We start from the raw sequence: 72,089 nt of genomic DNA, 5'->3' as shown, positions 1-72,089 counted from the left end.
GTCTCACTTCCTCAACTCGTAGTTACGATTGGCTCTTTCAAAGGCTAAAGTGATTATGGCAGCAAATTCTAATTTTATGTTCCCTGAGAATAACAACATACCAGAATGATTGTTAAATCCTTTTCTTTAGTACCAGTTATTATGAACTGAATTCCAGATTTTAAAACTGACTGTATCCATCCTCTGCCAATGTTTAGAGAATTAGGAAAAATATGTCTCGACAACTATACACTTACTTTTCTTTAAAACAATAATACATCTTTTATTGATTTCAGAGAGAAAGGGAGAGGGAGAGAGAGATAGAAACATCAATGATGAGAGAGAATAATTGATAGGCAGTCTCCCACACACCGCACACTGGGGATCTAGCCTGCAACCTGGGCATGTGCTTTACTGGGAATTGAACCATGACCTCTTGGTTCATAGGTTGATGCTCAACCACTGAGCCACGACGGCCAAGCTATATACTTACTTTTCTGACAGTTCTGTACGAGGCCTCTGATGGAACCACAATTTGAGGAACATTCAGTTTGTGAGTTTTATGTGTACTTCTCCCGATCTCACATTCCACGTATTTCCACATCCAGTCTCACCCTCCACACAAGCATATTTGTGTGTGTGTGTGTGTGCGTGTGCATGCGCGCATGAGAAGGAGCTCTCCTAGATTTGTATATATCTGTTATAATTGAGCTCAGCTTCAGCCTCCTCTTCCCTCACCAAGTCTAAATGCCACCTGTTACCAGATTTCTCAGTTACTCTGTTCAAAGGAAGAAAAGAGTGGTGCAGAGATAAGGAAGGTTTCTCTCTAGTTTTGTCAGAGGGGCATCTCTGAATCTCCTGGGCAGAGGCAGGCTTCCCTGCAAATTGTATAACAGCAACATTTCTTTTATATGTTTAGTCTGCTATCAATGCACAGGGAACATGGGAGTGAACAACAAAATAGTCCTTGGTGACCCTGTTTCAAAAGTTACTAATGAACTGCTGGTAGTTTAATCAGCAGTGTGAAAATACACGTAGCAATGGGAACAATGTCCTCAGAGACATGGAAGGTGGGCTTGGTGTCATCTGAATTCCATTTTGATTTCTTTGTTGAATCTTTATAATTCTTCTAGAATTAGACACTCTATTTGGCACTTTATACATATAACATATTACTTATCTTTGATATAAATCTTAGGTAAAAAAAGAAGACCCCAAACTATCTTCATTTTACAGATGAGGAGACTGAGGGGCAGAGGGATGACTGGGCAGAATGCCCTTTGGAGTGATGCACGTTTTGAACAAAAATGGACCTGAACACAAAAGTCCTGATTCTTTCTCCATGCTACCCTAGCTACTTGTCCCAATATTTAAGAGGCTTACCAGTACTCAAATAGCAAATGGTTTCATTTACATGTTGGTCTAAAGAACAAAATAGACCAATAAACAAAATAGAAACAGACTCAGAGAACTGATTGACGGTTTCCAGAAGGGAGGGGGCTTGAAAGAGGTGAAGGTTAAGAAGTATAAATTGGTAGTTACAAAATAGTCACAGGGATGTAAAATAAGGCAGAGGGAATATAGTCAATAATCCTATCTAATAATAGAGAAACATGGTAATTAGCCATACCTCTGCTACCCTTCCCATTGGTTAATCAGGGTGATATGCAAATTAACTGCCAACCAAGATGGCGGCCGGCAGCCAGGCAGCTTGATGCGAACAGGAGGCTTGCTTGCTTCAGTGACGGAGGAAGCTAACGTTCCCCGCCTGGCACTGCCGGCCTCTGAGCTTGCAGTTTAAGAAACATTGTTACAAATATAGAAGCTAAACAAAACCCCAGAAACCTGCTTTCAGCCAGCCGGGCTTCAGCCAGCAGGACCGCAACATTGTTTCAATTATAGAACAAATTCAGATCCCTGCTTTCAGCCGGCCAGGATCTCAGAGCTGGAGTGAGCAGGACTACAACAGTGTTACAATTATAGAACCCAAACAAACCAGATACCTGCTTTCAGCAGCCGAGGCCTCAGAGCTGGAGCCAAGCCTCAGAGCTAAAGCTGGCCCAGAATAAAAAAAAAAAGAAAAAAAGGACAGGTTGGGAGTTTCAGTCACCTGCCAGCCTGAAAACAGCCCTTAGCCCCTCACCCAGACTGGCCAGGCACCCCAGTGGGGACCCCCACCCTGAAGGGTGTGTGACCAGCTGCAAACAGCCATCATCCCCTCATCCAGGCTGGCCAGGCACCCCAGTGGGGACCCCCACCCTGATCCAGGACACCCTTCAGGGCAAACCAGCCGGCCCCCACCCGTGCACCAGGCCTCTATTCTATATAGTAAAAGGGTAATATTCCTCCCAGCACCGGAATCAGCAGAGCAGCGAGGCCTCCCAGCACCGGGATCAGCGGAGCTGCGAGGCCTCCCGGCACCGGGATCAGTGTGACAGGGGGCAGCGACCAAACCCCCTGATGGCCCTGAGGCTCTGTGTGTGACAGAGGGTGGGGCCACAACCTCCCTATCCGCCCTGCTCTGTTCGTGACAGGGGAAGGCGCCCCAACCCCCTGATTGGAACTGCTCTGTGCCTGATAGGGGGGAGCTCCCCAACCCCCTGATCGCTCTGCGGCTCTGTGTGTGACACGGTGCGGTGCCCCAATCCCCTGATCGGCCCTGCTCTGTGTGTGACAGGGTGTGGCGCCCCAACCCGCCCCCCCCCCCCCCACGGGCCCTGCTCTGTGTGATGGGGTAGAGCCATAACCTCCCCATCGGCCCTGCCCTGAGTGTGACAGTGGCGGCGCCCCAACCCCCTGATCGGCCCTGCTCTGTGGGTGATAGAGGGCGGCGCCCGAACTCCCTGATTTGCCCTGCTCTGTATGTGACAGGGGACGGTGCCCCAACTCCCCTATTGGCCCTGCTCTGTGCGTGACAGGGGGTGGCGCCGCAACCTCCCTATCAACCCTGCCTTGAGTGTGACGGGGGTGGTGCCCCAACCCCCCGAATCGGCCCTATCCTGAGCATGACTAGGGGTGGCATCGCAACCTCCTGATCCACCCTGCTCTGTGCATGACAGGGGGCGGCGCCCCAATTCCCCAATCGGCCCTGCTCTGAGCCCGACCAGGGGCTGCACCTAGGGATTGGGCCTGCCCTCTGCCACCTGGGAGCAGGCCTAAGCCAGCAGGTTGTTATCTCCCGAGGGGTCCCAGACTGTGAGAGGGCACAGGCCGGGCTGAGGGACCCCTTCTCTCCGCCGAGTGCACAAATTTTTGTGCACCGGGCCTCTAGTCCTATATAATAAAAGGCTAGTATGCAAATCCTCCCCTTGGCTGTTTAACTGCTCACTATGATGTGTGCTGACCACCAGGGGGCGGTGTGGATTGAAGGAAGGCCTCGGCCAGCAGCTGGAAGGCCCTGATCGGCCCTGATTGGCCCTGATCGCCAGGCAGGCCTAGGGATCCTACCCATCCACGAATTTCATGCACTGGGCCTCTAGTGTTATGATAATGATGTATGATGCCAGTTAGGTACTGGAAATATCAAGGAGAACACTATGTAAATATGATTGTCTAACTCAATAAACCAATACAAAATGAAATTGAAAGAAAAAAATAAATTTCAACTTGATGCTCTTCCAGTGCTGCCTGGCCTGTGTTTTCATCCTTTCTCCTTCTCTTTATGACTTTTCAGGTGGACAATGAAACTGCTTTTGGTATTGGAAGCAGTGGAGCATTTTGCATCTCAAGCACTGAATAAAAAATTGCCTGGTTCCAGGATGGTTCCCTTTTTGTTATGGCTTATTACTGTCCAATGACCCTGAAAAAAACTTTTTCTTTGACTATCTCTACTGTTATTTCTGGATATTCTTACCCTGCTGCTTATGTTGATCCTGGCGTCAAATGATAGAGCAGAGGGTGTTCTGTTGTCCCTGCACTCTGCCCACTCAGTTCTCTACTGAGGTTTCTCACACTGACTAGCCTGCCACATCACGCGTTTTTGTCATTCCTTATTGGCAGGAAGTGATTGATAATTTTCCCTGGCAGGGGGTAGACTGGGGAGGAAGAAGATATCTCTCTGTATTTACAGTAAATTTTTGAAGAACATCCTGATGGACTATGACAGAGACTGGTAATTTCCTGTCTGGTATTTTTCTTTCCTTGTCCATAGCAACTGAATCCCAGTTTTATACTTAGTGCAAAATGCCCAGGTAAAAATCTACCCAACCTCCTTTACAAATGATATGGGTGTGTGACTAAGATTATGGCCAATGACATATGTTGCAGTTACTTAAATCACTATTATTACTATAGAGCCATAAATTTCCTTGAAAATACTGCTTTTGTTGCATCCCACAAATTATTATATTTTCTTCCAATTATGGTGTTTCTTAATGAAATTTAATTTTTTAAAAAGAATTTATTTATTTTCTACTGAATTTATTGGGGGTGACATTGGTTAATAAAATTATATAGGTTTCAGGTATAGAATTCTATAATACATCATCTGTATATCATATTGTGTGTTTACCACCGCAAGTTAAGTCTCCTTCCACCACCATTTATCCCCCCTTTACCCTCTTGTACCTCCTCCCACTTCCTTTTCCCTCTAGTAATCACCATACTGTAGTCTGTGTCTATGAGGTTGTTTTTTTTCTTAATACCTTCACCTTTTTCATCCAGTCCCACAGCCCCCCTCCCTTCTAATAGCTGTCAGTCTGTTTTTATCTATGAGTCTGTTTCTATTTTGTTTGTTCATTTATTTTGTTTATTAGATTACACACATGAGTGAAATCATATGGTACTTATCTTTCTCTGACTGGCTTATTTCACTTAGCATAATGCTCTCCAGGTCTATCTATGCTGTGGCAAAGGGTAAGATTTCCTTCTTTTTTATGGCCAACTAGTATTCCATTGTGTAAATACTGTATACCATAGCTTTTTTAATCTACTCATCCACTGATGGATACTTGGGCTGCTTCCAAATCTTGGCTATTGTAAACAACGCTGCAATAAACATAGGGGTGCATAATTCTTTCTAATTTAATTCCATTTGGCCAGATAGCACACTTTGTATAATTTGAATTGTGTAAAATTTAACAAGGCTGTTTTTAGAGTCCTGAATATTGTTTAGCTTGGCGAATATTATTTGTGAGCCTTAGAATAATTCTCTTTGTTCTTGGAGTGTTCTATACATGCCAGATCATGTTGATAGATAATGTTGTCTTCTGTGTACTTAGTGAATTTTGGGCAATGATTCAATCAAATATTGAGATAGGCATGTTGAACTTTTTTTTTTTTTTTTTTTACTATACTTGTGGGTGTTTCTTTTCTTCTTGCAATTTTATCAGTTTTTTGTTACATGTATTTTGAAGGTCTTTGTTATATGCATAAGCAGTTAGGTTTCTTAAGAATAGACCCCTTTGCCATTGAAATATGACACTTTTTATCCCAATAATATTCTTTGCTCTAGTCTACTATGTCTGATGTTAATATGGCTAGTCCAACATTTTATTAGTGTTATCATTGTGTGTATATTTTTTTAGAGTGTTATCTTTTTTATTCTCTGATAAACTAAAAGTCCATTTCTAGATGCTTCTCTTGGTATGCCTCATTTGTTTTATTAGTAAGCAAAGATCTTTTTAAGGTGCCTTCACGTAGTCCTCAGACTCAGATCCATTTTCATTTTGACTAATATGAAAGTAACGAAGTTCATACGTCTCCTTGTCAGATGCAACCACATGAAGCCAATCACGAAGAGTAATCTTCTTAAGGTATTTCTTGGTGAGATATTTCAAGTAATCGTTTAGAGAATTGCTTCTCAGGAGCAACTGTGATTTTATTCTTTTTCTTTCTATAATCCAAGTTGTTTTTTAAAAAATTTTATTTTATTGTTTAAAGTAATACAAATAGTAGTACATATGTCTCCTTTTTCCCCCCATTGACCTCCCCCGGCCTCCCCTACCCCTGGTACATGCCCTCACCCACCACGCCCAGTGTCTTGCGTCCATTGGTTATGCTCATATGCATGCATACAAGTCCTTTGGTTGATCTCTTACCCCTCCCCTACCCCCAGCCCTCCCCTGCCTTGCTGCTGTAGTTTAACAGCTTCTTTGCCTCTGTATCTATTTTTTGTTCATCAGTTTATAATGTTCTTTACATTCCACAAATGAGTGAGATCATGTGGTATTTACTTTCATTGACTGGCTTATTTCACTTAGCATAATGCTCTCCAGTTCCATCCATGCTGTTGCAAATGGTAAGAATTCCTTCTTTTTTACAGCAGCATAGTATTCCATTGTGTAGATGTACCACCGTTTTCTAATCCACTTATCTGCTGATGGGCAGTTAGGCTGTTAAAAATCTTAGCTATTGTAAGTTGTGCTGCTATGAAGATAGGGGTGAATACATCCTTTCTGATCGGTGTTTCTGTTTTCTTGGGATATATTCCTAGAAGTGGCATTACTGGGTCAAATGGCAGTTCCATTTTTAATTGTTTGAGGAAACGCCATACTGTTTTCCACAGTGGCTACACCAGTCTGCATTCCCACCAGCAGTGAAGGAGGGCTCCTTTTTCTCCACATCCTATCAAGCACTTACCATTTGTTGATTTGTTGATGATAGCCATTCTGGCAGGTGTGAGATGGTACCTCATTGTCATTTTGATTTGCATCTCTCAGATGATTAGTGACTTTGAGTATGTTTGCATATGTCTCTGGGCTTTCTGTATGTCCTCTTTTGAAAGTGTCTATTTGCCCATTTTTTGATTGGATTATTTATCTTCTTTTTGTTAAGTTGAATGTGTTCCCTGTAAATGTTGGAGATTAAAATCTTAATGGAGATAACATTAGCAAATATGTTCTCTCATGCAGTGGGCTTTCTTGTTGTTTTGTTGATGGGTTCTTTTGCTCTGCAGAAGCTTTTTATTTTGATGTAGTCCCATTTGTTTATTTTCTCCTTAGTTTCCAGTGCCCTAGGAGTTGTATTGGCTTTAGTGTAAAAGTACCTTTTTTTTTTATCCCTTTACAAGAATATTGTTCCCCGACCCTGATGCTGCTGCCACTTCTGCAGCCTGTACTTCTGTAGCTCCAGCCGCTATGATAAATACTTGGGGAGTTTAAATAATTATTTCCCATATTTTCTCTTTCTGAGTAGACTAACAATATGAAATCTTACATATAAGAATAGATCTTAAAAACAGAAACAAAAAAAATCCCTATAGTAAATGAATGAGTACTCATAAAAAGTTGGCCTGGGACATTAGCCTTAGAATCTTATCTCACACTAACCCAGCACAGCAAATGCGTTATGAGTGGCCCAAAGCCCAGACAGCAGAGACAGATGATTCCCTATGTTCATAAAATGGCAAAGTGCAAATTAAGTCCCCCAAAGATAAGAAAGCAAGCAAAGAACATCAATCAGTAACCAAGTTATTTTACAGACAGACGAGAACTTCCACTAGCTAAGAGTTTCTAGTGGCTGATGCCTTGAGAGGGAGAGCAGGAAAGGTCCCCAAGATTAAGAATTCTTGGCAGCTGCTGGGAAGTCCCTGCAATCCCTGCCATGTGTTCAGCCTGCCACAAGTAGCTGGGGCCCCTAGCAAAGAGAAATATGGCCCGTCTTTAAACAAATTAAACCAAACAACGAAGACACAAAACAACAATTAACAGAAACACCCATATACGATATTTACAGGAGTGCATAACACCCAGGCAAGACTTAATAAATCAGAGTTCTTTCCATGGATCTTTCAGAAGATGTCTTATAGTGCCCGGGACTTACAGCCAGAATGCGGCCCAGAGGGCTCCCAGGTGGGGTTGCCGGTGAACACCCACAAACAGCCTGTTGTTCACAGATCTCATCATATTCTGCCCTCCATCATAGATATTGACTGGTGCCAAAGCTGTTTTGGCCAAAATCTGCCAGTCCCGAGGCATCATATGGTAATTTTCAGACAAGGCATTAAGGAGTCCTTTTGTAAATAGACTGTTAGCCCCATTTTCTCTAATACTTTTCTTTATTTCTTTAAAGGTTAAAGGAGAGTGGTTCATGTATCTGATTACCCTGCTGATCTTGCATAACTGGGAAAGCCAAGAGCTCTCCTTCTAACATAGCTTGCCTGACACATGAACCCTTAACTGAGGATCTAGTTGATGAGCCTTCCCACACTGGAGGTGGAGGATCTGAAAAGGTTCCTCTGATGGTGGGGCCTTAGGTATTACAGGCTCTACAGGCTCTACTTCAGGCGGAGGGGGCAGTGATAAATCCTCCTGGCGTTCTGTAAGCTTTTGATCCTCAATATAAAGTGGGCATAGTGCAGCTCGAACAAGAGCCCACATAGTTATAGATGATAAGGGCACTCGTTTTCCCTGGGCCTGATTTCTCTTTAATTCTTGCCCACTTGTTCCCAGAGATCAAGGTCTAGTGTTCCAGCATCAGGGAACCAAGGATTATAAATTATAACAGTCCATAACAGGCTCATTAATTGTTCTGTAACAGAGGCACCACCTGCTTTTAATAACTGTTTAAGCACTGTGATATATTGCTGTTATTCTGTGAATAGCTCTTGTCCCATTGTGAAACAATCCCCTAGAACCGTGGTCGGCAAACTGCGACTCGCAAGCCACATGCAGCTCTTTGGCCCCTTGAGTGTGGCTCTTCCTAATCCCTAGGAGCACCCTAATTAAGTTAATAACAATGCACCTACCTATATAGTTTAAGTTTAAAAAATTTGGCTCTCAAAAGAAATTTCAATTGTTGTACTGTTGATATTTGGATCTGTTGACTAATGAGTTTGCCGACCACTGCCCTAGAACTTGGAAATCCCAAGCAGGCTCCAATGACTTACTGCACAGTTACTTTCATTTTCTTATCCTTCATTTTCGAGGTTTCTGACACATATCATTGTGTTCCTCCTTACATGGGGCACCACTTGCTGATGCTGATCAGCAGACCCTGAGCTACAGATGAATGATTACTCTGACACACGTTTCTGTGAAAGAGTGGGCTAAGGGACTGCTTGGCTATAGGAACCAAACAGCCCCGTTTGCCTGCCTCCTCAGGCTTTTATTGTAACAACAGCTTGAACTAAAATGAACTATTTGATACTATCAGTAAGGTAAGCATCCTTGAGAAAACACATGCGTCTGCAGTGTCCTTTAAGCAAGGACATCTAATGACTAAACATAAAGATTCCAGTAAAAAACCCAGGGGCTCAGATTTGTTTGGAAAAGTCAAGGCAGGGGCAGCCGCCTTCAGCCAGCCCCCCTGGGGGCTCCTGACCTTTTGGAGATTCCTTCTTACAAACTTTCCAACCAAGTTCTGTGCTTCCCACAGAAAGTAATAAAAAGAAAAAGAAAGAGAAAAAAAGAGAAAGTAATACAGACGCACACCGTCCAACCCCCATTGATCTCTTCCAGTCTTCCCCCGCCCTCTACCTTGGGCCTTCACCACTCTATTGTCTGTGTCCATGGGTTATGCATATATGGATATAAATTCTTTGGTTAATCTCTTCTCACCCACCCACCCCCACCTTCCTTCTGAGATTGATCAGTCTGTTCTATGTTTCTATGTCTCTGGATCTGTTTTGTTCATCAGTTTATTTTGTTCTTTAGATTCCACATATGAGTGAGATCATGTGATACTGTCTTTCTCTGACTGGTTTATTTTGCTTAGTATGATACTCTCCAGGTCCCTCCATGCTGTCTCAAAGGGTAAGCACTCTTTTGATGGAGGGACTGGAAGAACACTTTAAATCAATTATTTTCTTTTAAGTCGAAGAAAATAAAAAACAACAACTGTTTATTTCCTTGTTTGATTTGTATTTGTTTTAGTTTTCTTCATTTCAACTTTATAGATTAGAAGTAACATCAGGCTAACACTCGCTAGAAAATTATTATCATCTCTTCTGATTGGGATCTTACCCTGAAAGAGGTTTGCTTGCAGGAGGATTAAAGGAGTGAACTCACATGGTGGAGGGCATTCATTCTGGGTGCAATTAATGTTTGAGAAAGTTAATGTGAATAGGGATCAGATCAAAAAGAGACAAACAGATTTGTAACTTAATGGCTTATGCTTAGCTTGATATTTTATTTTTTTACTTGAACATTCTCTTACTTGTTTGAGACCAATGCAATATTTTTGAATGAGTCACTGAAAGCTTGTCTCACTTGTTTGTTTCTCAGAGTGTAAATGAATGGGTTCAACACAGGAGCGATGGATGTCATTAGCACTGTCACACCCTTATTAATAGTCACTGATTCCTTGGCTGAAGGTTTGATATAGATGAAAATACAGCTTCCGTAAGTGAGTGAAACCACAATCATATGGGAAGAACAGGTGGAAAAGGCCCTTTTCCTTTGTTGGGCAGAGCGCAATCTTAGAATGGTCTTAATGATGTAAATGTAGGACAAAACAACACACACAAGGGTCAGAATGAAGGTCAGCACAGCACAGACAATAACCAGCTGCTCGATGAGCCATGTGTCTGAGCATGAAATCTTCAACAAAGGAGATACATCACAGACAAAATAATCAATGACATTTGAATCACAGAATTTCAAATTTAGGAACAAAGTAAATGGTGGGAGTATGATCAACAAGCCAGCCATCCAACAACAGAGGACAAGGCTCTTGCAGACTCTGCTGCTCATGATGGTCACATAACGCAAGGGTTTACAGATGGCCACATAGCGGTCATAGGACATCACAGATAACAGAAAAAATTCAGTTACTCCAAAGACGTCAGTAAAAAACAATTGAACAACACAAGTATTGTATGTAATTGATCTGTCACCTGTTGCTATGTTGTACAAATATCTAGGGATACAAGCAGATGTAAATGAAATTTCTAACAAGGCAAAATTCTGTAGGAAAAAGTACATGGGTGTTTTAAGGTGGGAGTCCACTAAAGTGAGGGATATGATGGTCAGATTCCCAGTTATACTCAACATGTAAGTGAGAAATAGAAAAGTAAAAATTGGAACCTGAAGTTGAGGGTCATCTGTCAGTCCCAAGAGTATGAAAGTTGTTATTGTGTGGTTTTTCATTACTGAACTTTATTTAATTTCATGTAAAGTTTAGAGATATTCTATTTGAATAGAGTGGTATCAAAGCCAGATAAAGATAAACAGTGACTGCCGAAACCGGTTTGGCTCAGTGGATAGAGCGTCAGTCTGCGGACTGAAAGGTCCCAGGTCCGATTCCGGTCAAGGGCATGTACCTGGGTTGCGGGCACATCCCCAGTAGGAGATGTGCAGGAGGCAGCTGATGGATGTTTCTCTCTCATCAATGTTTCTAACTCTCTATCTCTCTCCCTTCCTCTCTGTAAAAAAATCAATAAAATATATTTTAAAAAAAAAGATAAACAGTGACTACTAGCAAACTAATTCACATGCAGTTTCTGCTATAAATTAGTAGTTGATATTGCCAACACTCTGGTGGGCCTTGCTACTTAATTGCTTATTTTATTTATTGTTTTGGCAGTTTTGTGATAGATTTTAAAACATATTTTAAATAAAAAAAATTGTTTTAGCACTGTTGTTTCCTTTTTTATTTCAGTTTAAACTTATACCAAAGACTGAACTTTCTCACATGGGTAGTTTTGACCTATATAATGTTTTGTGATTCAACGAAATTATGATTTCTTCTTATGTCTAAGATTTCTTATCTCAAAGGTGAATATTTCAATGTAATACCTTTTTCATGTCTTTCCATGAAGATTTGGTCATGATAAAATGTAAACATGTAAGAACTAATCTAAGCTTCATGCACAGGTGTTGTTGGTCTACCTGTAACTTGTATTTCACATTTTGCCACTATGACCAAATATGTTTATGTTGTTTTGTTTTTATGTTTTAATATGTAGCTTAGACATTGTTGGATGACTCCTCTGACTCTCCTTATGTTTCTCTGCTAGTGTGTAATTTACGCTCAGCGTCTACTGGATATATAATACAGAGTATTTTACTGCATGATGTATTTGCCGTAGGTGAAGAAATGTCAGACCTAATGATATACAGCTGGAAAAAACTCACATTTTTTTAATGCTTTCATTCTGTTTAGTTAAGCATGAAAAACACTGTGACACCTTTTTGTCACTATTACTAAGTCCAAAATCAACTCTAAATTACTAAATATACTCTCCATGCACATGTCTTTATCGTCTCCCTCAGTCTTAGCCTTAGCGGCAGTACATCAAGATTAAGATCAGATCTGCAGCGAGATCTCCATCATCTAATACCTGCTTTTCCACCTTCGTCTGTATGACTGTCGGCAAGTTTTCCAACTTCTCAGGCATTCAGTAAGTTAATCTACAAAATGGAGATTAAAACAGTATCTACCATATTCACCTAAAATGATATTCTTAAAATATAAATATTTTACATTTGTATAAGATACATTCATTTAATTAAGTTCTATTCAATTTCAATCCAGTGTATTTGTGTGACTTCGGTTTTTAAATCCCTTTTTGTTTTTGTATTTTTGTTCTATTATTTCAAAATGGCACCTACATTGAAATAGGTTTATGAATATATCACAAGTTTAAAATTAATTTCCAACACACTTTTATGTACCTCTTTGTTTTGTACAATAAAATCTGATGCATGGTACATGCTTCGTGTATGGCAGTTGTTATTTTCTCGCCTCTTATAGATAATTTATGTGCTGTGAACTCAAAATCCCAAGTGGGACTTATGCTTTGTGTAACCCATATAGTCTTCTTTCTACTCCATGTTCCTTATACTAGAAAGAATAAATTCTATTTATTGAGAATTTACTATGTAGTAGTTCTTGTAAGCACTTCATATTGATGATCTGTCTGAAAAAAAAAATCCTTTCTTATCTCTCTCTTTCCACATTCCATCCTTACTTCCCAGTCTCCCAAAATACGGATGTAACTATATGTTTGTGATTTTCACTTGAGCATCATTTCTACTGCAAAGTCATTTGGTACTCTATTGTCTACGTTAAGTGTTCCTCATTTATGCTTCCATACAAATAATTGCTACTTCCACTTTAGCACTTCCTCTGAGAAAGTGGGTTTGTTGAAAGCAGGGACTGTTGTCTTCTCTACTGGGATAGCTACCAAAACTAACAATCCGAGGCTTACAGTCCATGGTAAGACATATTGTTGTGTAAATTACATACACACATAATAACGTATATGTATTATTCATTTTCCTACACATTCAAACCTATATTCAAGTTTCATCTTGAAACTCCTTTGCCACACTTATTTTACTTTTTACTTGTAAATTTTACATATACCTGTATTTAACACAGGATTTTTTTGCATTTGAAACAGTAATTTTGCTGGCGAATAAAGTCATGCATACCATGAACTACCACCCTTTTTGCTTATGTCATTACTTCCCTGCTTACCAGACTGTTAACTGGCTTCTCTTCCTTGCTTTAGTTCTCAAGCAGATAGTTGTATCTTTCTTGGTGGCTATTTTTTGTTTCTTTGAGGAAATCTGTAAGATATTTAAACTGGAGGTCAAGGAATTTGCATATTTGAATATGTAATTTGTTCACATGCTATTCATTTTAAATTATAAATATTTTACATTTCTATAAGGTAAATTTATTTAATTTAATCCTGTTTAATTTCAATCTAGGGTATTTGTGTGACTCCAGTTTTTAAATCCCTCTTTATTTTTGTTCTTATTATTTCAAAATGTCACCTACATTGAACTAGGTTTATGAATGTACCACAAGTTTAAAATCAATTTCCAACACACTTTTATGTCTCTCTTTGTTTTCCATAATTGTTACAATATCTTCAAAAGTATCTTTTTATAAACATTATCTCATAATTTCATAACAATTCCTGGAAATGAAATTTTAAGAAAAAAGGAGATAATAATTTAGAACTTTTGTAATCATTTACCAAGTTATGATTAATAAACTTTGTATCACCTTTTCCTTCAACTCAAAGTGTGACTGTGTCCACACTGTGTTTCATGTGCCTTTTCCCAAGATTGTAGACATTTTTATTTGAAACAGGTTTTGGTGCCATTGAATATTCACAATTTATACCATGGAATATTTATCTGTTCAGTCTACATCTAAGGATTTCTTCCTTGTCTTCTTGCAGATAAAGATGTTTCCCTTCTTAGTTTTACAATTATGTCTCTTTAGTGCATATTTTACTAATACTTTGAAACCAGAGTCCAAGAACTTTCTAATTATTGCTTTGGCTTAATGGTTGTTCCATAGTTTTTCCTCAGCTATGACACTTAGTTGTACTAACATACTCAAATACAATTTTAGTTTTGAAATAGTATCTCCAGGATTTGAACGTCTCATATAAATGAATAAAAAATAAGTTGCTTTTCAATTTCCTAGCAAAACTCTAGTAAGTTGTTATATGATTAGCTGTCATTTGTTCCTTTAAAATATTCCTTTTCTCCAGAGATTAGAGCAAGGTCATCTCTCACTGTATGACTGCGAACTACAGTTAAACCCCAACGTTTACTGTCACATCCTTTGAAAGAAGAGACGACAATGATGTTTTTGAAGAACTTTAACATTCCCAGGAATTGTAAGGACACAACATAATAACTAAATAGATAATTGTAATTAAAGCAGTGGTTCTCAACCTTCCTAATGCTGTGACATTTTTAATACAGTTCCTCACGTTGTGGTGACCCCCAACCATAAAATTATTTTTGTTGCTACTTCATAACTGTAATTTTGCTACTGTTATGAATAGTAATCTAAATATCTGATATTCAGGATGTATTTTCATTGTTACAAATTGAACATAATTAAAGCATAGTGATTAATCACAAAAACAATATGTAATTATATATGTGTTTTCTGATGGTCTTAGGCGACCCCTGTGAAAGGGTCGTTGGACCCCCAAAGGGGTCGTGACCCACAGGTTGAGAACCGCTGAATTAAAGGAAAGGATGCTCTTTTCAGCCTTCCTAACCTCCTTACTCCGCTATGTACTTTGTAACCCAGGGGCTCCTAGAGCTTTACACGGTAACATGCTCTTTCCTCCACCCTGTGTGGCAGCCTTGCTCCAAAATATTTTTTATTTATTCCATTTATCAATGCTAGTTTTTAAGAGGCAAAGTTCACAAAAGTAGTTTGCATCTTTTAAATATTTTTATATTTTAAAAAGTGCAAAGAAAGCTAATTTTTTCAATTTTCAAAATTTCAACAATTTTTTCAATTGTTAAGAGCTGTCATATCAGGTGATTTTAATGTAGATATACACTTTTTTCTTTAAAGTGAGAGTGTGGAAGAGTGTGGAATAACTTTTCACTGCATATAAATTCACAGTATCTTTATGAAAACTATAAAAAGCAGTATTGAACGATACAACTCAGAAAAACCTGTGGATCTTTACATAATAATTCAAATAGTAATTACATCTGATTTTGTAAAGTTAATGTCAAATCTTCTCAAAGAAAATCAACACACAGATTTACCAAAGATGAAAGTAAATGAAATAGCCAATGTACTTACTCGTCTGAAAGTTAATAATAGCTTCAGCTGATTCTTTAGCAACCAGAACCCTAAGGGCTAACTTGAGGAAGAGAATCTATTAAAAAAGGTTTGTGTAAAAATTTCTTTAAGTTTATGACTCTACTTACCCTGACCCGTGCTCTGGGAGGACGTAGGGCTCTTTGAATTTTTCATCTCCAACATGAGAAGATTTTCAAACTAAGAACTTGATGCCTAGGAAATGTTTTCTACTCTTTCTTGGTTGAAAGTAAAATATTGTTCAACTATTTCCCCTTTTTGCTTTGAAATCATTGATATTATGACTTTTCTGGATAGGATAAGAGGCTTTCACACTATTAAGACTTATATTTGATTTATTTGCTGTACCTCAAACTAAGTATTAAACAACTGGGTCCTCAGTGACACAGGTTCAAACATCACTAATGAGTTTCCTTTGTAATGAACTAGGGCAAAAATCCTGTAAGATGCAGCAGTGGGGGCACTGTCCCTAGAGACACAAAGATGTGACAATAGCAACAGGCACAGGTCAAGATAAAATAATAAAAAACCAGAGATCAAGAAGTAGTCTGTCTTTCCTGTATTTCTTCCCTACCATCTAAGAAAGCTGAAAGATCACTCAGCTCTATTCCGCTTGCTATTTTTCTCAATCATTATAAAAGATAACAAAATAGAAAATTAGAAAACTCAAAGCAAGTGATAATTCTTTTTTATATTTTAAAGAACTATATCAGTGGTTCTCAATCTCCCTAATGCTGTGACATTTTAATACAGTTCCTCATGTTGTGGTGACCCCCAACCATAAAATTATTTTTGTTGCTACTTCATAACTGTAAGTTTGCTGCTGTTATGAATCGTAATGTAAATATCTGATATGCAGGATGTATTTTCATTGTTACAAATTGAACATAATTAAAGCATAGTGATTAATCACAAAAACAATATGTAATTATATATGTGTTTTCCGATGGTCTTAGGCGATCCCTGTGAAAGGGTTTTTCGACCCCCAAAGGGGTCGCGACCCACAGGTTGGCGACCCACAGGTTGAGAACCGCTGAACTAGATGAATATTTATGAATATTTAAAAAATAAAAATACTATTATTTCTATTTCCCCCTGTCAGCACTTCCTAAGATATGGTCATGTATGAATTTATGTAAAGACTAGAGGCTTAGTGCATGAATTCATGCACCAGTGGGGGTCCCTTGGCCTGGCCTGCCAGATAGGGCCAAAACCGGCTCTCCGACATCCCCTGAGGGGTCCTGGATTGTGAGAGGGTGCAGGCCAGGCTGAGGGACCCCACTGGTGCATGATCGGGGCCAGGGAGGGATGTGGAAGGTTGGCCAGCTGGGAGGGACAGTGGGAGGGCTCCAGGGCATGTCTAGCCTGTCTGGCTCAGTCCTGATCAGTTGGACCTCAGAAGCAAGCTAACCTACTGGTCGGAGCGTCTGCCCCCTGGTGGTCAGTGCATGTCATAGCAAGCGGTTGAGCAGCCTTAGCATATCATTAGCATATTACGCTTTCATTGGTTGAATGGACGACTGGCTTACCGGACACTTAGCATATTAGGCTTTTATTATATAGGATAGTATTTTTTTAATCCTCACCTGAATATATGTTTTTATTTCAGAGAGAGAGGAAAGGAGAGAGAGAGAGAGAGAGAGAGAGAGAGAGAGAGAGAGAGAGAGAGAGAAAGAGAAAGAGAAACATCGATGTAAGAGAGAAACATTGCATGGTTGCCTCCTGTATGCACCCCTACAGGGTCGAACCTGCAACCTGGGTATGCACCCTTACTGGGAATTGATCCAGTGACCCTTCGGTGCACAGGACAACACTCCAACCAACTGAGGCATACCGACCAGGGCAAGATAGTATTTTAAAAAAAAAATTATGGGATAACATTGGTTAATAACATATAAATCTCAGGTGTAGAACTCTATAATACTATATCTGTATACTCTATTATGTGCTCACTACCTGCAGTCTAGTCTCCTTAAACATTTTATTTTTCAATTATAGTTTACATTCAATATTATTTTGTGTTAGTTTCAAGTACACACCATAGTGGTTAGACAAGCATGTACTTTAGGAAGTGTTCACCCTGGCGTTTCCAGTACCCACCTGGCACCATACATAGTCATTACAGTATTTTTTATTGTATTCCCCATGTTGTATTGACATCCCTATGACTATTTTGTAGCTACCAATGTACTTCTTAATCCCTTCACCTTTTTCACTAGTTCTTGAGCCCTGTCCCCTTTGGCAACCATAGGACTTCAAATACTGTGTTGAATAAACATCACCAAAAAGGACATCCCTGTCTTGTTTCTGATATTAAGGGGAACACTTTAAATTTCCCCCTGTTGTCTGTGGGTTTGTTATATATGGAATGACATATGTTGAGGTATGTTCCCTTTGTTCCCATTCTGCTGAGTTTTTTTTAATTTTTTTTATCATAAATGGGTACTAGATTTCGTCAAATGCTTTTTTGCATCTATTGATATGATCATACAATTTTTATCCTTCATTTTATTTATGTGACTTATCACATTAATTGATTTACAGATACTCTACCAATCTTGCATCCTAGGAACGAACCTCATTTGATGATGGTGTATGTATGATCTTATTCAATGTATTCCTGATTTCTGTTTGCTAATATTTTGTTGAGGATTTTTGAATCTATGTTCACCAGGAATGTTGGCATATAATTGTATTTCTTTGTAGTTTTCATATGTGGTTTTGTATTAGAATAATTCTGGCCTCATGAATTGAGCTTAGGAGTCCTCCCTCCCCTTAATAATTTGAGAAAGATAGGTGGTAGTTCTTCTTTGAACGCTTCATAAAATTCACCTGTGAAGCTTTCTGACTCAGAACATTTTTGTTGTTGTTGGGAGTCTTTTTTAAATTAAATTTACTGAGGTGAGAGAGAGACATTGATTGTTTGCTTCCCATACACATCCCAACCGGGGATAGAACCCGCAACCTAGGTATGTGCTCTGACTGAGAATTGAACCCACAACCTTTTGGTAATCAAATGTAGGCAAATTAACGAGCATCAAGCTAGATTTTGGCATTTCCGTAAAATTGTATTTATATGTGCTTGTTTCTTTATTATTTAAAAAATGTGTGTGTGGTTTTGAAAAAAGTTATTGTGGTAAGAGCACTTAACACATCTTTCCTCTTAAAAAATTCACACTGGTAACGAGATGTTTCCTCTTAAAAGTTATACATTATTTTTCACTTAAGGTACAGTAGACCTTTAGTTCTTATTCATCTTAACTGAAACATATGCTTGTTTATTCTCCATCCCTCAGAACCTGGTAACCACCATCTTAGTTTTTAATTTTATAAATTTGACTTTTTAGATACTTCATGTAAGTGGGTTTATGAAGTGCTTGTCTTGTGTCTGGCTTATTTTACTTAGCATAATGTCTTTAAGGTCCATCCATGTTGTTGCATGTTGCAAAATTCCCTTCTTTTTCTTTATTTTTTAAATCCTCACCTGAAGATATGTTTATTGATTTTTAGAGAGAGAAGAAGGGAGATAGAAAGAGAGAGAAACAACCATGTGAGAGAGAAACATCGATTGGTTGTCTCCCATATGCACACCAACCAGGGATAGAACCCAGAACCAAGGTATGTGTTCTGACCGGGAATCAAACCCACAACCTTTTTGGTATATGGGACGATGATTCAAACAACTGAGCCACAAGGCCAGAGCAAAATTTTCTGCCTTTTGAAGTATGAATACTATTCTGCTCTATGTTTATACTACATTTTTTTAATCCATTAACCAGTCGATAGATGTTTAGGTTGTTTCTACATCTTAGTTATTGTGAATAGTATTGTAATGAACACAGGCGTGCAGATGTCTCTTTAATTTCCTGATTTTAATTCTTTCAGATAAATACCCAGAAGTGGAGTTGCTGGTTCACATAGCAGCTTTATATTTAATTTTTAAATAACGCGAGTGCCTTCTAAATTAAAAAATTTAAGGAGAAAACTGTGAGTCAACAAAGAATGAGGAAAATATTTTCGACAGAGAAACAGAATATATAAAAAACTAGACGTGAAAGCAGAGGGAAAATGTAGGTTCAAATTTCTGGAGTCTCAAGTGTAGTGGGATGGGGGAAATAGTTACAGATGATAACCTATGAACTTCTATTTTTTTTGGAAGAAATGTGGTAAAGAGTTTGTGTTCTTCCCATGTATAACTTTTCACATATAAGAAAAGATGTAATACTTTAATTACAGCTTTCCATATACCTTTTAAAAACTGTTCTGCTTTAGTGACATTCTGTGTTGGCATTTCAGTATATGTGTCTACATCTGGCAGAGTTTTTGTAATACCAAAATATTTAATTTCCTCAAAATAGTAATTATCTATTGTCAATATCTTTCCTTTAACTTTATGGACTTTTTGAGGAAAGGGTATAACAGTTAAAAGTTTTGGTTATGAGCAATTTGATATTGACACAAATCTTATAATTTTTAAGCTTTAGTACTTCAGATGTTTTCCCCATCATTATGAGATTTATATCCCCTTTTATGAAAAGACATTTATTTGAGTGCAAGTTAACCATTTTGCTTTATTTAACATAGAATTGGTTTCATTTACCCTTGAGGATATAGGACAGTAATGGCGAGCCTATGACACGCGAACTCATTTTTTTGGTTGATTTTTCTTTGTTAAATGGCATTTAAATATATAAAATAAATATCAAAAATATAAGTCTTTGTTTTACTATGGTTGCAAATATCAAAAAATTTCTATATGTGACACGGCACCAGAGTTAAGGTAAGGTTTTTCAAAATGCTGACATGCCGAGCTCAACAGGTACGCCATCACTGGTGTAGGAGAATAAGTTTTTGCTGGGTGGTTGATACTTCTCTGTTTTTAGTGCTTAAAACAGTAGCTGTTTCAAAGAAATTACCCAATACATATCTGTTAAGTGAATCGATGAATAAATCATTTGAAAGTTTTGGATTGGATGAAACAATGGCCACTGTTATGTACTCTCTTGCTGGAAAATGTAAATCTTTACAAACCTATGTATTCTCTTTTTATATTTCTAATTTGGAGATATACTTCTGTTTTATTTTATTTTATTGTATTAGGTATTTCTAATTTGAAGGCAAAATCAGGATTTAAATTTAAAGAAAATAAACTGATGAACAAAACAGATCCAGAGACATTGAAACATGCAACAGACTACTCTGTTTGCGGGGGATGGAAGGGTGGAGAGGAAGGATAGGAAGAGATTAAACAAATAATGTATATGCATATATGCATAGACCATGGACAAACAATAGTGTGGAGGAGGCTTGGGGACCCTGGGGAGCGGGTGGAAGCGGGTTGGAGGGGGTCAACGGTTGTGGGGGAAGGGGACATCTGTAATAGTTTCAACAATAAAGATAAAGAAGCTATTAATATGCCTGTGTATAGAAGGATCTTAAAAGAAGGTTGTGAGGAAGATGTCACTAGATCAGGATGAATAAGTGTTTTGAATAAGTGAACCTGAGTATGGAATTTGGTAAGTGCATTATGTAGGTGTTTATTTGGCTTCGCATTCTCTTATTTCTTAGAAAATATCACAATTCTTTTGACTGAGTTATTGAAGGCTTGTTTTACTTGCTTGTTTCTCAAGGTGTAAATGAAAGGGTTGAGCAGTGGAGCGATGGAAGTAGTGAGCACTGTCACACCCTTGTTAATAGCCACTGACTCCTTTGCTGAAGGTTTGATATAGATGAAGATGCAGCTGCCATAGCTGATGGAGACCACAATCATGTGGGAAGAACAGGTGGAAAAGGCCTTTTTTCTTTGCTGAACAGAAGGGAATCTCAAAATTGTCTTGATGATATAAATGTAGGACAGTACTACACACATGAGTGTCATTAGAAGGGTCAGCACAGCACAAATCATGACAGTCTGTTCCATGAACCAAGTATTTGAACAAGAAATTTTCAGGAGGGGAGCTGCATCACAGATAAAATGATCAATGACATTAGAATCACAGAATTCCAGATTTAGGCCCAGACTCAGTGGGGGGATGATAATGAATAGACCAGCCACCCAACAGCAGAAGACAAGTCTTCTGCAGACTGTGCTGCTCATGATGGTCACATAATGCAGGGGCTTGCAGATGGCCACGTAGCGGTCATAGGACATGGCCGCCAGGAGGAAAAATTCAGTTACACCGAAGAGGTCGGTGAAAAACACTTGGCCGGCACAGGCATTGTAGGTAATGAGCTTGTCACCTGTTGCTATGCTATACAAGTATCTGGGAATGCAAGCAGATGTGAATGAGATCTCCAAGAAGGAGAAATTTTGTAGGAAATAGTACATGGCTGTTTTAAGATGCGAATCCAGTAAGATGAGGGAGATGATAATCAGGTTCCCAGTTATGCTCAGCATGTAGGTGAGAAAGAAAAAGACAAAAATCAGAACCTGCAGCTGAAGGTCACTTGTCAGGCCCAGCAGAATGAATGTTGTTACAGTACGGTTTCCCATTGCTGATTCTTGACTTCAGTTATATCTGCATGTAACATTGAGACATCTTATTATAGATTATTTAAAAAGTATGAACCCTATCACATTCAGGTTTTAAAAGTTCATTATTTAAAAATATTTACAGTTTAAATGCTGCTTCATAAAGGGCTACTTTTCATGCCTATGGGTCTGTCCTTAAATAGGAGCAAAATATCTTGACTTTCAAGAATCTGTTTGATGTATTTGCTTGATGATTTGTTCCCTAACGTATCAATATTAGTCAGATAACTTGGGCTCTCTATGCACTCTCTGTAGTCACTTGAAGTCTCTGTTCCAGCGGTATGATTAAAGAATTTTGTTTTCAATAATAGATACAGAGGCAGAGCTGCCTCAAACAGATTGTCAAACTGCAGCGGGAAGGCTGGGGAGAGTTGGGGGGCAGGAGGGAGGGGGGTAAGAGATCAACCGAAGGACTTGTATGCATGCATATAAGCATAACCAATGGACATAAGACACTGGGGAGTAGGGGAGGCCAGGGGATTGTCAAGGGCGGGGGGGAAAAAAGGGACACATATGTAATACCCTTTGTAATACTTTAAGCAATAATAAATAAATAAATAAATAAATAAAATTAAAAAAAAATTTGTTTTCTATTTTTGTTTATTGCATACTTGTGTGTTTCTCTCCTGAACACCTCTAAACTGTATCATGCCTACACGTACACACACACACACACACACACACACACACACACAGACACATTTTTTTCAGCTCTTCTCCTTATACTGCCTCTTTCTATGGTTTTTCTGTCCCCAAGTAATCACGCATAATTCACAGTGGTGCAGAATATAAACTATCTTAATACACAATATACTTATATTTATGCACAGTATACATTTATACTTTTACGAAGTGCTCTGATAAACTTCAAAGATGGTATATTTCTCTGATCTTTTTATCTGTTTTTTTCTTCATCTCTTTTCACTTTCACCATATTTATATTTTTTATGTATTTTCATTAATTCCTGTGTTTTGAAATATCATATTACAGGTGATTATTACTAAACTAGAGGTCCGGTGCCCAGATTCGCACACCGGTAGGGGTCCCTCCGCCTGACCTTCGAGGATCAGGCCGAAACCAGCTCTTGGACATCCCCCGAGGGGTCCCAGATTATGAGAGAGTGCAGACCAGGCTGAGGGACCCCACCAGTGCACTCAGGGCTGGAGCGGGACCGTATGAGGGCTCCAGGGCATGTCAGGCTCGTCTCTCCCAGTCCCGATTGGCTGGACCCCAGCAGCAAGCTAACCTAACAGTCAGAACATCTGTCGCCTGGTGGCCAGTGCGCATCTTAGCGACTGGTTGAACGGTCAAACAAACGGTTGGACACTTAGCACATTAAGCTTTTATTATATAGGATCAGTATCTTTATTTTGTAATAGTCCTTCCTGATTTTCAGATGAATCTGACATATCTATTTGAACATTAAACATGGACTTCAAATCCATTGTCACAAATAAAACCGATGATCTTCTCTATCCCTCTTCCTCCTCTTCCTGTTAATATTTCCTTTCAATAAAAGTAATGGACTATATTTATCAAGCCCATTTATGTGACAGGTATTTTAGTAAACATTTCTCACAGAACATATGTTCTGTCTTCAGCTCACCTGGATAACTTCTATTCTTCCATTGGTTTTCAACTTCCTCTTAAATCCTCTGGGAAGTTTCCTGCACGTCTGATAGCTGTTAGCTGTAATCCTTGTCACTGGGTTCCCATGGAAAACAATACTTGCTACTATTTTAACACATAAAAAGGAATACTCATTTGTGGGGATATTAAATGTGTGTCTTTTTCACATATAACTAATGTAGTCCCAGATATGTTATCAACTGTTCAATAAATGTTTCCAAATGAATTTATCCATGCATGTTTTCCAGACACCTATGAAGCTGTTTTTCTTTCGTTTGGAATTATAATTCAAAGTACTTTGATATTGATTTTGAGGCACATAATGCAATATACAGATGATGTATCATAGAATTGTACACTTAAAACCGATATAATTTTATTAACCAATGTAACTCCAAATCAGGTTATTTAAAAAAGAGCTCATTTTGTCCTGAACTGGCTAAGAAATTGAGGCTATGTAACCAGAATGTTCACTTTTTAAATCTTAAAAATGTGGAATTTTGATTAAATAATTATTGGATTTCAATATTTTTTCTATGTTAGAATCTGTTGCTGAGTGTTTTCTTTTGCTTTCAAAGAGGATCAACTTTTCTGCTTTTGTTTATCACCTTCAGCAGATGAAGAGAGACTGTGTTCACTGCTCTATCTTCCAGCAAAATTCTGCTGATTCAATTTTTGCATTGAGAGCACCTATGTGGAAGACAATAAATCCAGAGGACATGGTCTGTTTTGATTCTGAGTTTGTGTTAATAACTTTTTCACAGATTGTTTTAAGGCAATGCCAATTACATTAGTAGGACTCAAATATTTTTATTTTAAAATAAGTCTCCAGGTTAGAATTTTGCTACAACAGTGAATTATGAAAAGTTTCCTTTGGAGACCCCAATTTATTTGTGTGTAGACTCACTTTATTGTGAATACTAATGTGTTGCTCTACTGATGTGAGACAGGGTCAGTTCTGATGATCTAGTAGAGAATAGAGTTAAGGCCTCAGGGATACAGTACCAACATAAGGAAGAAGAACTAAACTAGGCTAATGGTTTTCCTGATGGAACACACTAAGGGAACTGGAGATACATTCAATGACTGAATTAGATCAAATTGAGATAGGAGAAAGATTTCTGCTGGCCATCTGCTATCTTTCTTCAACCTTCTTTCTAATCTCTCAGGCATCATCTTACTGAGTAATCTTTCAGCCCGGTCATTCTTTTGGGAATCAAAGAAGTATGCCTACACAATTAGATGAATAGATACCTTAATTTTAAATGTGAGGTTGATGATATATATTTCTAGATAGATATCCAATTTTAATCCTTTTAAATGCTAATATATTTTTGTACATAAAAATCTCCAAGTAAATGGCAAAGAAACTGCATTCCAAAAAAGTAAAAATATGTTTGCTTCACTGATAGAGAAATTGTCATTCACATTTCCAATTTTAAAACAAAAGATACATTACATTTTCTCAAGCAAAATGAAACTCACGGTAAAAACTACACAAAACTAAATGTAATTAAAATGGTAAATTTTATCGCACTTACTGTTATGACTGTCAATCATAGTTTCTGCTGGTTGTTGAAATACATGAAATCTTAAAACTCCTAAATTAAAAATGGTAGTTGGGGTGAAAATTTTCTTATGAACTTCTGGTCACTTTTGTTTACAAATCCACTGTTACAGTCACAGCAGCTTTAAGATGTATAGACCTCTTGGAAGTATCCATCTTTAACCACTTACATGTAAATACTGTTGTATTATTTTAACCCTTCTAAAAATATAAAAATATCAAATAATAATAATAATAATAATAATAATATGAGGTTTGTGGAATGTGAGGAACCTTCTCCAGTTTTAGGAAAGTTGCTATTATGGGCTCAGGGCTGTGAGCACACATTTACTATAGTTTGGCATTGTACTTATTTGATAAAAGTTCAACTGAATGAATAAACAGAGTCCCTGGTGACCCTGGAACAAAGCCACTAATGAATCCTCTGAGGAATAAAATAAGGGTAAAAACTATGTTAACTATGGCTTCTTCAGCGACAGTGTCCTTGGAGAGTGGAGGATGCAGCAGCAAATAAAGGCCAGTAGGACAACCAAAGACTCTGGTTATAAAATGCAACTTCAGCTCCTTTTTGCTATTACCTAACATAAGCTGAGACATACCATATGGAAGTATCATAAAGACATCACACTTATCATTTACTGATTTGTTATATGAATAATATTGCACTTAGGAAGTTTTACTAAAATAAGAAAAAGGACAGATATGTAAAATATAACCCAAGTGCTTAATTATATTATCAAACATTCAGACTTTTCTCTTCAGATATATCAATATATCTATAAATACTATTTAAAAATAACAACATAATTTGTATAACTGCCTATATATATCAATATTCTCAAACTTCTAGACATGTCACCATATTTATGTTCAATGTCTTGATGTTCTATCAGACTAAAATTTAATATACTATATATCCATGTTATTAAAAAATTTGCATGCTCTTATGGTGAATTGATTTATGACAAAGGAGCCAAAATATACAATACGGAAGGATAATCTCTTCAATAAATGGTCTTGGGTAAACTGGATTGCCACAGGCAGAAGAATGTAACATGAATAAATACAAAATGTCTGATATATATAGTGAAATATTATTTAGCCTTCAGAAAGAAAGAAATCCTGATATTTGTGACAACAAAGATGGAATTATGCTGCAAGATAAGTCAGAAAAAGATAAATACTGCATATCGCTTTTACTTTTTGAATATCAAGCTTTTAATTTTATTTTTTCTTCAACGTTTACTTCCTCTATGCCCTCTTCTACCTTTTCCCCTCCCCCCATAACCACCACATTGTTATCCATGTCCATGAGTTCTCTTTTCTTTTCTTTCCCCCCCCAAATTCACACCTCACTACTCCCAGAGCTATCTGACTGCTCTCTATTTATATGTGGGATATAAAGAAAAAGTAAAAGTCAAAAACAGATAGTAGAAAATTGGTTTCCAGGAACGAGGGAGTAGGAGAAACAGAGAGGGGTTGGTAAAATAGTACAAACCTTAAGTTATAAGTAAGTTCTGAGAATCTAATGTATAATATGGTGACTATAGTTGATAACACTGTTTTATAAAATTAAAATTTGCTAAGACAGTAGAATTTTAATGTTCTCTATATAGCGATGGATGTATTAATTAAGAAGATGGAAAGCGTCCTTTCACAATGTACACATATAGCAAATCTTTATGATGTACACTTTAAATATTTCATAATTTTGTTTTTCAATTATACCTCAGTAAAACTGAAAAGAATAATTTAAAATAAAAAATAAATGCTCTTGAAATGTGTTACCATGGATTAACTAATGACTAAAACAAAGTCCTATTTATGTCCAGTTTTTTGGAGAAGGTCATTAAGAGGATGTGACTGTCCATTGATGGTGAGCTGGTCCCCGGGCAATTGGAGGCTCCTCACCTGCTCCCTGTCCTTGGAATGAGCATCCTGACCACGTTTCAAGGACACGTGAGACCTGAGAGAGCAATGTGTTGTTGAGACCACCTGGATGGTACATGTGACTGAACCCAGTTAAGGCCTCTATATAAACTTTTAAGGTTCTAGTGGGCAGGTGTGAATATCTCTCCTCTTGTGGCCTCCCAAGACAAGCCTTGTATGTAAATTCCCTTGCTCATAAGCCTGCTACCTACTAATCTGGAGTGGTCCACCTCTCTCTTAGGTTTCTCCTTTCCCTCCATTTATGGCATTTCACCCTCGAGGTTGCAAACAAACAATATTTTACAATTAAAAAATTCATATATTTTGAATATTAACCTCTTGTCAGAGCTGTAGTTTGCAAATACCTTCTCCCATTTGGTCGGTTGCCTGTTTGTTTTGTTGGTGGTTTCTTTTGCTGTGCATAAGCTTTTTAATTGGATGTAGTCCCATTCATTTATTTTCATTTATTTTTGCCCTTACTTCCCTTGCCTTTGGGGTCAAATTCATAAAATCCTAAGACCAAGGTTTATAAGTTTAGTACCTATGTTTTTTCCTATGTAAGTTATTGATTGTTTCAGGTCTTATATTTAGGTCTTTGATCCATTTGGAGTTAATTTTTTTTAAAAATTTCTTTATTGATTAAGTTATTACTTATGTGTCCTTATCCCCACATTACTCCCCATCCCCCCCCCCCACTCATGCCCTCAACCCCTTGTTGTCTGTGTCCATTGGTTAGGCCTATATGCTTGCATGTAAGTCCTTTGGTTGATCTCTCCCCCTTACCCCCACCCTCCCCTACCTTCCCTCTGAGGTTTGATGGTCTCATCAATGCTTCTCTGTCTCTGGATCTGTTTTTGTTCATCAGTTTATGTTGTTCATTATATTCCATAAATGAGTGAGATTATGTGATATTTATCTTGGAGTTAATTTTTATATAAGGGAACAAACAGTAGTCTGGTTTCATTCTTTTGCTTGTTGTTTTCCAATTTTCCCATCACCAATTAATGGAAGAGGCTTTCTTTTCTCCATTGTATGTTTTTTGCTCCTTTGCTGAAAATTATATGCCTATGTACATGTGGGTTTATTTCTGGGCTCTCAATTCTGTTCTGTTGATCTGTGTGTCTGTTGTTCTGCCAAACTATGCTGTTTTGATTATTGTTGCTTTGCAGTATAATTTGAAGTGAGGTAGTGTGATACTTCAAGCTTTGTTCTTTTTTTCTTAAGGTTTCTTTAACTATTCGAAGTCTTTTATGGTTCCTTACATATCTGATGATTTTCTTGTAACACAATCCAATCAAAAAATGGGTAGAGGACCTGAACAGACATTTCGCCCAAGAAGACATACAAATGACCAATAGATATTTTAAAAGATGTTCAACTTTGTTAGCTACTAGGGAAAAGCAAATCAAAACTACAATGAAATACCACTGCATACCTGTTAGAATAGCTATTATCAACAAGACAAGCAATAACAAGTTTTGGAGAAGTTGTGGAGAAAAAGGAACCATCACTCTGGTACAGCTAATATGGAAAACAGTTTGGTGGTTCCTCCAAACTCATGAACATTGACAACAGTATGGTAGTTACCAAAGGGGAAAGGTGGTGGGAAAAGGATAAAGAGGGTAAAAGGAGTCAAGTAGATGCTGACAGCAGAAAACTAGACTTTGGGTGAGCACACAATATAATACACAGACAATGTATTATTGAATTATACACTTGAAACTTATGTAATAGTATTAACGAATATCTCCTGAATAAATCTCCAATATCTATTGGTCATTTGTATGTCTTCTTGGGCGAAATGTCTGTTCAGGTCCTCTACCCATTTTTTGATTGGATTGTGTTACAAGAAAATCATCAGATATGTAAGGAACCATAAAAGACTTCGAATAGTTAAAGAAACCTTAAGAAAAAAAGAACAAAGCTTGAAGTATCACACTACCTCACTTCAAATTATACTGCAAAGCAACAATAATCAAAACAGCATAGTTTGGCAGAACAACAGACACACAGAAAATAGTTTGGTGATTCTGCAAAAATTTAAGAATAGCCCGGTTGGTGTGGCTCAGTGGTTGAGCATTGACCTATGAATCAGGAGGTCATGGTTCGATTCCCAGTCAGGGCACATGCTCAGGTTGCAGGCTCAATCCCTAGTAAGGGCCATGGAGGAGGCACCTGCTCATGACTCTCATCAGTGATGTTTCTATCCCTCTCTGAAATCAATAAAAATATATTTAAAAAATTTAAAAACATAGTTACCATATGATTTAGCAACCTCTCTTCTGGGTATCTGCCTGATGTATTTGAAAATAATTACTTGCAAATATGTATGCACCCCTGTGTTCATTGCAGCATTATTTCAGTGGCCAAGAAATGGAAACTACCAAAGTTTCCTTGAATAGATGATTGGATAAAGGAGATGTGGTACATATATACAATAGAATACTACTGAGCCATAAGAAAAGACAAAACACTGCTGCCATTTGCAACAACATGGATGGACTTTGAGAATGTCATGCTAAACAAAATTAAGTAGGACAAAAAGTCAAGTACCAAATGATCTCACTCATATCTATTTATATAAAAGGCTAAGCAACTGTCCGACTGTCTGACCGACTGGTAGGTATGACACACATTGACCACCAGGGGACAGATGTTCAACACAGGAGCTGCAGAGCTGCAGTGACTTGGCAGTGGCGGTTCTGCACCCCGGAACCAGAGAGGAGGGAGCCCGATTCCAGGGTGTGTCACCTGAGAACCATCCTCTCACAATCCGGGGCCGCTTGGGTGATGTTGGAGAGCCAGTTTCAGCCCTATCCCCTCAGGCCAGGCCAAAGGACCCTACCTGCCAGAGGAACCCTGTTCATTCCACAGACACCCTTTGAGCTGCACTGCCCCAGGTGCGGCTGGCTGGAGAGGGACCGCAGGAGGTTGGCTCCAGGGTGTGTCCAGCCTGTTTCACCCAATCCTGCCCCGCTGGCCACCTTCTAATGAATTTCTTTCAATGTGCATGAATCTGTGCACTGGGGCACTAATGTGGGATATAAAACTGAAAGCAACAAATGGACAAACAAGACAAACAAACAAAAACTCATAGACAAAGACAACAGTATTGTGGTTACCAGCGGGAAGTGGGGGGAGGGGTGGCTAGTGAGGGTAAAGAGGTCAAATATATGGTGATGGAAGAAGATATGAATTTGGGCGGTGGACACACAATGCAATATACAGATGGCATATCATAGAATTGTGTACTTGGAACCTATATAGTTTTATTAACCATTGTCACTCTAGTACATCTAATTAAACAAATCTAGCAGAAGTCAATCTGGATGTGTTTATATAACTGTTTGGAAGAAATGCTTCTTTTTATTTATTTCTTGATGTATTAGAGGTTTCCTATTGATGCAACAATTTACCACAAATTTAGTGGCTTAAAACAACACAAATGAGTTCTCTTGTAGGTCTGCAGGTCAGAAGTCTAAAACCAAGTTATGGGCAGGGGTACATTTCTCCTGGAGGCTTTAAGAGAGAAACTGTTTCTTTGCCCCCACCCCCCCTTTTTTTTTAGCTTCTAGAGGCTGCATGCTTTCTTTGGCTCCTAGTCCCTTCCTTGTATTATTTCAACCTCTTGTTTTCATTGTAACATCTCCTACTAATGGTTTGATTTTTCTGCTTCTGTGATTACATTGAGGACTCTTGGATAATCCAGGATAATCTCATTTCTTTCTCATTTTAAGGTCCATAACTTTATGATATCTATAAAGTCCCTTTTGCCATGTAAGATAATATTCACAGGTTCAGGGAATTAGGACATTTTTGGGGTTGTGGTTTTTCAGCATACTGCCTATGAGTAGAATTATTCAAGAGAGACAGAGTCAAGTTATATAGATACTGGTAGGTAGAGCTTACTCTAGTCAAAGTTCTGGTTGAACAGATGGGAAAAATTTACAGAGTATAGAATAGTAAATATCCTTCTCTAAATATTTTGATCAAATTTTTGTTTTCAATAGAGACTAAATGAGAGTGTGCTACATGGCGGCCAGCAGGACAGCAAGGAGGGAGAGAGTGTTAGGAAAGGAGCGAGAGGGGCGTGTGTGGACGTGTGTGGTGCGTGTGTGGGTGAGTGAGGTACAGTTAGATCTCACAGGAGTCTCAGGGACTGGCAGATCAGGCTCTCCTAGACGGGGAGCTCCTGCTACCACCAGGGGCACTCCCAGGCTGGGCACAACTTTCAGTGCCAAGCCCACGTCATCTTGTAGAGGGGAGCAGTGGAGGCCATGCCGGACTCCTGCAGGGAGCCACTTGCCAGCCATTACCCCCATAGGGCCACCACCATACCCCGGCAGTGAGGGGCCCAATACCTCTCTGTGAGCTTCCAGATGTCTGTAGTGAGTACTCGCTAGAGAGACCTCCTGCTGGTGCCTCCTTGCCAACATGCCTGGACCCAGCATCCCAGGATGACCCTCTGACTACGACTGCCCCATCCTTGGTCCCAGGACAGTGCTGCCATAGCAACCAGGAGCCACCCAGTGACTACACCAACTCCAGCCCCAGGTCAGTGTGGCTGCGGTGACTGGGAGCTGCCTAGCAACTGCCCCAACCCTGACTCAAGGACAGTGCTGCTGGTGTTACCTGGAGCCACCCAGTGAATGCCCTGCCCTAGGCCCAGGACCTTGGTGGTGCCTTAGCAAGGTGCCAGGGCTGCACAGTTAATTGCAGTCCAGAGAGCTCTGGGTCTTCACAGGGAGTTACACACCAGAGGATCTGTGCACATACCCCTGCTAACCCAGAACATCTGAAGTAGACAATGGAGGGACCACATCCATGGAAGAAGGGGGTACAAATCAGAGTAGAGTCAATAAAGGCATGAGACTCAAGGCAGACCCAACCTCTAAGCTAACAAGTCCCGGTCCATTGGATCACTAGGGGCTTCTACCTCTTGGACCCCAAGCAGGGTGCTCAGGGCCAGAAAGAGACAGCAAAATGGGGAGTCAAAGAAACAATCCCCAAAGGAAAGAAAAGGAGGAATCACCATAAAAGGAATAAAACATAATGGAGGCAAGCAATATGACAGAAAAAGAATTCAGAGTAATGGTTACAAAGATGCTCAACTGTCTGGATGGAAAATTTACCAACATATGTAAGAATCAAGAGGGAATGAAGAATGATGTAGCTGTAATAAGAACACAATGGAATGTTTCAAAAGTATACCAGAAGAAGCAGAGGACCAAATCAGCGAGTTAGAAGACAGGGTAGAAAAGAAAACACCCAAGCTGAACAGCAATTGGAAAAAAATTAAAAAGTAGGAGGAGAGTTTAAGGGAGCTTTGAGACAATATGAAACAAATCAACATACACATAATAGTGGTGCTAGAAAGACCAGAAGAGGAGCAAGGAATAGAAAGCCTATTTGAAGAAATAATGACAGAAAACTTCCCTGACTTGGGAAGAAAAAGTGACACAAGCACAGAGAGTCCCAAGCAAGATTAACCCAAAAAGAACCACACCAAGACATGTCATAATTACAATGACAAATATTAATGACAAAGAAAGAATCTTAAGGGCTGCAAGAGAGAAACAGAAAGTTAAATACAAGGGATCTCCCATTAGACTATCAAATGATTTCTCAACAGAAACTCATCAGCACAGAAGGGAGTGGAATGAAGTATACAAAGTGATGGAAAGCAAGGGACTGAATCCAATAATACTCTACCCAGCAAGGCTATCATTCAAAATTGATGGTGAAATCAGGAGATTTTCAGAGAAAAAAGGCTAAGAGAGTTTAATACCACCAAGTCAGCAATGCAAGAAATGCTAAAAGGACTGTTGTAAAAAGAAGAAATAGAAAGGGAACAAGAAACACAGGCATGAAGAATAAAAATGGCAAAACAAGTACCTATTAATAATAATCTTAAACATAAGTGGATTAAATGCTCCAATCAAAAAAACATAGGGTGACTGAATGGATAACAAAACATGACCTATATAAATGCTGTCAACAAGAGACCCACCTCAGAACAAGGGACTCACACAAACTGAAAGTGAAGTGATGAAAATATATCTTTCAGGCAAATGGAAATGAAAAAAAAAAAGCTGGGGTAGCAATACTTATATCTGACAAATTAGACCTCAAAATGAAGGCTATAACAAGAGATAAGGAAGGCCACTTTATAATACTAAAGGAACCAATACAACAAGAGGATATAGCTCTGATAAACATATATGCACCCCATACAGGGGCACCCAAATACATAAAAACTTCTGGAAGATATCAAGGGAGAGATCAACAGAAATACAATCATAGTAGGGGGCTTTAATACCCCATTGATATCACTGGATAAATCTTCTAGACAGAACATCAACAAAGAAACATCAAGCCCTACACAACTCAAAAGATCAGATGGAACTAACTGACATCTTCAGAACATTTTACCTGAAAGCACCAGAATATACATTCTTCTCAAGTGCACATGGGACATTTTCAAAGATGGACCTCATATTAGGACACAGGCTGTCTCTTTAAATTCAAGAAGATTGAAATCATATCAAGCATCTTCTCAGATCACAATTGCATAAAATTAGAAATCACTACAATAAAAACAATAAGAAAAAAATCAAATACTTGGAAGCTAAATAGCATGCTGGTAAACAATGATTGGGTTACCAAAGAGATCAAAGAAGAAATAAAAAGCATCGTGGAAACAAATGACAATGAAAACATAGCAATCCAAAATCTATGGGATACAGTGAAAGCAGTCCTGAGAGGGAAGTTCATAGCACTACAGGCCTCAAAAAACAAGAAAAGCTGGTAATAAATTATCTAATTTACAACTTAAAGAATTAGAAAGAGAACAACAAAAAATGCCCAGAGTAAGTAGTAGGAAGAAAATAATAAAGATCAGAGCAGAAATAAATGACATAAAGTAAAAAAAAAAAAAAAGGACTACAAAAGATCAATAGAAGATTTATAAACCTCTAGCCAGGCTCACTATGAAGCAAAGAGAGAGGACTGAAATAAACACAATCAGAAATGAAAGAGCTGAAATAACAAGGGACGACACAGAAATACAAAGGATTGTAAAAAACCCCCCAAAACTACAAACAACTCTATTTCAACAAATGGAACAACCTAGACAAAATGGACATAGTCCTAGAAAAATACAATCTTCCAAGACTCAATCAGGAAGAATCAGAAAATCTGAATAGGCAGATAACTACTGAGAAAATTAAAGCACTCCCATTAAACAAAAACCCTAGTCCTGACGGCTTCACAGGGGAGTTTTACCAAACATTCAAAGAACTAAAACCTACTCTCAGACTATTCCAAAAAATTCAAGAGTAAGGTACACTTCCAAGCTCTTTCTATGAAACCAGCATTATTCTAATCCCAAAACCAGATAAAAACACTACAAAGAAAGAGAACTACAGGCCAATATCCCTGATGAACATAGACACTAAAATCCTTAATGAAATTTATCAAACCATATCCAACCATACATTAAAAAGATCATATATCATGACCAAAGGGGATTTATTCCAGGGATATAAGGCTGGTACAAATATCCACAAATCAATAAATGTGATAAAGCACATGAACAGATTGCAAGACAAAAACCACATGATCATATCAATTGATGCAGAAAAAGCATTTGACAAAATCCAACACCATTTATTGATAAAAACTCTTAGCAAAATGGGAATAGAGGGCTCATACCTCAACATAATAAAAGCCTTATATGACAACCTACCGTGAACATTATACTAAATGGGAAAAAACTAAAACCATTTCCCTAGGAATAGGAACAAGAGAGGGATGACTGCTCTCACCACTCTTATTCAATATAGTACTGGAAGTCCTAACCACAGCAATCAGACAAGAAGAAGAAATAAAAGGCATCCAAATTGGAAAGAAGGAAGTAAAGCTGTCATTATTTGCTGATGACATGATATTATACATAGAAAACCCTAAAGACTCCATAAAAAAAACTACTTGATGTAATAAATAAATTCGGCAATGTAGCAGGATACAAAATTAACACCCAGAAATTCATGGCATTTTTATATACCAATTAGAGGCTCAGCACACGAAACTGTGCGTGGGTAGGGTCCCTAGGCCTAGCCTGTGATCAGGGCCATCTTCCACCCGCTAGCCAGTCCCCAGTCCCACCCTGCTGCCATTCACTCCAGTCCCCCATGGTTCCCTATTTGCCATCCTGCAATCGGAGCCTGCAGGTTAGGGGGGAGGGACTGAGAGATGGTCAATGCACCTCATAGTGACTGGTTGAGTGGTTGTTCTGGTCATTAGGCTGTTATGGTCGCTGGCTTTTTATTATATAGGATAATGAACTCCCAGAAACAGATACTAAAAAACAATCCCTTTTACCATTGCAACAATAGCAAAAACTTAAGATACCTAGGAAAAACTTAACTAAGGAGGTAAAAGACCTGGACTCGGAAAACTACAGGATGTTGAAAAAAGAGATAGAGGAAAACATAAACAGATGGAAGAAGATATCATGTTCATGGATTGGTAGAATCAACATCATTAAAATGTCCATACTACCAAAAGCAATCTATAGATTCAATGCAATCACCATTAAAAAACCAATGGCATATTTCACAGACCTAGAACAAACTCTCTAAAACTTTATATGGAATAAAAAAAGACCCTGAATATCTACAGCAGCACTGAGAGAAAAGAACAAAGTTGGAGGGATCAAAATACCAGATATCATGCTATATTACAAAGCCACTGTTCTCAACACATCCTGGTACTGGTGCAAGAACAGACATATAGATCAATGGAACAGAACAGAGAACCCAGAAATTGACCCAAACCATTATGCACAATTAATATTTGACAAAGGAGGCAAGAGTCAAGACAGTCTCTTCAATAAATGGTGTTGGGAAAATTGGACAGATACATGCGAAAAAAATAATAAAACTAGACCAACAACTTACACCATACATAAAAATAAACTCAAAATGGATAAAAGACTTTAATGTAATATAGGAAGCCATAAAAATCTTAGAAGAATCCATGGGCAGCAAAACTTCAGACATTTGTCATAGCAATATCTTTACTGATACAGCTCCTAGGACAATAGAAACTAAGGAGAAAATAAACAAAAGGGACTACATAAAAATAAAAAGCTTCTGGACAGCAAAAGAAACCATCAGCAAAACAACAAGAAAGCCCACTGCATGGGAGAACATATTTGCTAATGTGACATCTGATATGGGTTTAATCTCCCAAATTAATAGGGAACTCATACAACTTAACAAAAGGAAGTTAAACAATCCAATAAAAAAATGGGCAAAGGACCTGAATAGATACTTCTCGAAAGCAGACATATAGAATGCCAAGAGGCATATGAAAAAATGCTCAAAGTCACTAATCATCCGAGAGATGCAAATCAAAACAACAATGAGGTACTACCACACACCTGTCAGAATGGCTATTATCAACAAATCAACAAACTACAAGTGCTGGTGAGGATGTGGACAAAAGGGAACCCTCATGCACTCCTGGTGTGAATGCAGATTGGTGCAGCCACTGCAGAAAACAGTATGGAGTTTCCTCAAAAAATTAAAAGTGGAACTCCCATTTGACCCAGTAATACCATTTATAGGAATATATCCCAAGAAACCAGAAACACCAATCATAAAGGATATATGCTCCCCTATGTTCATAGCAGCACAATTCACCATAGCTAAGATTTGGAAACAGCCTAAGTGCACATCAGCAGATGAGTGGATTAAAAAACAGTGGTACATCTGCACAATGGAATACTATCCTATCTAATAAAAGAGAAACATGGTAATTGGCGTACGACCGCTACCCTTCCCATTGGCTAATCAGGGCGATATGCAAATTAACTGCCAGCCAAAATGGCGACCGGAAACCAGGCAGCTTAAAATGAACATGAGGCTTGCTTGCTTCAGTGATGGAGGACTCCAACGTTCCCCGCTGCCACTGCAGGCCTCTGAACCTGCAGTTTGAACATTGTAACAAATACAGAAGCTAAACAAAACCCCAGAAACCTGCTTTCAGCGAGCTGGGATCTCAGAGCTGGAGTTGATACAGAGTTTCGATTATAGAACCTAAACAAACCAGATACCTACTTTCAGTAGCTGAGGCCTCAGAGCTGGAGCCAAGCCTCAGAGCTAAAGCTGGCCCAGAATAAAAAAAGAAAAAAGAAAAAAGGAGCAGTTGGGAGCTTCAGTCCCAGCCTGAAAACAGCCCTCAGCCCTTCACCCAGACTGGCCAGGCACCCCAGTGGGGACCCCCACCCTGAAGGGTGTGTGACCAGCTGCAAACAGCCATCATCCCCTCATCCAGGCTGGCCAGGCACCCCAGTTGGGGACCCCCACCCTGATCCAGGACAGCCTTCAGGGCAAACCAGCCGGCCCCCACCCATGCACCAGGCCTCTATTCTATATAGTAAAAGGGTAATATGCCTCCCAGCACCGGGATCAGCGGAGCCGGGAGGCCTCCCAGGACCGGGATCAGCGTGACAGGGGGCAGCGCCCAAACCCCCTGATCGCCCTGTGGCTCTGTGTGTGACAGGGGGCGGGGCCACAACCTCCATATCGGCCCTGCTCTCTTCCTGACAGGAGAAGGCACCCCAACCCCCTGATCGAACCTGCTCTGTGCCTGATAGGGGGGGACTCCCCAACCCCCTGATCGGCCCTGCTCTGTGTGTGACAGGGTGCGGCACCCCAACCCCCCTCACGGGCCCTGCTCTGTGTGTGACGGGGTAGAGCCATAACCTCCCCATTGGCCCTGCCCTGAGTGTGAGAGTGGTGGCGCCCCAACCCCCTGATCCGCCCTGCTCTGTGCATGACAGGGGGGAGCTCCCCAACCCCCTGATTGGCCCTGCTCTGTACGTGACAGGGGGCAGCGCCCCAACCCCCTGATTGGCCCTGCTCTGTGTGTGACGGGGGTGGCGCCGCAACCTCCCCATCGACCCTGCCTTGAGTGTGACAGGGGGTGGTGCCCCAACCCCCCAATCGGCCTTACCCTGAGTGTGAATGAGGGTGGCATCGCAACCTCCTGATCCGCCCTGCTCTGTGCATGACAGGGAGTAGGCCTAAGCCAGCAGGTCGTTATCTCCCGAGGGGTCCCAGACTGCGAGAGGGCACAGGCCGGGCTGAGGGACCCTCCCCTCCCCCCCGAGTGCACAAATTTTTGTGCACCGGGCCTCTAGTCCTAATATATAAAAAGCCAGGGGTTGTAATGACCAAAAGGACCAGATGGATGACTGAACAGCAGGCTAGGGAGCTGAGGGAGTGGGACGAACGGTCACCATGAGGGGACACCCCGCCTGGATCTGGGGCATGGCCAGCCTTCAAACCATGGGCAGCCCTTAGCCCAGGCCAGCCAGTGTCCCAGAGGGGACCCCCACCACAATCGAGGGCATGGCCTGCCTTCAAACCATCAGCAGCCGCTAGCCTGGGGAAACCTCCTAGCCGAGGACACCTGAGTCTGTTCTGGACCTAAAGCCGCGCTCTTCCCCGAGTGACTCGGAAGCCTCCAGTGTCTAACTGCCAGTCTCTGGAAGGTGGGAGTGTGTCCACTGTCCACCAAAAAGTAGGACCATCAAACCGTTCACAGTCTCAGTGCAGGCACTGTTCGTGGCTGACGGGGTGGAGGCCAGACCAAAACAAATCAGCAGAAACACCCTGCCCACCTTGGTGGGTGCAGCTGCAGTCCATGCGGGCCTCGGCAGTGTAGAAGCGCTACTTTCTCCCAGGTCCTGAGCTGGCACCACCGCCACCTCGCTCACCCTCAAGCCCCCCTGAATCCTGACAGTGAAGTGTGTAGGGCATGCTGCAGGAGTTGTGCCGTTCTGGGTTCTCTTGCCCAAAGACACCCTTTGGGATGAATTCAGAGCCACATCTCATTTCCCACGAGACTGGAAGAACCACGTAAAAGGAATTCGACAAAAGTTTTTCACATCTCTGTTTATTCTTTTGAATCTATAAATGACCGTAAAAAAAGCATTCGGGCCACCTAAGAGGGAATGCACTTCCTGGCCAGAGCATGCAGGATTCTTTTGCCCAACAGGTTAAAGGAAGCAGAGAGCTGGCACAGTGGAAATGGCCCTGGTGCCCTATGAGGAGACCATGGGAATGGGGTTGCAGAAATTCCATAAGCTTCTCGCCACCTTCTCCTTTGCAAACCACACCATCCAGATCCACCAGGACTGGAGGCAACTGGGAGTTGCAGCCATGGTTTGGGATGTGGTAGCAAATCCTGGAGGGCCTCTGAAAACATCTGCAATTGATTATAAGATTGGTCTTTATTTAAAAAGAAATAAAAGAACAGCTTTGTTGAGATATAATTCATATACTGTACATGTCACCTAAAGTGTACAATGAACTGGTTTTTTAAAGTAAATTAAGATTGGTACCACCATCACCATGCTCAATTTTTAAATACTTTCACGACCCCATCCCCTCCAAAAAAAACTTCTACCCACTAGAATCACTTTCCTGATCATCTTCCCCAAAATAGATTGCATTTTAAAGGTGGGTAAAGGAAAGTTGAGGGAAGTTAAAATATTGCACAAAAGATATTGTAAAATGACAAAGCCAAAGTGAAGATCATGTGTTTTCTTTTTTTAAAAATATTTTTTTATTGATTTCAGAGAGAAAGGGAGAGGGAGAGAGAGATAGAAACATCAATGATAAGAATCACTGATCAATGGGGGGGATGAGGACACATTTGTAATACCTTAACTAATAATAATAAAAAAATAGATAAAAAAAAAAGAATCACTGATCAGCTGCCTCCTGCAGGCCCCCTACTGGGGATTGAGACTGCAACCCAGGCATGTGCCCCTGACAAGAATCAAACCTGGGGCCCTTCAGTCCACAGGCCGATGCTCTCTCCATTAAGCCAAACCGGCCAGGGCCATGTGTTTTCTTTAAGTTCTGCCTGGTTGTGATGGTCCCCAAATCTATACTAATAAAAGGGTAATATGCTAATTAGAGTGGAAGTCTTCCAGATGTCCTTCCAGAAAAAGCCGTAGTGGCTATGAGGGCCTAGGCTCAGGCACCCGTGGGCGGCTGCAAAGGGCTGAGGTTGAAGCCGGCAGTGGCAGCAGCAGTGGGCTAATGAGGGCGGTGCCTTTCCCTGATGTGCCAGGTCGCCTTCTGCAGAGGGAGGCCAGACTCAGGGCTGAGGCAGAGACAGAGGCAGTTAGGGGTGATCAAGCTGGCAGGAGGGCAAGTTAAGGTTGATCAGGCCGGCAGGGGGCAAGGTTGGGGTGATCAGGCAGGCAGGGGGGCAAGGTAAGGATGATCAGGCCAGCAGATAGAGGGGTTACGGGTGATCAGACAGGCAGGCAGAGGGGTTAGGGGTAATCAGGTAGGCAGGCAGGCAAGTGGTTAGGAGCCAGCAGTCCCGGATTGCGAGAGGGATGGGGTCCCAGATTGGAGAGGGTGTAGGCCAGGCTGAGGAATGCCCCCCCTCCGTGCACGAATTTCATGCACCGGGCCTCTAGTGCTGCCATAAAAATGAAATAACTCCTACCATTTGCAACAACATAGATGGACCTGGAGAGCATTATGATAAGCGAAATAAGCCAGTTGGAGAAAGATATATCACATGATCTACTCATTTGTGGAATATAATGAACAATATAAACTGATGAACAAAAATTGATCCAGAGACATAGAAACATCGAACAGATCATCAAACCTCAGAGGGAAGGCAGGAGTGGGTGGGAGGGTGGGGTAAGAGATCAACCAAAGGACTTGTATGCATGTATATAAGCATAACCAATGGACACAGACAGTAGGGGCATGAGGGCCTGTGCTAGGGGGCGGGAGTGGGTGGGAGTGGATGCGGAGAGGTCAATGGGGGAAAAAGGAGACATATGTAATACTTTCAACAATAAAGAATTAAAGGAAATCAAGGAGAAAACTGTGATTCAACAAAGAATGAGGATTTTGACATAGAAATGGCACATGAAAAAGACTAGACATGAAAGCAGAGGGAAAATGTTGGTTCACATTTCTGGAGTCTTAAGTGTAGTGGGATGGGGTAATAGTTACAGATGATGAACTATGGGCTTCAGTTTTTTTTTGGAGGAAATGTGGTAAAGAGTTTGTGTTCTTCCCGTGTATAATTTTTCATATCATGAAAGATGTAATACCTCAGTTACTTAAATACAGCTTTCCATATACCTTTTGAAAACTGTTCATTTTTAGTGACATTCTGTGTTGGCATTTCAGTATATGTGTCTACATTTGGCAGAGTTTTTGTAATGCCAAAATATTTAATTTCCTCAAAATAGTAAGTATCTATTGTCACTATGTTTCCTTTAACTTTATGGATTTTTTTTTATTTTTATTTTTTAAATTAAATCTTTATTGTTCAGATTATTACATTTGTTCCTCTTTTTCCCCCCATAACTCCCCTCCTCCCAGTTCCTGCCCCACCCTCTGCCCTCACTCCCACCCACTGTCCTCTTCCATAGGTGCACGATTTTTGTCAAGTCTCTTCCTGCATCTCCCACATCCCTTCCCCCCCCAAGAATAGTCAGTCCATTCCCTTTCTATGTCCCTGATTCTATTATGATCACCAGATTATTTATTCACTTGATTCTTAGATTCACTTGTTGATAGATGCATGTTTGTTGTTCATAATTTGTATTTTTACCTTTTTCTTCTTCTTCCTCTTCTTAAAGGATACCTTTCAGCATTTCATATAATACTGGTTTGGTGGTGATGAACTCCTTTAGCTTTTCCTTATCTGTGAAGCTCTCTATCTGACCTTCAGTTCTGAATGATAGCTTTGCTGGATAAAGTAATCTTGGTTGTAGGTTCTTGGTATTCATCACTTTGAATATTTCTTGCCATTCCCTTCTGGCCTGCAAAGTTTCTGTTGAGAAGTCAGCTGACAGTCGTATGGGTATTCCCTTGTAGGTAACTGAATTTCTTTCTCTTGCTGCTTTTAAGAGTCTCTCTTTGTCTTTTGCTCTTGGCATTTTAATTATGATGTGTCTTGGTGTGGTCCTCTTTGGATTCCTTTTGTTTGGGGTTCTCTGCGCTTCTTGGACCTGTAAGTCTATTTCTTTCACCAGGTGGGGGAAGTTTTCTGTCATTATTTCTTTAAATAGGTTTTCAATATCTTGTTCGCTCTCATCTCCTGGCACCCCTATAATTCTGATGTTGGTACGCTTGAAGCTGTCCCAGAGGCTCCTTACACTATCTTCGTATTTTCGGATTCTTTTTTCATTTTGCTTTTCTGGTTGGGTGTTTTTTGCTTCTTCGCATTTCGAATCTTTGACTTGATTCTTGTGCTCCTCTGGTCTGCTGTTGGGTGTCTGTATAATATTCTTTATTTCAGTCAGTGTATGCTTAATTTCTAGTTGGTTCTTTATCACAACATCGAGGGTCTCATTAGATTTCTTGAGGATCTCAGTACATTTATCAGCGGCTTCTAGACAGTTCTTGAGAGACCTTAAAAGTGTGGTTCTGAACTCTATATCCTCCATGGACAATTTTGTCCTGTTTCTTTGTCTCCGCATTTTTTATGCTTTCTTGGTGCACCCCCTAGTGGTCTTTGTGCGCAGTCTTGTTGTAGTTAAGCCTTGATTGTTGGCAGTACCGGGGGTGATTTGACCTCCAGGCTAACTGGCTGTGAGAGTCCGCTGTGTCTGCAGTGAGAGAGCTTCTGTGCTGGATCTCTAGGGCGGTGCTAATCTAGCCTTTGCCTGAGGCTATCTGGCAAATGGCTCTGAGCAGGGCTTGGGCAGGGCGGGTCCCCGGGGATCTACAGGGCGGGCCGGAGCGAGCAGTTATGGCTGCTCTCAGTTCCGTCCCTAGGGGCTCTGCCTCACAGAGTCCCAGCAACTGCTGCAAACCTCGGAGAGAAAGCTGCCTTCGAGTTCCAACTGAAGCCAGACAGTCCCGCTTCTCCCGCTTCTCCCGTTTGAGTCTGGGTCCCTAGAGACTAGCCCAGATCTGGAGCTCAGAGTCTGAAACTCCCTCCCGGTTGAAAACAACAACCACGCCCTCTGCCGCCAGCCCACTCCGCGCGCACTCCACACCTTAGTATTTCACTTCAGCACTGCGCCTCCTCTGAGTCTGGGTATGATATTCTCTTTCCTCCTAGTTGTAGAATTTCCACTCAGCCAGCCTTCCTGTGGTTCTGGATGATGTCCGTTCCGTCTTTTAGTTGTTTTTTGAAGTGGTTGTTCGAGGCAGCAATCTCCGGCGTTAACCTATGCCGCCATCTTGGTTTTTCTCCTCACTTTATGGATTTTTTTGAGGAAAGGGTATAACAGTTAAAAGTTTTGGTTATTAACGATTTGATATTGACACAAATCTTATAATTTTTAAGCTTTAGTACTTCAGATATTTTCCCATCATTATGAGATTTATATCCCCTTTTATGAAAATAACATTTATTTGAGTGCAAGTTAACCATTTTGCTTTATTTAACATAGAATTGGTTTTGTTTCCCCTGAGGGTATAGGCCCTATACCCCTATACTATAGGGGAATAAGTTTTTGCTGGTTGATTGACCCTTATCTGTTTTTAGTGCTTAAAACAGTAGCTGTTTCAAAGAAATTACCCAATACATATTTGTTAAGTGAATCAATGAATAAATCATTTGAAAGGTTGGATTGGATGAAACAATAGCCACTGTTATGTACTCTCTTGCTGGAAAAAGTAAATCTTTACTAAACTATGTATTTCTCTTTTTATATTTCTAATTTGGAGATATACTTCTGTTTTATTTTATTTTGGTATTCCTAATTTGGAGGCAAAATCAAGATTTAAATTTAAAGAAAATAAACTGATAAACAAAACAGATCCAGAGACATTGAAACATGCAACAGACTGCCCTGTATGGAGATGGCGGTGCAAGATGAGATTAAAGAAATAATTTATATGCATATATGCATTGACCATGGACAAACAATAGTATGGAGGAGGCTTGGGGACCCTGGGGAACAGTGTGTGTGTGGGAAGGGGACATCTGTAATAGTTTCAACAATAAAGATAAAGAAGCTATTAATATGCCTGTGTATAGAAGGATCTTAAAGGAGGTTTGTGAGGAAGATGTCACTAGATCAGGATGAATAAGTGTTTTGAATAAGTGAACCTGAGTATGGAATTTGGTAAGTGCATTATGTAGGTGTTTATTTGGCTTCGCATTCTCTTATTTCTTAGAAAATATCACAATTCTTTTGACTGAGTTATTGAAGGCTTGTTTTACTTGCTTGTTTCTCAAGGTGTAAATGAAAGGGTTGAGCAGTGGAGCGATGGAAGTAGTGAGCACTGTCACACCCTTGTTAATAGCCACTGACTCCTTTGCTGAAGGTTTGATATAGATGAAGATGCAGCTGCCATAGCTGATGGAGACCACAATCATGTGGGAAGAACAGGTGGAAAAGGCCTTTTTTCTTTGCTGAACAGAAGGGAATCTCAAAATTGTCTTGATGATATAAATGTAGGACAGTACTACACACATGAGTGTCATTAGAAGGGTCAGCACAGCACAAATCATGACAGTCTGTTCCATGAACCAAGTATTTGAACAAGAAATTTTCAGGAGGGGAGCTGCATCACAGATAAAATGATCAATGACATTAGAATCACAGAATTCCAGATTTAGGCCCAGACTCAGTGGGGGGATGATAATGAATAGACCAGCCACCCAACAGCAGAAGACAAGTCTTCTGCAGACTGTGCTGCTCATGATGGTCACATAATGCAGGGGCTTGCAGATGGCCACGTAGCGGTCATAGGACATGGCCGCCAGGAGGAAAAATTCAGTTACACCGAAGAGGTCGGTGAAAAACACTTGGCCGGCACAGGCATTGTAGGTAATGAGCTTGTCACCTGTTGCTATGCTATACAAGTATCTGGGAATGCAAGCAGATGTGAATGAGATCTCCAAGAAGGAGAAATTTTGTAGGAAATAGTACATGGCTGTTTTAAGATGCGAATCCAGTAAGATGAGGGAGATGATAATCAGGTTCCCAGTTATGCTCAGCATGTAGGTGAGAAAGAAAAAGACAAAAATCAGAACCTGCAGCTGAAGGTCACTTGTCAGGCCCAGCAGAATGAATGTTGTTACAGTACGGTTTCCCATTGCTGATTCTTGACTTCAGTTATATCTGCATGTAACATTGAGACATCTTATTATAGATTATTTAAAAAGTATGAACCCTATCACATTCAGGTTTTAAAAGTTCATTATTTAAAAATATTTACAGTTTAAATGCTGCTTCATAAAGGGCTACTTTTCATGCCTATGGGTCTGTCCTTAAATAGGAGCAAAATGTCTTGACACTTTTTAAAAATTGTTTTATTGCTTGAAGTATTACAAAGAGTATTATATATGTCTTACTTTTTTTCTCCCCTTGACCTTCTCCTAGCCTCCCATACCCCCCAGTGTCTTGTGTCCATTGGTTAGGCTTATATGCATGCAAAGAAGTCCTTTGGTTGATCTCTCACCCACCCCCTCAACCCTCCCTGGCCTTCCCACTGAAGTTTGACAGTCTATTCGATGTTGCTCTGCCTCTGTATCTATTTTTGTTCATCAGTTTATAATGGTCTTAATTATCCATAAATGAGTGAGATCATGTGGTATTTTTCTTTCATTGACTGGCTTATTTCACTTAGCATAATGCTCTCCAGTTCCATCCTTGCTGTTGCAAATGGTAAGAATTCCTTCTTTTTTACAGCAGCATAATAGTATTCCATCATGTAGATGTACCACAGTTTTCTAATCCATTCATCTGCTGATGGGCACTTAGGCTGTTTTTGACACTTTTTTAAAAAAATATTAATATATGTCAGATAACCTTGGTTCTCTATGCAGTTTTTGTAGTCACTTGAAGTCTCTGTTCCATTTCTATGATTAAAGAAATTTGTCTTCTATTTTTGTTTATTGCATACTTGTGTGTTTCTCTCCTGAACACCTCTAAACTCTATCATGACTACACATACACACATACACACATTCTTTCAGCTCTTCTCCTGACTGCTTCCTTCTATAGTTTCTCTGTCCCTAAGTAATCCCTTATAATTCACAGTGGTGCAGGATACAAGCTATCTTAATACACACTATATTTATACTTATGCACAGTATGCATTTATACTTTTATGAAGTGCTCTGATAAACTTCAAAGATATTACTAAAGATGGTGTATTTCTCTGACCCTTTTATCTGTCTGTTAGTGTTTTCTTCATATTTTTTCACTTCTTAACATACTGATATTTTTCTGTATTTTCATCAGTTCCTATGTTTTGAAATATTGTGTTTCATGTGATTATTAATAAATCAGTATCTTTATTTTGTAATAGTCCTTCCTGATTTTCAGATGAATCTGACATATCTATTTGAACATTAAACATGGACTTCAAATCCATTGTCACAAATAAAACCAATGATCTTCTCTATCCCTCTTTCTTCTCTTCCTGTTAATATTTCCTTTCAATAAAAGTAATGGACTATATTTATCAAGCCCATTTTATGCGACAAGTATTTTAGTAAACATTTCTCACAGAACATATGTTCTGTCTTAAACTCATCTGAATAACTTCTATTCTCCCATTGGTTTTCAACTTCCTCTTAAATCCTCTGGAAAGTTTCCTGCAGGTCTGGTAGCTCTTAGCTGTAGTCCTTGTCACTGGGTTCCCATGGAAAACAATACTTGCTACTATTTTAACACATAAGAAGAAATACTAATTTGTGGGGATCATTAAATGTGTCTTTTTCAGATACAACGAACATAGCCCCAGATATGTTGTCGATTGTCCAATAAGTGTTTCTAAATGAATTTCCCTATGTATGTTATTCAGACACTTAGGAAGCTATTTTCCTTTCTGTTTGGACTTATAATTCAAAGCACTTTGATATTAACTTTGGGGCACATAATGCAATACACAGATGATGTATCAGAGAATTATAGCTCAAAACCTATATAATTTTATTAACCAATGTCACGCCAATATAGGTTATTTTAAAAGGAGCTCATTTTGTCCTGAAATGGCTAAGGAACTTGAGGTTAGCTATGTAACCAGAATGTTTACTTTTTAAATCTTAAAAATGTGAAATTTTGATTAAATAATTATTGGATTTCAAATTTTTTTCTATGTAAGAATCTGTTGCTGAATGTTTTCTTTTGCTTTCAAAGAGGATCAACTTTCCTGCTTTTGTTTATCACCTTCAGCGGATGAAGAGAGACTGTGTTCACTGCTCTATCTTCCAGCAAAATTCTGCTGATTCAATTTTTGCATTGAGAGCACCTATGTGGAAGACAATAAATCCAGAGGACATGGTCTGTTTTGATTCTGAGTTTGTGTTAATAACTTTTTCACAGATTGTTTTAAGGCATTGCCAATTACATTAGTAGGACTCAAATATTTTTATTTTAAAATAAGTCTCCAGGTTAGAATTTCGCTACAGTAGTGAATTATGAAAAGTTTCCTTTGGAGACCCCAATTTATTTGTCTGTAGACTCACTTTATTGTGAATACTAATGTGTTGCTCTACTGATGTGAGACAGGGTCAGTTCTGATGATCTAGTAGAGAATAGAATTAAGGCCTCAGGGATACAGTACCAACATAAAGAAGAAGAACTAAACTAGGCTAACGGTTTTCCTGATGGAACACACTAAGGGAACTGGAGATACATTCAATGACTGAATTAGATCAAATTGAGATAGGAGAAAGATTTCTGCTGGCCATCTGCTTTCTTTCTTCAACCCTCTTTCTAATCTCAGGCATCATCTTACTGAGTAATCTTTCAGCCTTGTCATTCTTTTGGGAGTCAGAGAATTATGCCTATACAAATAGATGAATATACACTGAGTGGCCAGATTATTATGACCACCCCATCAGTACAATGAAGTGAATTAGTTATGCAAATAATAATAATAATAAAACCTTGAGAGTATTTGCTTAGGAAGTTTTCAATATTCAGTATTTTTGGAAGTGTCAATGAAATACTGATGGGGTGGTCATAATAATCTGGCTGGTCATAATAATCTGGCCACTCAGTGTAGATCTTATTTTTAAATGTGAGGTTGATGATATAGATAATATATTTCTGGATAGATATCAAATTTTAATCCTTTTATATGTTTTTGTGCATAAAAATCTCCAAGTAAATGGCAAAGAAACTGCATTCTAAAACAATAAGAACATGTATACTTCACCAATATAGAAAATATCATTTACATTTCCAAAGTTAAAACAAAAGGTAAATTATGTTTTCCCAAGCATGATGAAACTCATGATAAAAAACACACAAAACTAAATATAATTATAATGATAAATTTTCTCTCACTTACTATTATGATTGTCAATCATAGTTTCTGTTGGTTGTTGAAGCACATGAAATCTTAAAACTCCTAAATTGAAAATGGTAGCTGGGATGAAAATTTTCATATGAACTTCTGGTCACTTTTGCTCACAAATCCACCGTTATAGTCACAGAAGTTCCAAGACGCGTAGACCTCTCAGAAGAATCCATCTTTAACCAGTTACATGGATATCCTTTTTGTATTATTTTAAACCTCCTAAAAATATAAAAATTATCAAATAATAATAACAATCTGAAATGAAAATTGTGTAATGTCAGAAATCTTCTCCAGTTTTAGGGTAGTTGTTATTATGGGCTATTATGGGCTCAGGGCTGTGAGCACACATTTACTATATCTAGTTTGGTATTGTCTTTATTTCATAAATTCAACTAAATGAATAAACCAAGAGTCCCTGGTGACCCTGGAATAAAGCCACTAATGAATCCTCTGAGTAATAAAATAAGGGTAAAAACTATGTTAACTATGGCTTCTTCAGAGACAGTGTCCTTGGAGAGTAGAGGATGCAGCAGCAAATAAAGGCCAGTAGGACAACCAAAGACTCTGGTTATAAAATGCAACTTCAGCTCCTTTTTGCTATTACCTAACATAAGCTGAGACATACCATATGGAAGTATCATAAAGACATCACACTTATCATTTACTGGTTTGTTATATGAATAACATTGCACTTGGGATATTTTACTAAGATAAGAAAAAGGAAATGTGTGTAAAATATAACCCACAGTGCTTAATTATATTATCAAACATTCAGACATTTCTCTTCAGATATATCAATATATCTATAGATACTATTTAAAAATAGCAACATAATTTGTATAACTGGATAGATCCGTCAATATTCTTAAACTTCTAGACATGTCACCGTATTTATGTTCAATATCTTGAAGTTCCATCTGATTTAAAATTCAATATACTATATATGCATGTTATTTAACATTTTCTATGTTCCTATGGTGCATTAATTTATGACAAAGGAGCCAAAATATACAATAAGGATAGACAGTCTCTTCAATAAATGGTGTTGGGAAAACTGGATTGACACAGGCACAAAATGCAACATGTGAATATTCAGGCCTTAAAAAGAATGAAATCCTGCCATTTGTGACAACAAAGATGGAACTTGTGGGCATTATGCTAAGTAAGATAAATAAGACATAGAAAGATAAATACCTCATATTACTTTTATTTTTATAATATCAAGCTATTAATTTAATATGTCCATCACCAATAATTCCACTGTACCCTCTTTTAGCTCCACATCCCCTGACAATCACCACACTTTTTTTCTAATCTTCTCTGCCTCTTTCCTCCCCACAGCTGTCTGCCTGCTCTCTATTTATGTTATGTAGAATATAAAGAAAAAGTAAAAGTGAAAAACAGGTAGTAGAAAAAATTAGTTTCCAGGAACAAGGGATTGGAAGAAATAGGGAGGGGTTGGTAAAATAGTACAATCCTTCAGCTGCAAGATAAAATAATCTAATTATAACGTGGTGACTATAGTTGATAACACTTTATTGTAAAATTAAAATTTGCTAAGACAGTAGATAGTAACATTCTCTATATAGTAATGGATATATTAATTAAGAAGATGGAAAGCGTCCTTTCACAATGTACACATATAGCAAATCTTTATGATGTACACTTTAAATATTTCATAATTTTGTTTTTCAATTATACCTCAGTAAAACTGAAAAGAATAATTTAAAATAAAAAATAAATGCTCTTGAAATGTGTTACCATGGATTAACTAATGACTAAAAGAAAGTCCTATTTATGTCCAGTTTTTTGGAGAAGGTCATTGAGAGGATGGGACTGTCAATTGATGGTGAGCTGGTCCCCAGGCAATTGGAGGCTCCTCACCTGCTCCCTGTCCTTGGAATGAGCATCCTGACCACGTTTCAAGGACACGTGAGACCTGAGAGAGCAATGTGTTGTTGAGACCACCTGGATGGTACATGTGACTGAACCCAGTTAAGGCCTCTATATAAACTTTTAAGGTTCTAGTGGGCAGGTGTGTATATCTCCTCGAGTGGCCTCCTAAGACAAGCCTTGTATGTATATTCTGTTGCTCATAAACCTGCTACTAATCTGAAGTGGTCTTAGGTTTCTCTTTTCCCTCCATGTTGGGGGTCTGTTTCAGATTTCATACTGGAAGCTCTTGAGGTTGCAAACAATATTTTACTATTAAAAATTCATACATTTTGGATATTAATCTCTTGTCAGAGCTGTAGCTTGCAAATACCTTCTCCCATTTGGTCAGTTGTCTGTTTGTTTTGTTGGTGGTGTCTTTTGCCGTGCATAAGCTTTTTAACTGGATGTAGTCCCATTCATTTATTTTTGCCCTTACTTCCCTTGCCTTTGGGGTCAAATCCATGAAATACTAAGACCAAGGTCCATAATTTTAGTACCTATGTTTTCTCCTATGCAAGTTATTGTTTCAGGTCTTATATTTAGGTCCTGGATCCATTTGGAGTTACTTTTTATACAAGGAACAAACAGTAGTCTGGTTTCATTCTTTTGCATGTGGTTTTCTAAATTTCTTTCTTTCCTCCATTGTATGTTTTTTGCTCCTTTGCTGAAAATTATATGCCTATGTACATGTGGGTTTATTTCTGGGCTCTCAATTCTGTTCCATTGATCTGTGTGTTGTTCTGCCAAACTATGCTGTTTTGATTATTGTTGCTTTGCAGTATAATCTGAAGTCAGGTAGTGTGATACTTCCAGCTCTGTTCTTTTTTTTCTTAGGGTTTCTTTGACTATTAGAAGTCTTTGGTGGTTCCTTACAAATCTGATGATTTTTTTTAATAACACAATCCAATTGAAAAATGGGTAGAGTTCCTGAACAGACACTTTGCCCAAGAAGACATACAAATGTCTAACAGATATATGAAAAGATGCTTAACTTCACTAGCTAATTGGGAAGTGCAAATCAAAACTACAATTAAATAGCAGCTCATATCTCTTAGAATAGCTGTTATCAACAAGACTAACAATAACAAGTTTTGGAGAAGTTTTGGAGATAAAGGAACCCTCACTCACTGCTGTTGGGAATGTAAACTGGTATAGCTACTATGGAAAACAGTTTAGTGGTTTCTCCAAACTCATAAACATAGACAACAGTATGGTGGTTACCAGAGGGGAAAGGTGGTGGGAGGAGGAAAAAGTGGGTAAAGGGAGTCAAATATATGGTGACAGAAGAAAACCAGACTTCAGGGGCAGGCATACAATGCAATATACAGATGACGTATTATAGAATTGTACACTTGAAACTTATGTAATGCTGTTAACCATTGTCTCCTGAATCAATTTAATTGAAAAGAAAACAGTTTGGTAATTCCTCAAAAAATTTAGAATAGCCAGGTCAGTGTGACTCAGTGTTTGAGTGTCAATTTATGAACCAGGAAGCTACAGTTTGATTCCCAGTCAAGGCACATACCTGGATAGGGGGCATGCAGGAGCCAGCCAATCAATGATTCTCTCATCATTGATGTTTCTATCTCTCTCTCCCTCTCTCTTCCTCTCTGAAATCAATAAAAATATATTAAAAATAATTAAGAATAGAGTTACCATATGATTTAGCAACCTCTCTTCTGGGCATCTACCAGAAAGATTTGAAAGCATTTACTTGCAAAGATATATGCATCTCTATGTTCATTGCAGCATTATTCACAGTGGCCCAGACATGGGAACTACCAAAGTTTCCTTGGATAGATGATTGGATAAAGAAGATGTGATACATATATACAATAGAATACTGCTCAGCTATAAGAAAATGTGAGGCCCTATTGCCATTTGCAACCACATGGATGGACCTTGAGGATATCATGCTAAACAAAATAAAGTCAGACAAAATCAAGTATCATATGATCTCACTCATATGTGGGATATAAAAATGAAAGCAACAAATGAACAAACAAGACAAACAAAAACTCATAGACAAAGACAACAATATTGTTGTTTCTTATTGGTGAAACAAATTACCACAAATTTAGTGGCTTTAAACAACACAAATGTGTTCTCTTATATAGGTTCCAAGTATACAATTCTCATAGGGGCTAAGTGGTCAATTACATGGTGATGGAAGAAGATTTGAATTTGGGTGGTGGGCACACAATGTAATATACAGATGGTGTATCGGAACTGTATACTGAAACTTATATAATTTTATTAATGTCAACCTTGTACATTAATTGAACAAATCTAGCTGAAGTCAATCTGGATGTGTTTACATAACTGTTTGGAATAAATACTTCTATTTATTTCTTGATATTTTATAGATTTTTCTATTGCTGAAACAAATTATCACAAACTTTAGTGGCTTAAAACAACACAAATGTGTTCTCTTATCGTTCTGGAAGTCAGAAGTCTAAAACCAAGTTATGCACAGGGTGCATTTTTCCTGCAGGCTTTAGGAGAAAAACTGGTGTGTGTGTGTGTGTGTGTGTGTGTGTGTGTGTGTGTGTGTTTTGTTTTGTTTTGTTGCTTTTTTAAGCTTGTAGAGGCTTCATGCATTCTTTGGCTCCTAGCCCCTTGTATTATTCCAACCTTTTGTTTTCATTGTCACATCTCCTACTACTGGTTTGATATTTCTGCTTCCTTGAGATTTCATTGGACACTCTTGGATAATCCAGGATAATCTAATTTTCCCCCTCATTTTAAGATACATAACTTTATGACATCTATAAAGTCCCTTTTGCCATGTAAGATAATATTCACAAGTCCAGGAATTAGGAAATCTTTGGGGTTGTGGTTATTCAGCATACTGCCTGTGCATAGAATTATTTGAGAGACAGAGTCAAATTGTACAGCTACGGGTAGGTAGAGGTTGTTCTAGTCCTGGTTCTGGTTGAGCAGGAGGGAACAATTCACAGAGTAGAGAATAGTTTGCATCCTGTCTCTAAATATTTTGTCTGATCAAATTTTTATTTTCAAAAGAGACTAAATTGAACTTCTCAATTGGCCAATATATTTTCTAGAGTTACCAAAAAAGGTAATTTATTCAATATAATGATATACATATTATAGCAGTTGTTTCAAATAAACATGAGTTTTGAGAAATCATGTCAGGACTTATTCTTTGTCTCATCAGGTAGATTTAATGGGCTTCGTTTGGGAGGGAGAAGAATAGGACATGGCATTGACGTGATACCAAGCTCATCCTTAGAAAAAGGCCTTTATCCTCCACCGCCCCCTTTTTTGAGTGGCTGAGTCCCCTATGCCATGATGTTGCTTCCTCCTTTGTTCATAGTGTGTTAGTATTGCTTCTTCTATTCATTGTACATTTGGGAAGCTTCCAGGTATTTCATTGCTCAAGTGAGAATGATTAATTTAAATTCAATCATTTGATAATTTAATTTCTAAATAATTAATCCTACTAAAATAGAACAGATAGTGCAATTGTGGGATGGATTGCAATCACAAAGGTTATAATGCAGGGATTTCTGCAAAGAATTGTGTGAAAAGCTGGAGAAATCATTTATAATAAAACCCAGATATGTGAAAAGCAAAATTAATGGTCTTGACCGAATGAAAGCTTATATAATTTGGTAGAAAGAGTTAGAATGTGCCAAAGACCTCCCTCAGAACCTACATCATATTGACCAAAGGAAACTAATTCATTGAATGACCTTGATGTGCTATTAGAATAGAGCATATAAATAAGAGTTGATTGAAGGAACGACTGTGGCTAAAGGTGGCCGGATATTTAATATGAATTTCTGCATCTGTTACAAGTAATTGGTCATGACTAGTGCCATTTTTAAGCTCATTGCCCTGATTTCACTGGCCTTCGTGGGGACATTCACAATTATTACATTCATGAATTCAGTTTTATATACCAATTTAGAGACAATTTCACTTCTAACTACCTTCTTAGAGAGAGTGTACATACGCTTTTGACTTTAAGCCTTTGTTGAAATCTTTCTGCTCCTCATTGTTCTATATTAAAGTATGTTTCTTTTTGTAAATATTATCCTATATAATAAAAGGATAATATGCAAATTGTCCCCTCAATCGGGAGTTCGTCCAGGAGTTCCACTGGGAGTTCAACCAGGGGGCGGGGCTTGCTGGCCAACTACCTGTGGCCCCTCCCCCCAACTGGCCCCACCCCCAGCCACACCCCTACACCCTGATTGGGGTGGACCAGCCAGACTCCACCAATGCACAAATTTGTGCACTGGGGCTTTAGTATTAACATAAATTATTTTCAAATACAAATATTTTCAATTCTTATACATTTTGAATGCTTATATTAAAATGGCCTACTGTATTTAAATAATTATTTTCTCTTAAAATTACAGAAAAATTTTCCCATTTCATAAATTAATACACTTATTTGGCTTAGGTAATTTTTTAAGGTGTCCCTTGAGGACATTCTAACGTTAAAACATGCATCACACTATAACAAACACAGGTCTAGAGTCATGTACAAATGAATTTGCTCCATGATATTACCTCTTACTAGCAATAACTTTGCTGAGCTTTGATTTACCTATCTTTGAAGTGAAGATAAAATAAATTTTAAGTTTATCATTACACATAATAAAAAATAATAGGTCTGTAGTGATTTTCTGTGTTAGCTGCTGCAATCTTATCATCATGAAATAAAGCTGAAATCTTTAACAGCATTAATACTTAAGATTTAAATATCTCATCTTTAATATTGAACCCATTTTCCCCAAACCATTCTCTGGTTTATTGTTTAAAGTAAAAAATCGAGTAACTTAGAATGGTGCCTGGAATAAAAAATGCACTCAAAGGTTTGTGTTGGAATAAACGCTGGTACAATGACTAAATCCAAAATATTAAGGTGAATTCCTTGTTTCTGTTTGCTTTGTATTGTTCGTTGTTTTATTAAGGCTTGGTTACATGTGAAGTTATTCTTTTGTTTCTTGGAAATGCATTATGTTTTCTTATTGAGAAATGTAATCCCAATAAAGCTTCCTTGTGAGGAAGGAAAAGATTAAAAGTGTAAAGATACAGCTTAAGGATGTCTGATCTTTTTATAAAAACTTGATTCTTCCACATTAGCAAGTGCTTTTATTTTTTAAAGAACAATGTAATTCTTTTGATGAAGTCACTGACAGCTTGTTTTACTTGCTTGTTTCTCAAGGTGTAAATGAAGGGGTTCAGCATAGGAGCGATGGAAGCCGTGAGAACTGCCACACCCTTGTTAATAGCCACTGACTCCTTTGATGAAGGTTTAACATAGATGAAAATACAGCTCCCATAGGTAATGGAAATGACAATCATGTGGGAAGAGCAGGTAGAAAATGCCTTTTTTCTTTGCTGGGCAGAAGGGAATTGTAAAATGGTCTTGATGATGCACATATAGGATAGAATTATACATACCAGGGTCACGATAAAGGTCAACACAGCACACACTATGATCACCTGCTCGATGAGCCATGTTTCTGAGCATGCGATCTTTAGGAGGGGGAATACGTCACAGACAAAATGATCAATAACATTAGAGTCACAGAATTCCAGATTTAGGCCCAGGCTAAGTGGTGGGATCATGATCAACAAACCAGCTGTCCAGCACCAAAGGATGAGTCTTCTACAGATTCTATTGTTCATGATGGTCACATAATGCAGGGGTTTGCAGATGGCTACATATCGGTCATAGGACATGGTGGCAAGAAGAAAAAATTCTGTAGCACCAAAGAGGTCTGTAAAAAATATTTGAATGACACAACTGTCATACGTGATTGTCTTGTCACCTGCTGATAAGTTGTACAAATATTTGGGAATACAAGCAGATGTAAATGAGATTTCCAAGAAGGAAAAATTTTGTAGAAAAAAGTACATCGCAGTTTTAAGGTGAGAATCTATGAAGGTTAAGGAGATGATTGTCAGATTCCCAGTCACACTCAGCATGTAGGTGAGAAATAGAAAGATGAAAATCGCAGTCTTCAGGTGTGGGTTGTCAGTCAGTCCCAGCAGGACAAAAGTTGTTACTGTGTGGTTTCTCATCATTGAGTCCTGATTTCTATTCAATCTGCATTTATAATTCAGAGATACTTGGTATGAGGAAAGTGATGTTAACATCACATAGCAAGAATTAGTTGTTCAACAACTGATTCAAAACCATCTGACATGAAATTTAAAAACTTCTGGTTATAAAATATTATTATCTTTATTATTATTAGGTTCCACAGTGTATGTTTTGATAATTTTGAGGAATATTTTTAAAAATCAGATTACTTTATGTAGACCACATTCCAAAAAATCATGAATTATGAGTCCCTTTCCACTTTTTATTCCTAATTTATGGTTTATTTTTATCTGCACACTGGTTTGGAATTACTCACATAGTTATATTTTACTGCTAACTAAAGTTTAATCCTAAAGCCAAATCTTACACTTCAATGTTTTTCATTGTAGTTGAATATTGATAAAGTGCGAATATAATACAAATAGTTTGGGGCTTACTATACAGGCTTTCCAACCCATTGCTTAAGATTTTGTTTAGCATTATTGTAATTTTTTAAAACTCATGTTTTAATCTCTAAACAACGTTTTCATCATTCATTTGTTCTCGTTTCTCCCTTTCTTTTAGACTTTCTTTTTAAGACTTATAGTCATTGTCTATGCGCAGAACATGGTATTCTGGTGAGAAATATGTTGTTTAGGATGTTAAGATATGTTGGGTGTGACATTCACAGGATTACATGACATCATCACCATTTTTTATTTTTATTTTATCTTTCATCTGTTTAGCTAAGATGTATACATTTCAACATCTTGGCACCAATGTTACTAAGTACAAAAAAAATCAGGTATAAATGCTAGTCACATTCCCTGCTTTAAAGGCTGTTTTAAAAATATAAATTTATATGTACCTGAAATTTAGAAAAGTGCCTCGCTCATAATAACTAATAAATATATTCTCACTATTTCCACCACCTGGCTCTCAGTTATTTTCCCTTTGTTACTCACCAACCATTCATTTTTCACTGTATTGTAATCACACTTTTGCTGCCACCATTCTAATAGGATTTTTGCTAAAGTTTATCAAATACCTATTTTTTTTTTGTATAAAATAGTTATAGGCTTCTAGGTGGAATGAGTACTTTTGACCACACTATTCATAACATTCTCTCATAATTTATCTTTTCCTCCTTCAGATTGTGAGAATGATGAATTTTCATTTATTTATTGTTGACACTATTGCAGATGTCTCCCATTCCACCCTCCCCACCTTTACCCACCTTCATCCAGCCCCCCACACTTCTCCCTCAGGCCATAACCACACTCTTGTCTGTGTCCATGGGGTAAGCCTATATGTTCTTGGGCTATAATTGATCTTAACATGCACCGTTTCCTCCTACTTTTAAATTTCTAATTTCTGGATCTTTCTTCTTTCTTGCCCCTATTATGTTCATATTTTCAGTTTCTTCTTTTAGTTCCTTTAATTTAACAAGTACAGTTAGTGATATTCTCTTGAATGCCTAATTGCTTGATTGCCAAAAATAATTGCTCTTCAGAATGTCAGGAATATAGCCAAATATACCTCAAACATAAGAATGTCCACACTTCCCTCTGTTTCTTTCCTTGAGTTTCTTATAATTAATCTAATAAATTTGGCTGTGCATCGAAGTAATCACTTTACATGGTTTGGAGTAATTTTTTTCTGGAGTAATTTTTCTGGAGTAATTTTTTCTTCACTTATCTCTGTTCCCAAACCCCAGTTCCACTTGAGTTGCAAATGCTTGGTCATTGTTTTTTGTTTAAGTATCTATTCTTTCTGGAGTTTAATGAAACTCTGAAATAGAGGTTGGGTGTCTTCCAGAGCAATCAATTCTTACTCCAATTTTAGTACTACCCTGCGGATGTACATTGCTTTGAGATTTAACTGGTGCTTTTTAACTAGAACAGAACATATAAGTAACACAGTTCCATATATATTCAATGCCTAAAATAATTACTGGCAAAAATTTAAGTAAAATTTTCCACCTGAAACTATATTATTCATATTTGAGGTGAATTTACTTATTTAATTTGCTATAATTTGAGTCTAACATTTAGAATTTTTTTTTGAAGTTCCCCCCCCCCCCCGGCTAGTGTAGTAATTCTTATGAAAAACCACTACTCAGATCAAACCCATTACCTTTATTCCTGAAAAAAGCGATAATTGTTGTCTCGTCCTTGCCTTTCTGCCAATCAGAGGAATAGCTGTATATTCATTGACACTGCTTTTGCTTTCCTGATGCATCTCTCGGTGGAGTGTTAAAACCGGAAGTTGAGGGCTTTGACATTCTAAATTTGTGGCAGTATGTTGTCTACAGTTTTTTTTTTCTCAACTAGCACAAACTAAATACTGTATCAGCTTCTAAAATATTTAAAAGATTGAGTCAAAAGAAAAAACTGCCTACAATTTGTGCTGGAGCCACTGATTGGTTGGTTATGTGAAAAGTTTTGCTATATTTCTTTATGATATTCCCTTCATATGGGAGCAGGGAAAATATCAACTCTGACGGTGTGTGTAAGCTCTGGAGTTAAATCTCAGGAATGGAAATCACTATCACAGAGAAGGGGCATGGATCTGCTCATGGTTTGCCTCCGACCTAGGATGCTCCCATGGGATGTCGCTCCACACCTGAAATTTACAACAGATCATCCTGAGATGCACTGAAGGATCCTCCCTCCCTTTGCTTCTCTGAGGCAACTAATGCAGCCCAACGGACTTTGAATAGTATTTAGTTATAATATCACTTTTTCTTCTAGTCGCTAAAACTGTTTCTCCCCCATGAGAACTCTGATATTATAATGCAGGTGTTGAGTAATGTTTTATTTAGATTATTATTGCCTGATTATTGTTTCTATTATAGTTAAAGAACTTAAAATTTTTTATTTCTAATGAGATGATGCAATGTGAGCAAATTTGTCAATCGATTTTTTTCCTGTTAGGGGAGTATTGCTTCTTCATGTCTCTCAAGTTATATTACCTTTAGATGATGTTCTGGCATGAAAATGGTCACACCGTTTATGGAATCTGATGAACAAAATAAACTGACGAAGAAGATAGAAACAGGCATGGGTACATGGAACAGACTGAGCTTTTGGAGGGAAGGGGGAAAGGGGAGACTGGAAGAAAGAAGGTTAAGGGATTAGTCAAAGAACATCTATGTATAACATATAGACACAGAATACAGTGTGGTGATGGCCAGAGGGAAGGGGGGGCAGGGCCTGGGTGGAGATGGGCAAAGGGGAGAAAATGAGGACATCTGTAATAGCGTCAACAATAAAAATAAAGTTAAAAACTGGTCACACCAATAAATATAAATTATCCAAGAATATGCTTTCAAAAAATAACATTTCATTAATAGCCATATTAAAACATATCTCTCAGTTTTATACAGTAAGAGAAAATCCATTTCTTAGAGATAAACATGACCCAATCTCAACCAGAGAGAATATAACTGAAAAGATAGAAAATAGCATATTTATACTTCTAACAGTTAGTCAGAGCCTCTTTTGATGAGATGTTTAACTACCATTATTATTCTTACAGATAGAAATTTGAAAATGAATGTAATGTTGAAAACTTGCATGAGAGTTTCAGTTCACTACTGACTGAATCCAGGCCCACAGTTACAGAAGTCTGGAATGGCTTGCGTTCCCATCTTCAACCAATTGCAAACATTTCTTCAAGACAGATGTGCTGCCATAAGCCCTGAAAATATTTTCTTTTAGTCTTGATCAGGGAAAAGAAATGCCAGTACAGAGAAAAAGCTCCGGTGGTTTTGGAGAGTTGATGATCTGAACTATCTTCTCTTGGGGAGAGGTTTTTCCAATTTCAAGCTTAATATTTGTTTATTTGCCAAATCTGCAACAAAATTGTTTAACAAAAGGGCCCTTGGTGACCAAGTTCAAAAACCACTAATGAATCATTTGTTTAATAATCTTTGGGGGGAAAAAAAAAATCAAACAACACAGTCTTCAGAGACAGGTGAAAGCAACAGAATCATTTAAATGAGACTGGTAGGAAAACAATATGAATCTAATAAAAAATTAGTTCTGTTTTTTAAAATTAATCTTTGTCATGTATGGTAATTAAAAGGTCATATATATTCATTTTTTCCTTTACTAATATTTATGAAATGAGTATATTCCTAAGACATGCGATAAAATAAGGAAAAATAGAAAAATGCTAGGCATAAGTACATGGAAAATAACTAAAAAAAAGATAACAAATGCTAATATTTTGGAGCATAACCTTCCATAAATTTTCTACTGCAAATATGTTCATATATATGACATATCATATTTGCAAATGTATGAACATTAATTAAAAACATATACAATTGAGATATATAGTTTGCCACATGCTATTTTATTTGTTTAGTTTTAATTAAGTTGATTGGGGTGACATTAATAAGATTATGTAGATTTTGAGTGTATAATTCTTTGATACATTGTAAATTGCATTATACTTAGATATATATGAATCTATTTTTAACTTAATAATTATTGCCATGTATCATTTTAATTCCATTTAATTTCAGTGTACCCTATTAAGTGTAGCATCAGAGTTTAAGTCAAACTTTGAATATGTGCTCTTTACAATGTTTCAGAATTTTAAAAAATGTAGTTATAGAGTTATCCACCCCTTTAGTCCCTTCTTTTCTACTTTTCACCATTATAAAAAGATCTATAAGAAGGATACTTGTACAATTCATATTTTTTTGGAATATTGTCAGAATAATCATTAGCAACAAAATTTCTTCAATGAGTTGGATGACTAATAAAGTAAGATATTCTTTCAAATTAAGAATATCAGAGTGCTTTTGGATACACATTTATATTATTTTTTTTCTTTTTTTTTTATTATTATTAGTTAAGGTATTACAAATGTGTCCTCATCCCCCCCATTAACCCCAACCTCCCCCCCCCACACAAACTCATGCTCCCATCCCCCTGTTGTCCATGTCCATTGGTTTGGCTTATATACATGTATACAAGCACATTTATATTATTAATTAGAATTTTTTCCTTTATAGAATATGAAGAATATTACCTCATTTTAATCAAGAACTGATCAAGATCAAGTTTGGGTTTCAGATTTTATTTTGAGGTATAATTTACATAGAATAAAATGTACTCATTTTAATTGTACAGTTTGATAAATTTTGACAATTGTATATGTCTCCAAAACCAGAATCTCAATAAAGACAAATAATTCAATCTTTCCCCACCAATTTTTTATGTCCTTTCTTATCATTTACCTTATCTTCAGCACCAGGCAATTAGCCATCTACTTTCTGTAATTATAGGTTCAGTGATACAAAGTGTATTGGGTTTTTAGAGTTTTATATAGTTGAATTATACCATACGTATGTTTTTGAGCCTGGCATCATTTTTTAAAAATTTATTGGGATGACATTGGTTCATAAGATTACAAGTGTACAATTCTATGATACATCATCTGTATATTGCATTGTGTGCCCACCACCCAAAGTCAGATTTTCTTCCTGTTTTATATCCTGTTTATGAATGAAATCATATGATTCTTAACTTTCTCTGTCTGACATATTTTTCTTAGCATGATATTCTCAAGATCCATCCATGTTGTGGCAAATGGCATATTTTTTTCTCTGTATGGCTGAATAATATTCCATTGTATCCTGTGTAACATTTACATTTCAAAGGGCTTTTATTTTTTGCATTTCTAATTTATTTATATTGAATTAGTGTTAACAAAATAAATTATAACTTATCTGTTTTCCTTGGTAACAGAGGTTTGATATTCTATCATTGTGTAGATGGAAATCTATTTGAAAAGAAAAAAGTGTATAGAAGTGGGATTGTACCACCAATGTTTCTTTCTTTCCTTCCTTCCTTCTTTCTTTCCTTCTTTCCTTCCTTCCTTCCTTCCTTCCTTCCTTCCTTCCTTCCTTCCTTCCTTCCTTCCTTCCTTCCTTCCTTTATTATTATTTTTAAAATTCTCACCCAAGGATATTTTTCCATTGATTTTTAGAGAGAGTGGAAGAGAGAGGGAAAGACAGAGAAACAGTGCTGTGAGAGAAATACATTGATTCGTTGCTTCTTATACATGCCCCAGTGAGGGCCTGGGCAGGGAGGAGCCTGCAACCAAATTATGTGCCCTTGACTGAAATCAAACCCAAGACCCTACGGCCCACAGGCTGATGATCTATCAACTAAGCCAAACTGGCTAGGGCTTATTTATTTATTTAATACTTAATTTTCATTTTTATTTTTTTTACCAAGACCATTCAGTCTATCCAGTCATCTAATTTCTCTGCTTCTATAGAAACCTGAGCTCTTGACTATTGCTAGGAAAAAATTACAAAACCACGTGATTGGAGCCATAGTTCATACATATTTGCTAGTCACTCATTTATTCAAGACCCTGGGCCAGGTACTGGGAATTTAATACAAAGGATATCGAAATACACTCCCTGTTCTGCAAGTACATCACTTAGTGTTCAAAGGTCAAGTGCAGAGAGAAGATGAAGGTACTATTCCGATAGCAGATAATGCCATTCAAAAAAATCATCCAAGATTACTAGAAAACAGGGAGGTAAAAGACACGATATATTTAAAATAGCTAAGTTACATGAAGAACATCAAGAGATCCATTGAGATAATTTTCCATTTATCACTTGTATCTGTTAGGATTTGCTGCATAAGAAACCACTCCCCAAACTTCAGTAGCTTAAAGCAACCCAATTTTGTGATTGGCTGGGCAGTTCTTTTGGTGCTGGCTGCTTTAGTTGGTGATTGATGGCATAGGATGGCTTCACTTACATATCTGGAGCCTCACTTAACTCACATGTATTTGGATGACATTGGTTAATAAGGTTATATAGGTTTCAAGTGTACATTTCTATGATACATCATCTATATATTGCATTGTGTGTTCACCACCCACAGTCAAATCATGTTACATCACCAAATACTTGGCCCTCTTACCCTTTACTACTTCCCCAGTCCCCTCCCCTCTGGTAACCACCAAACTGTTGTCTGTGTCTATGAGTTTCTGTGTTATATCCCACATATGAGGGAAATCATGTGGTTCTTAGCTTTTTCTGATTGACTTATTTTCCTTAGCATAATATTCTCAAGGTCCATCCATGTTATTGCAAATGGCAGTATTTAATCTTTCTTGTGGCTGAATAGTATTCCATTGTATATATGTATGACAACATCTTTTCCCAATCATCTATTGAAGGACACTTTGGTTGTTTTCAATGAATAAGGCTTGATTTTTTCCCCTTTTGTCTTTCTGATTGTATCTCCTAGTTTCTGCTTCAGATAACCTGCATTAAAATTTGCCTTGCTTTAATATTCTATGTGCTTAGTGACTACAAATAAATAAATAAATAAATAAATAAATGTTTCTACCATACCTAAATAATATATACATATGCATATATACATGCTCATATTAAAATGTTCCAACCAAGAACATTGATTGCTATTTTTTGTTTTAATCACATTTCATATTTTTTGAATAGATATTATACTTTATTTGTACACTGTACTTTTTGTTAAATTTATTCTCAGTAATTAATTTTTAAAAAATATATTTTTATTAATTTCAGAGAGGAAGGGAGAGGGAGAGAGAGATAGAAACATCATTGATGAGAGAGAATCATTGATGGGCTGCCTCCTGCACACCCCCCACTGGGGATCGAGCCTGCATCCCGGGCATGTACCCTTGACCAGAATTGAACCTGGGACCTTTCAGTTCTCAGGCCGATGCTCTAGCCACTGAGCCAAACTGGCTAGGGCAGTAATTTTTTTAAAAAATATATTTTATTGATTTTTTACAGAGAGGAAGGGAGAGGGATAGAGAGTTAGAAACATTGATGAGAGAGAAACATCAATCAGCTGCCTCCTGCACACCCCCTACTGGGGATGTGGCCGCAACCAAGGTACATGCCCTTGACCAGAATCGAACCTGGGACCCTTCAGTCTGCAGACCGATGCTCTATCCACTGTGCAAAACTGGTTAGGGCAGTAATTAAGTTTTTATGACTGTGACTAAAATAATATTTGCTGTTGTTTATTGTTATTATAGTCCACTGATTTTAAAATATTTTTTAATTTTTTCAGTTAGAACATCAAATTCCCTTATTAATTCCACTAATTTTCTATTAGAGTTTCTTGAGTTTTCAGGATATGTAAATATGTTCTCTGGATAAAAAACAGATATGCCAAATTTCATCACTTTGAAGACAGCATGAATTGTAGGAAATACAATTAAGCTGTGTATCACTATTAAAAACAACAACAATTGCTGGTGAGGATGCGGAGAAAAGGAAACCCTTGTGCACTGCTGGTGGGAACGCCGATTGGTGTAGCCACTATGAAAAAAAGTATGGAGTTTCCTCAAAATTTAAAAATGGAACCTCCGTTTGACCTAGCCATCCCACTTCTGGAAATATGTCCTAAAAAGCCAGAAACACTAATCAGAAAGAATCTATGCACCCCTATGTTCATCGCAGTGTTATTTACAATAGCTAAGATTTGGAAACAACTCAAATACCCATCAGTAGATGAATGGATAAAAAATATTGGGACATTTACACAATGGAATACTAGGCAGCTGCAAAAAGAGGGATCTCTTACCCTTTGGAACAGCATGGATGGACCTGGAGACTATTATGTAAAGTGAAGTAACCCAATCTGAGAAAGACAAATACCACATGATCTCGCTTATTTATAGAATCTAATGAACAAAATGAATTGACCAGCAAAATAATACCTGAAGCATGGAGGCAGGGAACAGACTGACATACCTTGATGTGGGGATGGGTGGATAAGAAGAGATAAACCAAGGATTTATATACTTATACCAGCATGGTTTTCTAATTCAAACTGTCATTGCATGTGCAGTTATTATGTCATTTCAAATGCTCTACTAATCCTGAGACTTTAAACCTAAACTTTTGTGATCCATAATGCAATCTCCTATTCCCATCCCCAATCTATAATCTTCTGAGCACCCACAAGTCATTTTAGACATTATTGCTCTACTAAGAGTTGAATAATTCTGATATCTCTTATTTATGAGTTTGCAATGATTTTAGCTATTGATTCCAATGAATATTTATTAAATTTTATCCAGTATTTCTGTGTTCATGGTAGTAATATTTTCCTCTGTTTTCTCAATATTAGATGCGCTATAAAGCTTTCACATGTATTTTAACTTGGGACTTTTCATCTGTTTTAGACATTATACACAAAATTACTCTTTGACATGTGTTTAGGTATCACTATTGTATGCATTTTGAGTAGCGCTACAAAGCATTTCACCCTATATTTTCCCAAGGAATAACTTTTATATATATTTAAATTGTATTTGGAAGTTAATTTATTTAAAAAAATTTAAATAAATTGATATAGAAAACTGTCAGATATTAGTTTGAAAAAATGAAGATACCAAAATGGCTTGAACAGGGCTCAATGGAAGTTTGGTTGAAGAAATGTTAAGAAAATTAATGTAACTCATGTATATATTGTTAAAAAACAAACAAGATTGTAAACTTCAAAAATATAATGAATCCTTGTATCTGAGAGGTCTGAAAACATTATTTCCTTTTATTAGAAGAGAGCAAAACAATTCTTTTGATGGAATCCTTGAAGGCTTTCTTAACTTGATTGTTTCTCAGTGTATAAATAAATGGGTTTAACATAGGTGAAATAGAAGAAATGAGCAGTGAAACTACTTTATTAATGGTCACCTGTTCCTTTGCTGTAGGATTCATATAGATGAAAATGCATGTGCCATAGGTGATGGAAACCACAATCATGTGGGAAGAACAGGTGGAAAAGGCCTTTTTCCTTTGCTGAACAGAAGGGAATCTCAAAATTGTCTTGATAATGGAAGCATATGACAGAACAACACAAGTGAGAGTCATATTTAGGGTCAGGAAAGCACAGATTATGACTGTCTGTTCGATGAGCCATGTGTCTGAGCATGAGATTTTCACTAAGGGAACTCCATCACAGAAAAAATGATCAAGCCTGTTAGAGTCACAAAATTTTAGAGTTAAAGCCAGTCTAAGTGGTGGGATTATGATACATAAACCAGACACCCAACTGCTAATGACAAGAGTCTGGCAGACCTTGGTGCTCATGATGGTGGTGTAATGCAGGGGCTTGCAGATGGCCACATAGCGGTCATAGGACATGGCAGCCAGAAGGAAAAATTCTGTTACTCCACAGAGGTCAGTAAAAAACACTTGGATGAAACAATCGTTGTAGGTAATGACCTTGTCACCTGCTGCAATACTATACATGTACCTGGGAATACAGGCAGATGTGAATGCGATCTCCAGAAAGGAGAAATTTTTTAAGAAGAAGTACATAGGTGTTTTGAGGTGAGAATCCACAGAGGTTAGTGTGATGATGGTCAGGTTTCCAGTTACACTCAGGGTGTAGGTGAGAAATAGAAAGATAAAAACCAGAACCTGTAGCCGAGGGTCATCTGTCAGTCCCCGCAGAATGAATGTTGTCACTGTACCATTTCTCATCATGGACTTCCGACTTCTTCCAATCTGCGTGTGATATTCAGAGAAATTTTCTGATAGATTAAACTTATTTTACCTGTTCTAAAGCTTAACTCTTATGACCAACCTTAAGCATTGTGGCTGTCCCTATTCCCCGTTACACAATCCATCTTACTTCTCCCTTGAATATGTGCATTACCTTTACTGACTATGTGTGTTCTTTGTTGCCCACACAAATGATGACTATCTTCTCTTCCCTCCCTCATCTTCCAGTCAATGAATTATCTTCAGTGATACTACACTAAGAAGGGCCTCAAATGTGCCTATTATGCAATCAATATGTCAAATATTGACATTTTATGACATCAATTAATAAAAATATGTTCTCCTTGTGTATCTAGTTTATGAGCGTATCCCCTTGTTTATCTTGTCATAAGGGAGTATCCACTTTATTGTTTAACTTATTGTGTTCTGTTCCTATTGATCTTGGGGCCACATTATAGTGACCACCGAGTTCACAAAGCTTCTGATATAGAGAAAGATCACTTACTGAGGGTCATGGTTTACTCAAAAGTCAGAATCCTTTCAGGAAATTTAGTCACTAAATTTCATACCAAATTGAAATGTTCAGGTTTTGAACATTATTTAATGCTGAAAATATGTTTTCTTCATGATATTGCAATTTATTTTATAATTAAAGTCAATAAACAGACTGACCAGAACATGTAACTAACTGATTTCTGTTTATTTTATCTTCCAAACAAATGCCCAAAATGAACACAGGAATCTGTAATGAGACGCTATGACTTCAGTCATTTTGTTATTCTTTTTGGGGTGGGAAGAGGAATGCAAGAGCATGCTTGTGTATTTCTATATAAAGATACTTCATTATTTTTAATTCGAGGTTGAATTGTCTATACAAAGTTACCCTAAATATTTCTCTAATTAAGCAAGATACAGTTGTATATAAACAATCACAGAAATCCATTTTCTTGTCAGAGGAAATTATAATCTAGATCCTAAAAGGGAATTCCAATCAAAGAGACAAACTATCATACTTACTTTTCTGTTTGTAAATTAAACTTCTGTTGGCTCTTTAAATATAGCAATATTAAGACTACAGTCATATTTTCGTAAAAATATGTATGTCTTCAAATTCACTGGGATGTCTGGGAATACAGAATTCCCTTTGTTTTCCATTTCCGACAAACTGGACACACTTGCCTATGATGGGCTTAGTGCTACTATAAGCCTCCAAAGATTTTCCTGCTATCTCCATCATTAAGAAAAAAATTACTCTGAAGGCTGAGAACTCTCTTCAATGGTGGAAGAGATAATAATTTAATCAGGACAGAGAAAAATGCTTTTATGATGTCAAATGTAAATTTTTTTTAATTTGCAGAAAATGCCAGCAAGTGAAAACAACAAATGGTCCTTGGTGACCTACAATCAAGAATTGTTAATTCATTTCTGAGTAATGGAGTTTGGTAAATACATAAGGAAAACAGGCTTCGGTGGGACTGACTCCTTGGAGAAATTAGGATGTTGCAGGAGCATTTGACATTTATTTCATTTTATTTTTAAAAAATATATCTTGTTGAAAGTATTACAGATGTCCCCTCTTTCCCCATTGATCCCCTTCACCTTGTTCTGTCCTCTCCCCAGTTCTTCACTGCACCATTGTCTGTGTCTATGGGTTATGAATATAAGTTATTTGGTTACTCACTTCCTGCCACCCTTCACCCACCCACCCTCCACTTCCCTCTGAGCTTCCTCTGTCTATTGCTTGTCTATGGATGTATTTTGTTCATCAGTTTATTTTATTCATTAGATTCCACATATGAGTGAGATCATGTGATACTTGTCTTCCTCTGACTAGCTTATTTCACTTAGCATAATACTCTCCAGGTCCTTCCATGCTGTCTCAAAGGGTAAAAGTTCCTTCATTTTTATAGCTGCATAGTATTTCATGGTGTAAATGTACCACAGTTTTTTTTTTTTAATCTGCTCATCTACTAATGGGCACTTGGGCTGTATCCAGATCTTAGCTATTGTAAATAGTGCTTCTGTGAAATAGAGGTGCATATTATCATTTCTGATTGGTGCTTCCGGATTCTTAGAATATATTCCTAGAGATGGGATCACTGAGTCAAAAAGCAGGACAACTGCGTCATATAAATCACTTAGTTCATTTCCTAATTGATTTTTTTCTTTTCTTTTCCCGCCTTCTCTCTTTCTTTTCCTTCCTTCCTTCTTTTCCTTCCTTCCTTCTTTTCTTCCTTCCTTCCTTCCTTCCTTCCTTCCTTCCTTCCTTCCTTCCTTCTTCCTCCTCCTCCTCCTCCTCCTTCTTCTTGTTCTTGTTCTTCTTGTTGTTGTTGTTGTTGTTGTTGTTGTTGTTGTTGTTCTTCTTCTTCTTCTTCTTCTTCTTCTTCTTCTTCTTCTTCTTCTTCTTCTTTCTCTCTCTCTCTCTCTCTCTCTCTCTCTCTCTCTCTCTCTCTCTCTCCTGAGAGAAGAAAGGAGAGGGATAAAAAGATAGAAACATCAATGAGAGAAATATATGGATGGACTGCTCTGCTTCCTGCACTCCCCCTACTGAGGATTGATCCCTAAACCTGGGCATGTGCCTTGACTGGGAATGGAATCCTGAACTTCTGGTTTATAGGTTGAGGCTCAATCACCAAGTCACAGCAGCCAGGCATATTTTCCATATGAACAACTATAAACTTTTGCCTCTCCCTGTAGAAGGCTAATGCTTACATATAGATCTTATCCTTTCAGATTTTTCTTTCTCCAAATGCACTGACTGCATTATTCACAAATGCATAAAAATTTACAACGATATCTTATAATTGGAGACAAAACATACTTTTATAGTTTTCACAACGATATAAATGTACTAAGTGCCACTGAGTTTTACTTAAAAATGGTCAAAATAGTAAGTTCTGTGTTATGCATATTTCACTACAATAAGAAACATACACATTTATGTATTTAAACATCTTATTTACCACATAATATAAATTTTATCTAAATAGTCAGCCTATGATATGCATTTTTAATTATAATTCATTATATTTTTCTTAATCTACACTAATAAAAGAGAAACATGCCAATTGACCATCCCTCTGCTACGCCCACTAGCCAATCAGAGCGATATGCAAATTAACCCAACAAAGATGGTGGTTAATTAACATACACAGGCGCAGAGTGAAGATTGAGGACAGCGTAGAAGAAAGCGCTGCAGAAGGGAGCGAAGTGGTGAAGAAGGGAACAGAGCCGAGGCAGTGGAGATGGGAGGGAGCCGAGGCAGCGGAGAAGGGAGGGAGCAAAGTGGCAGAGAAGGGAGGGACCGAGGTGGTGGAGAAAGGAGGGAGTGAGGCAGCGGAGATGGGAGGAAGTGAGGCGACAGAGACGGGAGAAAGTGAGGCAGCGGAGAAGGGAGCTCTGCAGGCTTCACTCCCTTCCCTGCTTTGCTTCGGCCTCATGAAGCCCTATTCTTGTAGGAATAGGCCCGAGGAAGCCCTATTCTTGCAGGAATCTTCCTGCAATGGGCCTTTAGTATATATATATATATATATATATATATATATATAAAATCTGTAGTTACATCACCTCTTAATTCCTTATACCTTTCCTTATACCCTTTACCCTTGAATAATGTTAGGGTTAGGGAGTCTGAACCCCCTACCTCTCACAGTCAAATTCCACCTATAATTTTAGACTCTCCCAAAATTTAACTACAGTTATCCTCAGTATTCATAGGGGGTTGGTTTCAGGACCCCCATGGGTACTAAAATTTGTGGATGTTCAAGTCCCTTATGGAAAGTAGATCAACACCTACAGTTGACCCTCCTGCATTCAAGGACTCTTGGCCACAGACTGAAAATGATACAGGCATTGTTTTGAGAAACAATAACAAACAAAAACCCAAAACCACATATAAGTGTACTCATGTTGTTCAAGGGTCAATTCTACTTGCATTTATGGCTTTTTTCTTTCTTGCATTTATGGCTGATTTTCTCTATGAAACAACTTTTATCTACTGTTTTCCTGGTCCATTTAAACTGATTTCTATGATGATTTTTTTACTTTTTTGTTTATTTAGATTTGCTTGATTTTCCTTTTTTTCTTTTTTTTGCTAATTTTGCAGAAAGGTTAAAAAAATTTTAGGTAGTCTTTTATTACATGAGCATTTTAGTGCTATAAATTTTGCTGTAAATAATGTTTCAGCTGTATCCAACATATGTTGACATTTTGTGCTTTAATTATCACTTATTTAAAAATATTTTAAATATCTATTTTGATTTCTTCATGGACCATGTTTTATTTACATTTGTGTTAGTGTCCATATATTTGGTGATTTTCCTCATGTCTTTCTGTTGTTTTAATTCTATTGTGGTTAGAGTTTCATGCTTTGTATGATTGGCATAATTTTGTGTACCAGAATATGGTCTATTGTTGTAGTTATTCTTTTTACTAATCCTCCGTGGAAGACATTTTTCCATTGATTTTTACAGAAAGTGGAATGGGGGAGGTAGAGGATGGGGAGAGAGACACAGACATTGATGTGAGAGAGATTGGTTGCTTCCCACATGTGCCACAAATGGGGCAATGGTTTGACCTGCAACCCAAGGTACATGCCCTTGATCATGAATCAAACCCATGACCCTTTCATGCACAGGCCAGCACTCTAAACACTGAGATACACTGGCAAGGCCTGGTCTATTTTATTATACATGGGTTATGTATTTTTTTAATCTAGAACATTTTCATTTTCATTTCTAAAAATGCAGTTTGAATCTTAATAATTATTTCATGCATAGTGGGCAGAACCTAAAAATGTCCTTGTATTAGGGTTCTCCATATCATAAAGAATTGGAAATTGACTCATGTGATGATGGAAGCTGGCAAGTCCAAAATCTGTAGACTGGAGACCCAGGGGCAATAGTAGTTTGAGGACAAAGCCAGTTTGCTGAAGGACTAGAGCCAATTTTGTAGCTAAAATCCAAAGTACTGCCATATCAAAGTATACGTATTTTTAAATTGTAAGTTTTCTGATTGCTTGTCAAAAACTTTAGCAGTTTAAATTTGCACACGTGCTGTAGAAAAGAACCCTTTTGCCTGTGATATACTT

The 72,089-nt window shown here is 38.0% G+C and overlaps 5 protein-coding genes across 5 annotated transcripts; all 5 read right to left on the bottom strand.

Annotated features, from left to right (window-relative positions):
- Positions 1 to 10,070: 10,070 nt before the first annotated feature.
- LOC132226149 (olfactory receptor 6C2-like) lies at positions 10,071 to 11,006 on the bottom strand. The gene has a single exon (XM_059681010.1). The coding sequence runs from the start codon at positions 11,004 to 11,006 to the stop codon at positions 10,071 to 10,073; it is 936 nt and encodes a 311-aa protein (XP_059536993.1).
- Positions 11,007 to 21,013: 10,007 nt separating this feature from the next.
- LOC132226148 (olfactory receptor 6C2-like) lies at positions 21,014 to 21,949 on the bottom strand. Its single transcript, XM_059681009.1, has one exon. It carries the CDS (start codon positions 21,947 to 21,949, stop codon positions 21,014 to 21,016), a length of 936 nt encoding a protein of 311 aa, XP_059536992.1.
- A 22,346-nt stretch (positions 21,950 to 44,295) lies between these two features.
- Positions 44,296 to 45,231, bottom strand: LOC132226147 (olfactory receptor 6C2-like). Its single transcript, XM_059681008.1, has one exon. It carries the CDS (start codon positions 45,229 to 45,231, stop codon positions 44,296 to 44,298), a length of 936 nt encoding a protein of 311 aa, XP_059536991.1.
- Positions 45,232 to 55,511: 10,280 nt separating this feature from the next.
- On the bottom strand, positions 55,512 to 56,450 carry LOC132226146 (olfactory receptor 6C2-like). Its single transcript, XM_059681007.1, has one exon. It carries the CDS (start codon positions 56,448 to 56,450, stop codon positions 55,512 to 55,514), a length of 939 nt encoding a protein of 312 aa, XP_059536990.1.
- Positions 56,451 to 66,034: 9,584 nt separating this feature from the next.
- LOC132226144 (olfactory receptor 6C2-like) lies at positions 66,035 to 66,982 on the bottom strand. The gene has a single exon (XM_059681006.1). It carries the CDS (start codon positions 66,980 to 66,982, stop codon positions 66,035 to 66,037), a length of 948 nt encoding a protein of 315 aa, XP_059536989.1.
- Positions 66,983 to 72,089: the final 5,107 nt, after the last annotated feature.

The sequence above is a fragment of the Myotis daubentonii genome, chromosome 2 (genome assembly GCF_963259705.1).
Source record: "Myotis daubentonii chromosome 2, mMyoDau2.1, whole genome shotgun sequence".
NCBI classification, from domain to species: domain Eukaryota; kingdom Metazoa; phylum Chordata; class Mammalia; order Chiroptera; family Vespertilionidae; genus Myotis; species Myotis daubentonii.
Note: the sequence above shows the minus strand (reverse complement) of the source record. Positions and strands in the feature narration are given on the sequence as shown.

Coding starts and splice junctions, on each gene's coding strand:
- LOC132226148 (XM_059681009.1), bottom strand. CDS start 21,949: ATGGGAAACCGTACTGTAACAACATTCATTCTGCTGGGCCTGACAAGT.
- LOC132226146 (XM_059681007.1), bottom strand. CDS start 56,450: ATGATGAGAAACCACACAGTAACAACTTTTGTCCTGCTGGGACTGACT.
- LOC132226147 (XM_059681008.1), bottom strand. CDS start 45,231: ATGGGAAACCGTACTGTAACAACATTCATTCTGCTGGGCCTGACAAGT.
- LOC132226144 (XM_059681006.1), bottom strand. CDS start 66,982: ATGATGAGAAATGGTACAGTGACAACATTCATTCTGCGGGGACTGACA.
- LOC132226149 (XM_059681010.1), bottom strand. CDS start 11,006: ATGAAAAACCACACAATAACAACTTTCATACTCTTGGGACTGACAGAT.